This window comes from Canis aureus, chromosome 9 (genome assembly GCF_053574225.1).
Source record: "Canis aureus isolate CA01 chromosome 9, VMU_Caureus_v.1.0, whole genome shotgun sequence".
In the NCBI taxonomy this organism is placed as follows: Eukaryota; Metazoa; Chordata; class Mammalia; order Carnivora; family Canidae; genus Canis; species Canis aureus.
The window spans coordinates 6,662,023-6,725,453 of NC_135619.1; the positions used below are offsets into that span (position 1 = coordinate 6,662,023).

Here is a 63,431-nt window from a genome sequence, read left to right on the forward strand (position 1 = left end):
GAGCTGATGGCTAGTGTGGGGAGAGGGCAGTAATGAGGATGAGGTGTGGAGAGGTGAGGTTAGGGGTGGAGGGGAGAAGCAGGGAGGGGAGGACCAGGCAGAGGCATCTCTGTGCTGGGCCTGAGTGAGGCTGCCAGACCCTGAGTGGCTTCCCAGGAGCTCTGTCTCTTAGCCATGCTGCTTGAGAGGTTTGGAGGCCCAGCCCTGGGGCGGGGCTAGACTTTATCTTGGGGCGCAGCCCTAACCTCAGATGGTGACAGAGTGGGAGCGAGCAGGGGTTTTGCAAACCGTCCCGATTGCAGCAGGCCGGCTGCTCACTCTGGACGGCGGGTGGGGCCTGGGCTTATCTCCCCAGCGCAGCCCTAACCTCAGATGGTGACAAAGCGGGAGCGAGCAGGCGTTTTGCAAACCGTCCCGATTGCAGCAAGGTGGGATGGCCTGGCCAGGGGCAGCAGTGCTAGGTGTGGGGGGCAACAGAGGTTTGAGCAGTTTGGGGCCTTGGAGCAAAGTTTGGCTTGTGGGGTGTCAGAGAGCCATTCTGTGTGCAGCCTGCCTCTACCTACCTCAGATCTCTGTTTCTATAAACCAAAGGGGAAGGCCGGAGCTCTGTAGGTGGGGCTCTCCCTGGTGGAAAGCCTGCTTTTTCCCAAGTCCTAGGACCCTTCTGCTACTCCAAAAGTCAGAATTGACAGCCAGTTGCAGCCATTTTGCTCTAAAAATGCCCACTCCATCTCCAGCAGGGTAGCTTCAGGGAACTCTTTCCATGCCACTGAAGTTTTTTCTGGGCCCAGGCCTGCTTATAGTACCCATTCACCGACAGGCCAGTCGGGAGTCCTGTCCAAGTCAGACCATCCCTACTTGGGAAGAGTGCAGGAAAGGAGAAGTGTGTTTGCTGGGGGCCGGCGAAGGGGAGGTGCACAGGCCCTCAGCCAGCCTTGGTTATGGTTGCTTCAGGATCTCCCATACAGCCCCCTGCATCCCATAGCCCCCTCCCTGGCTGGCCCAGGGTAGGGGTGGAGGTGAAGGGGCCCCTTTCCACCCCCACAACCCCAACCGGGATCTTGCAACACCGGGATGGGGGCCCTGGGGGCCCAGGCGTGTGGCAATCCATGGAGGGTGGGGTGGGGAGGTGTGCACCAGCAGGGGAGCAGCTTTCACAAGCAGCCACTGCAGGACTGACCTTGGCTGGCTCACCTTGGGCAGCTTCCTCTCTCTTCCCGGTATCACCAAATAGCCTTCCTTCTCAGAGAGAGAGGCAGAGACACAGGCAGAGGGAGAAGCAGGTCCCTGTGGGGAACCTGATATGGGACTTGATCCTGGGACCCCAGATCTCACTACCTGAGCTGAAGCCCCAATCACTGAGCCACCCAGGTGCTCCCCTGCTTGTTTATTTGGTTTCCCCAAATGAAGTAATTAGTGAATTTTCTGAAGGTGCTTTGTAGAGGCGTGAAGGAAGGGTTTGGGGGAAAGCTGCAAGGAATGATGAAGTAACTGGCTAGCTCCATTACTGCGCCTGAGGCCAGAGGGCAGGGATCTTGTGAGAGGAGGCAGTGGAGGGTGCCCGTCCCTGACAGGAGAGAGCTGGGGGAGAAGCACTCGAGTTGACCCTCCTGCTGCCCTCCAATGTCCTGTCCCTCCTGGAACACAGCAGGATGACCCGGGGTAGAGGGGACCTAGAAGGGCAAAGGAAGACACTCAGTGCATTTGCTTATTGCCTTTATCTTCCTACACATTCAGCCAAGAGCTGGGTCTGTCTAGGTCACCACAGGGTTCTTAGCACCTTTCGAGGGCCCAGCACAGGCAAGATGCTCAGCAAATACTTGTTGAACAAATGACTTTGATCCAAACCAACTGAGGTCAGGTTAAAAGCCTCTTGCAGAAAGTGTGGCTTCTGGCTACCTGTCATCTCCCTGGGACATGATCTGCCAGAGGATCAGGGCATGCTCGCCACTTGTCATCATGCAGGGACCAGGTATGCTCCTTTCTCAGGGTGGGACTGTGATTCTTCACCAACCCTGGTGCCCCAGGCACCTGCCCTGAGGAGCCGCAGGGTGGGTGGGGGGCTGGGAGGAGACCCAGTCCAGAGCTGTGGGAAAGCAGCATGGGGTTGACGCTGAAGCCACCCAGGTCCCATCACCCAGAATCTTGAAAATAAGTCAAGGGGCAGTGGTCTCGAGCTGAGAGGAGGAAATCCGGAGGTTGAGTCACTTATCCTGTTCTGTACAAACCCCCCTTATGCAACCCGATCCCCCGGGCTAGGAAAGGGAGGAGCGGGATTCTCCCGGGCATCCACATAGACAGAGACAGGCACCTCCCCTTATGAACTTGGGAGGCCCCAAGGGTGAGGGAATAGAATTAACCATCCAGTGAGGTTCATATCCATCTACCCAGACCAGATCTGGGGCAGTGGATCCAGGGACAGATGAAGGAGAGGGTGCCTGAGGGACACAGAGGCAAAGGCAAGAAAGGAATTGAGTCCTGAGTGAGGCAGCCACAGTGCACATGGATGCCCGAAGTGTATGAGGTCTCTGTCGCTGGGGATGTGGCGATGGGGCAAGGGTGGGAGACAGAGTGGAGACTGGGAGGACCCTGTCTCTCTCCCTGTCTCAGAAAGCTATTCCTTGAGGGGCGCCTGGGTGGCTCAGTGGTTGAACATCTGCCTTGGGCCCAGGGTGTGATCCTGAGGTCCCGGGATCAAGTCCCACATCGGGCTCCCTGCATGGAGCCTGCTTCTCCCTCTGCCTGTGTCTCTGCCTCTCTCTGTGTTTCTCATGAATAAGTAAATAAAATACTTTTTTTAAAAAGGAAGTTATTCCTTGATATCTAACTCAGGCTTTCTCAGAGGGAGGCCTACAAAATCCTCAGTGGTCAAAGAGAGACTAGCGTGTCCTGTGGCTCACGTCTCCGGCTCTGTCTACCGTCCCTGGTCCCTGGTTACTTACTGAATGGGACTGTCAGGCCCGCCCGGTGCTGTGTGCCTCTGTGGGAAGGCTGTGAGCATGGAGTAGAGCCAGGTGCCATGTGCTGATGCAGCAAAGGGATTGAGAAGCTTCAGGAGAACGTCTCTTATCCCCTCTGGCCCTCAGCTGCTTTATCTGTAAGATGCGGCTCACACTATCTTGTTCGTCTGAGGCCAAAGCCCACCAGATGATCCTCTGAGGTCTCTTCCAGCACTTCTTAAGATCTGTGATTTTTTTGGAGCTATTTGGCTCTGCCTCTAAACAACCATGTGACTCTGGCTAAGTCCCTTTCTCCCCTTGAGATCTCAGTTTCCTCACCTGCAAAACGAGAAGTTTAGGTGAGATCCTGAGGTCCTTTCCGTGCCAGCAAAACGGAATAATGACGAATATTCATCTTACTATGTGCCAGGCCACGTTTGTGTATGTACATAACCACACTGTGAGGTGGGTCCTGATGCTACCCCCATGGTGCAGACAGAGAAACTGAGGCACAGAGAGAGGTAACTGGTTTGGGTCACACAAATAGTAAAACCTGGTGGGAGATGCAGAAGGAGGCTCTTGGGCTGGAGCTCTATGAAAGAGAAAACACTTAGCATGAGGGGTTTCACTGGCAGAAGTGGACTGTTCTCATTATCAACTTTCTCTTATACAAACAGGTCTCAAGGCCTATCCCACTGGAGTCCTCCCCCAAGCAAGTGCTATGGGGGAACCCCAGCCCCAGTGAATGAGGGACAATGAGGAAGCCACTAGAGGATGTCAGCCTGGTGGCCTCAAGTTGTAGAACTTGAGAGAAGGGGTTGAGTCCCGGATTCAGAACTAGGGGACCATAAGTATGGCAGAGCCATCTGGAAGCTGACAGGAGCTTCCAGACCTATATTACAAGGTGCTGGGGTTCTCAGGCCTAGGCATAAGGGACTGGGTGGTGCTGGGATCTCCCCACAAGCCACAGAACTCTGTCAGGGAAGTATCCAGAGACTGCTCCAGGTCCTGTGGGGTTGCAGGCATGGGGTATCTTCATTATCCGGACGGGTGGAGTGGGTTGGGGTAGGGGCAGGGGGAGAGAGGAGCAGAGTGGCAGACGCTTTGCCCGACCATGCGATGTGCTGGGGCAGTGTGTCTACGTTCTTGGGCATTCATTTAAACGGGCATGAAACCAAGAGGTAGCAGACCCAGCCTGTGCATTCTCCACCCTTGAAGCCCCCATGCCACACACGCACCCCCCTCCCCTGCCACCCCCAGGCCCAGTGTCCAGGCCCATTGCTGAGTCATAGTGCAATTTTATTCAGCTACAGAATCATTATGCTGGCATCTGTCCTCTCCCCGGCCACCCGCTGCCAGTTGTCCATGGTCTCTGTGTTAGGCTTGGCCCGTGAGGGGCTCTAGGGCCTCAGCAGGGCAGGATCCCAGGGTCAGGCTGGGCCAGGGGGGCGGGGTGGGGTGGGGGGCTGGTGTCACAGTCTGCCAGCCGGGCTCAGTTGCAGGCCCCCACGCCCTTGATGAGGTTGGCAGCCTCAGGGATCTGGCGGAAGAGGTTTCGGAGGGTGTCCAGCTCCTGGGTCAGCTGCTCCACACGACTGCGGAGGCGCTCATTCTCCGCCATGTACTCCAGCACCTTCTGCTGTGTCTCCAGGATGCGCCTCTTGGCCTTGTCCCGGCTCTTGCGCACGGCGATGTTATTTCTCTCCCGCCGCAGCCGGTATTCCAGGCTGTCCTTGTTCACCGCCTTCTTGCCTTTGTGTGAGGGGCCAGCCGGGGATGGTGCCTTGAGGAGGGGGCTGCAGGGGGGTGCGGCGGCGGCCACAGGGGCCTGGAGGGGAAGGCACAAAGGGACCGCAGGTGAGAGCTGGCCAGGCAGCGGAGTGGAGGCCGGGCGGGAATCCCAGCAGCCCGAGCACACTTGGGCATCGAAGAGATATGGGATCCAGAGCCAGCTGTTGGCTCTCAGGGAATGCCCAGCCGCGTGTAGAGGGTCCCCCTCTCTGACCAAAACTCCCCTTCATGTTCCCACATGGTCTGAGAACCACTTTCCTTCAATCTATCTTGAGTCCCTAGTCCTACAATCTGCAGGCATTTCCTCTTCTAGAAGCAGGTGGCAAAGAGACGGGAGGAAGGGGCTTGATGGGCAGCAGAGAAGCTGGTGGGACCTGAGGTCAGGGCAGGTCGGCTGGCCACAGGGCCTGCAGGACACTCCGGGATTCAGCCACGCGCTGGGGTTCATTTCAGGAGGAGAGTGCCTTCACAGGGAGGCGCAGAGGGTTTGGGGGTGGGTTGGTCTCACAGAGCAACATCACACAGGGACCTGTTAGCATCGGTGGGAGCGCAGGGTCCCCCACCAGCACTGGGCCTCCCTCCAGCCTCCGGGGGGCGGGGACGAGATTTGACCTGCTCTTACCTTGAGGACGCGCAGGGGCTGGCTGGGTGCTGCCAGGGCTGGGGGCAGGTGCATGGCCGTCTGCCCACAGTGTGCCACTTGGTACTGCAGAGGATTGTAGCCACCACGGCTGGCCCCTCGGCTGCCCTCTGGCCCCCGGGGCTCCTCCTTCACGGCCACAGCCCTGGGGTCGTAGCTCCCTGGGCTGCTGTAGATGCCAGGCCCCAGCGCCTTCCTGTCAGGGCCGAAGGTATGTGGGGGGTAGGCGAAGGGCCGAGGGTCAGGCGGCAGGTAGTGGGGGAAGGCAGGGGTTCCGGGTCCCTTAAGGCCTCGGGCCTCAGGTGCCGGCTTCACCGCGAAGAGGTCAGAGAGGAGCTGCTCCTCCCCAGACTCAATGTAGGCAGAGAGGTCGATGGAGGCCTCATGCTCACACATGTCCCCCAGCTCCCCAGGCCCCGCTCGGCCCCCTGAGAACTCGAGTGGCTGCTGGCCAGCCCGGGGCTCACACTCATAGTAGGTCCCGTGGGACATGGCCGGCCCGCCCCCTCTGCTCCCCGCCCCTGCCGCCCTGCTCTTGGGGCACCCTCTGGGATGCTCTGTCTGCCCTCTCCCTAACTCCCCCTGCCCTAGATCTGCCCTAGATCTGCCCTCTCCTCTGTCACCCACTCCTGCGTGGCCTCTCTTCTCCCTCCTCTGCTGTTTGCTTTTCCTTCCTCTGTAGTCAATGTCTCTTTTCTCTTCCCTTTTTTTCCCCTCTCTCTCTCTGGGGTGACTCAGGGAGGGGCAGGGTGCACCCCGGAGGGAGGGATGCGGGGGCTTAGAGAAATGGGGCCCCTGGCCTATGTAGCCTTTGGGAGAGCTCTTTGGTCGGGGTCCAAGCCAGGGCTCTGAGATGCCTGGGAGCCGATGCTTCTGGGGATGCCTCCCCCCACCCCCTCTTGAGTCCAGGGGATTCCAGAGTCCTCGCTGAGGGCAACACCTCTCTCTGAATGTCCTTCTCCCTCCGACTTCCGAAAAGTTCTGTGCAGAATGAGGTGCCAAGTCAGAATGAACAGAGAAAACCTTCATCCAGTGCCGACCCCCAGCCTGAGTTGAACTCCTCCCTCGGCACGCCTCCCTCTCGGTTCCCCCAAGGCTGAGCTCCACCTACCCCGGGGGGGCAGTCAGTTCCTTCTGTAGCCCCACCCCCAGGGCATTCTTTTGGGTGCAGGCCAGAGGGCGCTGTTGGAGGGGGTTCTAGTGATAGGTTCTGGGACCAAGCCCTACGTGGGGCCCTGTGGTGCAAAGCACGCTTGTTTGCTGCGTTTTCGTGCAGGGTCTGCCAAACCCAAACCCTCTTGTGCTCTAGCCCTGGGTGGCCCTCGAAGCCTGGCGCTGTTGCTGATTGCCAAGGCTTGGCTGAGGCACCTGCTCAGGACTCGGCCCCGCGCCCCAGGCCAGGCCGGCTGCGGCCCTAGGAGCCGACAGCTGCACCCCTCTGGTGGCTCCCGCGGCCTCTCGTCCAACTGCTCTGCGCGGCCAGAGCCTCAGGCTGGCACCTGCCCCTGCGCTGGCTGGTCCCGGGGCTCTGCCTTGTTTCCTGTGCCTCAGGCTGCAGGGCTCCAGCGCTCACTGCAGCTCGGTTTGCTGTCTTTCCTTCTGCATGGCCGTTCTCTGACCTCGATGCGTGTCTCTCAGGCCCACTTCCTCTTGTGAGGCTTGAGAAGCCTTCTGTTTTGTCATCGTCTCTTCCTGGGACTGTTTCAGGGTCTCCAGGAGAAGCCTGTGCTCCACGCCTCTGATCTCATGCTCAGCCCCTTCTCAGACCTTCCCTTTTCTTTCTCCTCTGGGAACTGCCCACTATCTCCTGTTAGAGGCGCTGCTCTGGCTCTGTTTTTACTTGTAGACCGTCACCTACAAAGGGGACGATAGGTCCGGAAAAGCAAAGGACACAGAAACGAGCTGCTGGCTCTTTTATCACGAGCAAATGCTGTGAGTAGCCGGTGGAGGCCAGGAGGTTTAATAAGTAGGGTTCACCAAGGCCCAGGCCACAGTGGCGATATGTGTGGCGTTGGACGCTAAAATAAAGTCTGCAGATGTAAACTGCCCTCACCTTGGGCCAGTTACCCCTCTAGTTAGCTTCTCCCTCCCTCCTCACCACCCCAGCTACCCCAGGAGCCTTCTGTGCACAACTGGAGATGCTCTCTCCCAAAGCCCTGACCTGACATGGGGAGACCTGTGTGCATCCTGGAGACACATCTCAGGGCCCAGATGAGGAGGTTTCTGTCTCATCTCCGTTTCAAAGGACCTTGCGTCAAACGGGTACCAGAGCTGAACGACTTCGGTTTGGCAGGAGTGCCTCCGGTGACCTCCAGGCGGCAGTATGGGTCCAGAATTCGGGACTTGAGGGGCTGCTGCGGTCTGGCAGCAGGTGGGCGGCAGGGGGCAGCCTTCCACAGCCCCGGCGAGGGCAGGCCCCTGCTGGGCCTCCAGGAGGAGGAAGGGGAATCCTGGCGGGGTGGGGGCTTGCAGTGCAGTTACTCGGGGTGTGGGCGAGCTGAGAAGACAGGCCAGGGCCCTGTCTCAACGCAGAGAAATTCTAGCCCTCTCCGATTCTGAAGGAATGATGATGGTTAAGGCCTGGCATTTTCTGGGGTTATACTTTTTTGGTCATTGAAGCATTCACTTTTCCATGCTGACCGTTTCTCTGTGAGTTATAACAGCAGGAAGACCGAGGGCATTTTATCTTCGCCTTATAAAAGAGGGGAAACAAGGCCGAGAGGCTGAACCCCAGGCCCAAGGTCATACAAGGACGCAGCACTGATGTGGAGTGGGGGTGACGACAGGGCAGAGGGCTAATGAAACCCCCAGGCAAGAAGGGACAGGGAAAGGGGGAGCTGTGTGTGACTCACAGAGCCCTGTTTGCCCTCAGTCAGCTGCCGGGGGTGCGGGTGGTGGGGAGACTGCGTCAGTAGCCCGGGGACTGGGTACTGGGCGCTGGGCACTGGAGGAAGCAGGGAAGTGTGCAAACAGAGCCGCAGGAAATGAGAAAGGCTGGGGAGATAAAGGATCTCGGGGCCCTCACCTCCCAGGCTGGTGGCTGACTGACGTTGCTGGAGAACTGACATCATGTTTCCCAGTAACCGAGGGGTTTGGAGGGGGCAGGCGGCCTTCTGGATGTCTGGGCGGGGGAGGTGGGGAACTGGACAGGAACAGGGTTGGGAGGGCAGTGCCAGACAAGAGCTGGGGGTTGGGGGGGTTCTTGGGTTCTGTGGAGTTGCTCAGGAGTGGAAAGCAGCCCTTCCTGGTCAGCGGGGTCATTTTCTCCTTGCTGCTTTGGTTGCTGTTTTCCTTAATGGAAACAATGCATGTGTATTACCTTAGTGACTCTAACTCAGTTTAAAGGTCACCCTCTTCACCAGGTCCTTCCAGCAAGGAGGCAGCCAAGCGTGGTGGTGGTGGTGGTGTCACAGAGACCTGGGCCTAAATCCTGCCTCTGTCACTTCTCAGTTTGCTGACCCCGGGCAAGTTACTTATCTTACTTGTAAAATGGCAGTAGTAATATCTACTTTGTTGGATTGTTTAATTAAATTTTAGGGGGGAATGCCTGGGTGGCTCAGTGGTTGAGGGTCTGCCTTCAGCTCAGGTCATGATGGAGGGGTCCTGGGATGGAGTCCCGCATCAGGCCTGCTTCTCCCTCTGCCTGTGTCTCTTCCTCCCTCTGTGTGTCTCTCATGAATAAATAAATAAAATCTTTTAAAGAACCAAAAACTTTTCTTTAAGATTGTATTTATTTGTGTGTGTGTGAGAGAGAGAGAGAGAGAGAGCACAAGCAGAGTTAGGGGCAGAGGGAGAAGCAGACACCCTGGGGAGCAGGGAGCCCCCTGTGGAGGCTCTGGGATCATGACCCAGGCCAAGGCAGATGCTCAACCAGCCAAGCCATTCAGGCTCCCCTTTAATTAAACTTTGAATGAGAAAATGCATAGAGAGCAACTGGTCTCAGTGAGTGCTCAGTCTTTTTCTGCCCTTCCTCTGACCACCCCCTGTGGTTTTTCTGGGTGTTTTAAACAGACACACTATCTGTAGCCTCACCTGATGCCTCAATTTGACAGGCATTTTTGGGCACATAGGTACCAGGCCCTGGGCAGGCACTGGGGACCTGGAAGATTCAGCTCCTGCCTGCAACAGCTCCCGCGGAGCCGGCAGTCAGCAGGGCCCTAAAGTGCACACGTATGTGCCAGGCACGTCCTTGCCTTCTTTTCCTTGTGGGCTCCTCGAGGGTAAGGTCAGATGCATTTTTTGGACCCCTTCAGCTGTAGTGACCATATTGCCCAAATTAAAATTAAGGGAAGGTGGATTGCCAAGTATGAGTATTTTTATGGAGACCATGGAACAAAGTATTTGGCGTCTGTGCTGACTTGGAAAACTCAGGGATAATTTGCTATTCTCACGGCACATAGCAAACTCCTTGGACACAACGGTCATCAGGTGTGTTGTGTGACTAACAAATGAAAGCTTAGGGAACCACAATTTCAGTGATCTCCAAATTTCCTAAGGTCTGAGCATCTGAATTCCTACCATTAAAGTGGCTGACAGGGTTAAGACAGGGTAAAAAATAAATGCACATTGTCCTGGGAGAGACCCACATTTGCCCATTGACCAGGTTAAAAAGATCAGCACGTGTCACTTTATGGGGGAGTGGGGAGCTCCTGCTGGTGGTGGCGGATAGGAGGAACAAGTGTCTCCACAGTGTGAGAAGGCACTAGAGAGGGCAATGGGGCAACATGGAGAATATGCTGGCAGCCCATGGAAAGGAAAAGTGTGTGTAGTGGGGAAGAGGGGGTTCAAAAGGGTGGATTTGAGACCTGGAGAACAGCCTCTTGCATAAGACTAGCCTCTGCTTGGTTTTGATTAGGTTCAATCCTCCCCCCCCCTTTTCTTTTTTAAGAAAGTGCTAAATAGGTTAAGTGACTTGCCCAAGGACACACAGCTGTTTAGTGGCTGCTGACCTGGAAATTAGAGCCAAGCCTCTGTGCCCCTGTGACTGGCACGCCTCCGGCCTCTAGAAGAATGCCAGCCACAGATGAGGAGTGTTGGGGCTGGCCCGGGACTGGGAGTGGAGGCGTCTTGTCTGCCTGTGTCCTCACGTATCCCAGATGGTGGAGGATGATGTCATAACACCCCCCCCCCCCCGCCCATGTCTGTCAGAAGTGCTGTCTCTGGAGTACTGCCACCCCAGGTCAGGCAACAGGGAGACCTGCCCACAAAGGAGGCACTCCAAGCAAGGACTGGGTCTAATCCCATCAACTTCCTCCAGCAATTAACCCTAAATCACCAGCAGATGTGTCCCTACTGTACCTGTTCCTTTGTCCTCACTCAACAGCCTTCCTAGTCCTTGACTAGACACGTTTCTCTCATTCGATTCCATGCAGCTGAGGGGACTCCGCCTCACCTCCTAATCCCTCCTGTCAAACCCCTTGGGTCTGGCTGGGTGCTTTCCTAAGTCCCCCTGGCATCTCTCCACAGGCTCAGCCTGTCCCTTCCTTTCCTACTTGGTGCCAGCTGCCCCAGGGCCAGAAGTCTTTGCCGAGCAGTTCTGGAGCCACTCTGCCTCTGCCTCCCCCCACTCAGCTCGGTGCTGTCCTCCACCTTCCCACCTGTGCAGTAACGCGGTTCTTCTCCCTAGCTAGTTTCCAGGCTCTCAATGCAGTGCACAGAGCAGGAACTTACTTAACACTTTGTGACTTCACTGAAGAAATGAGAGGTAGTTAAAAAACAAAAACCAACTCCTCCCCCCAAAACCTGAGAGATAGATCTTTGAATGTGCTGGCACCGGGTCCCTGGGACAGAGCAAGGGCTTTTGGGAATGTCATCCTGGAAGGAACCTGGCAACCAGAGACCTCCTGATGAAGATAGGAAATGCCTGGGGACTCTGTCTCAGAAGACCATTGAATTGTCACCACCACCACCTTCATTTCCATTTAAAATTTTATTACATCAAAAGAAAAAAAAAAAAAAAACAAACCCTCCACAAAACAAACTCTAACTCTGAACCAACTCAACAATGGAAGATTATTCTCCAGGTATAACTAATGCCTTCCCCATCCCAAACAACCTTACATTAAAAAATCCAAAAGAAATAAAAATGCCAGCTTCAAAAATATTTATCCAAAAAGTAAGGCATTCACTTTATGAAACAAACAGACAAATAAACCCCAACAATTGAAGGAGGGATGGAGGTTGGAGGAATGAGAAGAGGGAACAAGAGGATGGTCCCCTGACCCGCCAGGGGCCAGCCCCAGCCCACCTGGGGTCCACTCAGAAGGGACCAGAACTCAAACTAAACCTGACATCTCACCAACCTTGGGGGGGTAGGGGTGTCAGGCAGGTGAGGAGGGAAGCTGGGAGAGCCAAGCAAGCCAGGAGGATTCCCCACATATTCTAGTCTAAGCAGATAGTACGTGGAGGTAGGGAAGGGGGGACTCCTGCTTAGCACAGCAGGTATGGCAGGGAGGCTGCAAGGCCCAGGGTAAACACAGTGGCCTTCCTCTGGAGGGCAGGGAAAGGCACCCTCTGCCCACAGGATGGCCAGAAGTCCATATACCAAAGAAAACGTGTCTCCAAGATGGGTACCTTCAGCCACTGCCCTTTCATCCTGCGTGGGAGGCTGTCTGAAGACAGGGGGGCAGCGGTGGGACCAGAAAGGGGGGTGTTGGGGTTGGGGGAGGAAGAAGGAACTGGCCTTCAGAAGACACTCCCTCCCCAGTCTCCGAGGTTAGGGGATGGGCACTTCTGGGAGGTGGGTGAGAAAGCACCCTCCATTCCAGGAAGGTTTTTCATACCAAGTCTGTCCTGAGGGCTAGAAATCAGGGAGTATTTTTAGGTCCAGTTCTTGGATGGGAGGCGATTTAAGGCTGATTTGGCTTGGCTTTCGGGCCTGAAGGGCTGAGGGAGCCCTCACACCGGTTGGTCCCACAGCCAAGCCGGAGAGGAGGGTGAGGGCATGATGGGGGTGCTGGCAGTGCTGGCTCCATGGGGGTATGTTGGGGGTGTAGCTGCAGGGGTAATGGAGTGACCGCTCCTCGGTGGAGCAGGGAGGGAGGAGGAGCTGAGCAGCTTTGCCATTAGGAGAGAAATGTCCACTACATTGAAAATAAGAAGACTTTCTGGCTTCAAGAAGCTTTGGCACCGAGTGGGGGTCAGGATGCAGGAGAGAGGGGCAGGGCTGGGTTTCTGCAATCTGAGCCTTTCCCAATCTGTTCCACAGGCCTGGCTTGGGGCTAGGAGGAGGGGGCAGTTCTCCTGCTCATTGGTCCATAGCTCAGTAGGGAGGTGGTGTCCTGACAGGAACCTTGCTCTGGACAGGGAGCCCAAGCTGGGGTGGGGGTATGTTACCATGAGGAGGGGGAGAGGAGAGGGTGAGAGGGAAGTATCGCTCTGATTTCTTGGGTCCCTAGTGAAGGGAGGGTGATATAGCTCTCTCCAGCTGACCTTTAATGATGACAGATTTGCTTGAGTCTGTCCCTCCCCAACTGATTCACTGTTGTTCTGTTCCAGTTCTCTGAGCAGAGGCCTCTGTTGGGCTCAGGAATGGTGTGGGGGGAAGGCAGTATTGAACTGGGCTCCCAAGGATGCAAGTGGAGGAGTGCGGAAGGCCCTGTAGGGTACCCCCAGCAGCTCCACACTTCTCCCACTGCTTAGAGCAGCCCTAGTGAGGGTGTTGGATACAGGCCCTGGTGCTGAGAGGCTGGTTCTTTGGGTACAAATGTCAATGTCTTTGTTTATAGTTTCTTATCACACACACCCAGGTCCTGCCCCTGCTTGACAGAAGCAGAGGTGTGTGTGTGTGTGTGTGTGTGTGTGTGTGTGTGTGTGCTGGGGGGACCTAGGCAGGAAAGGAGGGGAAGAGGGAGTGTAGGAGGGAGGAGCCAGCTGAGAGGGGATGGCAGTCCTCAAGGCTGGGGCTGCTCCTTGTCCTTGGAGGCAGTGGGTTGGTAGATGGGCTGCCGCTGCTCCTCTGTGTCCTCATTCGTTTCCTCTGTCCTCGAGCCCGCATCCATCTCGGGGTACACAGCCACACACATCTTCTGGCTCACCAGGGTTAGCGACTCTATGGGAGGTTACCCAACAGGTCAGTGCTGAGCATCCCACTGACCCGGCCAAGCAGACCTCAAGGCCCCACTCTGCTCCCCTATGCCAGGTGCTGCCTCAGTAGGGCTCCCAGTGTCCTCAGGAGACTCCTATTCCAGGAGACAGTCACCTTGTCTCCTCCTGGGTCTCCAGGCAGCCAGCAGACTGCCCTAGTCTCCCACCTTCCCTAAGCCTGGGCACCACCAGTTCGAGGCTCCCCACTGGCCTCTACTCAGAACAGCTCCTGCAGAATGGCTGTCAGGTTGCCTATGCCTCCAAGACTAGGGTCTGTGTGCAAACACCAGCAGTTCTCCTCTCCTCAGAAGTCTCTTGGGAAGGCACCCACCCTTTCCTGCTTCATCTTCTTCTCCAGAGCTCTGTGCACTAAGCCTAAGCCTCCTAGACCAAGAGACCTAACCCAGATGAGGAGATCTTCTAGCTACCCGGCGCCTTTAACAACTCACCAATGAAGTTATTGAAACACTTGGGCTTGTGTTGCCAGTAAACACCCAGGAAATAGACAGGCACTCCCGTCAGCATGATGGCCAGGCCAGTGCCACACACCACGGGCTCCGACCACAGGCTAAAGATCAGCAGGAAGGCCCAGAACAGCAAGTAGATGATGGGGAACAGCAGGTTGATCTGTGGAGCAGACGTGCTATTAGCTATGTGGACTCTGTGGCTCGCCAGGATCAGGGAATCCTCCTTCTTTTCAATCCACAGGGAAGTACCTTTGAGGGCAAAGGCTGGGCTTCACTCAGCTCTGTGGCTCCCACACCCTAAGCCCTGATAAATCAAGTGCTATGTCAATAAATATTGGTAAACTTAGGTACTGGGACAGTAGAGGAGGGGCAAACTAGGGAGGGAATGATCCTCACTGCCCATCTCTTTTCTCCTGGGCAGACTCAAACAAGGCCTTATCATCTATGCCTCTGCCAGGGAAGCCCATGGGGACCGATATCCTGATATATATATACTGAGGACCTAAAGTGGAGGAAAGGTGGAGAAATGAGTGAGGGGCAAGAAGGAAGTGGCCTGGGTCTATCAGGCTCCTTCCCCTTTCCTGGTTCTAGGTAGGGCTCTCATCTGGGCACCACATGGCAAATGTCCATTTTTCTTGCCAGGACCAGTCTCAATGTTTTTCTCTCAAGCAATCTGAGATGATGAGTCTGCCAAGCTCTGAGAAGGCAGGAAACCTACCATAGTATAAGGTAGTCTGGGGCCTTGATTTTATTCAGAAAGAAGCATTAGCTCTATGGGCTTGTTGGCAATCTTGTTGGCCACAGGTGGGAGTTACCAGTAGAGTCTTCTTCAAGACTCTAGATTCAGCTGCCTTTCTCTTCCTTGTCATCTCCTCTCAGAGGGTATGCAAGGGTTGGGAGAGGGATGGGTTATCCTACCTTGTCATCCCTCTAGCAGGCTTTCTAAGAGTGGTAGGAAGGTGGTGGTGGAAAACAGATTTGGAGAGCTGGAATTCCTTAGCTAGAAGAATCTTCTGGAAGGATCTAGTCTCCTCTGTTTCCAGAATAGGATGTTTCAAATAGCTCAGGGCTGTACTCTAATTTGCAGGAGATCCTATAGCGCTCTTGCATATTTTGTTCTGAGCAATCCCGTTCATCGCCATCACATAGTTATCTCTTGCAGCCATCAGTAGGCTCACCAGGCACCCTACTACATATAGGGCCATAGCAGTTTAAAAAGGGAGGCTCAAAAAAAAATAAAAATAATAAAAATAAAAAGGGAGTCTCGTGGGGGGCTGCAGTGGGCTGGGAAGCTTCAAGGAAGAGTAGGAATATGAGGCCTATGTGGTCAAAGGTTCTAATTTGGATATAGGCAAATGGGAGAAGGAAACTCATTCTGGGATGGAGACATAGCTCAAGTGAACTCAGACACCTGGAGGGATGAAGAGGAGACTGGCTGTACCAGGGGGTTCAGGGAAATATTGGAAAGATAGGAAGCCTTGAAAAATCAACTGGAGTTCATAAGAGTCATAGAAAACAAAGGAACCACCTGATGAAAGTATCATTTAACCTAACTTATTCTTCCAGCTACAATTTGCTCTGGTTCTGTCTCCAGTGGAAAATGGAAATGGGGATGCCTGGGTGGCTCAGCGGTTGAGCGCCTGCCTTCAACTCAGGGCATGATCCCACGGTCCCGGGATCGAGTCCCACATCGGGCTCCCTGCGTGGAGCCTGCTTCTCCCTCTGCCTGTGTCTCTGCCTCTCTCTGTGTCTCTCGTGAGTAAATGAATAAAATCTTAAAAAAAGAAAATGGAAATTCCGTCCCCATTCATACATGGCCCTTGCTGTCCAAAGGGTCTGCTCCCATCATAGGGATGGTAGATCATATCTGTAGTCAGCAGCTGAGAACAAGCTGATTAAAAATCTCAGCTGCCGCTAGGACCAGTAGAGGAAGGGGAAGGGATCTCAAGGGGAGGTTCTCGCACCTTGATAGGGCGGGGGATATCAGGCTTCTTCCAGCGAAGAACTATCTGTCCAGCAATTGTGACTCCATAGAAGAGGTAGTTGATGAAGCCCACATAGTTGATGAGTGTGTACATGTCGCTGGTGACCAGCATCAGCAGGGTTGAGATGCACTGTGGGGAACGGGAGAAGCTCATCAGTGATCAGTAAGGTATTTGGATGCTGGTGGAGCTGTTTACAGGTCAGGGGACTGCCTCTAGGCAGATGATGCTATTTTATGATGACTGTCTCAAAATAGAGACTTTGCAGCCTCCCATAGTCACCCTGGCCATTGCTAACACCTTTAGTGCCAGGAAGTTCTTTCTCACTGTAGGAGTGATAATCAGGCACCCTTCACAGCTAACCAATCACGAAGGCCTTCGTCCTGTATCTAACATTCTGAAGCTCCCTCTAATGTACAATGAATGCACTTGATTCCTGAGAGTTCTATTGTCCTGATCTAACTGCTTCTCTGATGCACCAAAGTAATTTTCAATATTTTATTCAGGATCCAGAAAGAAAAAAAAAATTAAAAGACTCAGTGGGGACAAGTCTTCGCTTTTTCTTTTTACCCCCTAAATGATTCTACTTTGGACCATTCTATCTTTATTTCTTCCCTATTCCAAGTTTCCTTTTCTCCATTTTTAGTTGCCGGTCTTCCTTTTTTTATGATTTTTCTTATGTACCTGTAACGATGGATTTTTTCAGTGATGTTGCCAGAGAGACAGACAGGCAGAGACTCCTTGGGCATGAAGACTGATGGGAGGGGTGGGGGTATATGAGACTGGCCAGGAGTGGGGGCCCGAAGCTGCGACCCTGTGGTAACAGGTGCAGGGGAGAGCCAAGAGAGGAGGTTTCTTTCTGAGACCATACAGTTGTGAGACAGTCACCTCAGTCTGACCCAAAAAGATGGGAGAATGGAAATGAGCCAGGGTGAGAGCCTAAAGGTGTTTCAGGACTCAGGGTCTTTCCTTGTTATTTTTCTTGATATTCACACAGCCCATGTGTACCATCTGCCTGATTATCTAAGATTCAGTGAAACCTAGGAGTGGACTAGGAGGGTGACAGGGGTGTGCGTGGGAAATGTGAACTCCTAGCTTAGAGCAAGTGCAAAGAGGGAGGGTGTGGGTAGGCCTGGCAGGAGGAGAGGCCCTTACTGTGAAGAGCAGGGCTGGGATTGGGGTGCAGCGCTTCACGTGGATCATGGCCAACACGCTGGGAAGGTGGCCCTCTCTGGCTCCAGCAAAGAACAGCCTGGTAGAGAGAAAAGCAGGTCAGCCTGGGATGGCCCACAGACCACCCAAGGAAGCTCCCTCCCCAGCCCAGTCTCCCTTATCCATACCCATCTTCTGCTCACATAGGAGCATCTCCTCCACCCCAACCAGGTACCCACCTTCTCATGCACACTCCAGCCCACTTGTCACAGGACCCATGTTTATAAGTGCAGGTGCAGGCAAGCCAGAGGCAGCCAGTGAATAATGGATGGACTCTGGGTGCATGGAGACCCTAAGTATGGTCTGGGTCTCCTGGGGCTACTGATAATTGTGCCTTCAGTTTATAGGTCTCACAAGACCTTAGTCCCTTTAAAAATGGGCTTCCCCCATCCTCATGGGATATAGGTTCTTTGGTAGATGGGGACTGAACTGTCTGTCCATAGAAAGCCTTAAAAACAGTGATACTCTAGTCAGGAGGTAGTTGCCACTGCGGGGATGGAGAATGGAACCTGATGTGGGACTCGATTCCAGGACTCTGGGATCATGACCTGAGCTGAAGGCAGATGTTTAACCAACTGGTCCATGCATGTACCCTAAATATTTATATTCTTTTTTTTTAAAGATTTTATTTATTTATTCATGAAAGACAGAGAGAGAGAGAGAGAGCGCGCGCAAGAGGCAGAGACAGAGGCACAGGGAGAAGCAGGCTCCATGCAGGGAGCCTGGCATGGAACTCAATCCCAGGTCTCCAGGATCAGGGCCTGGGCTGAAGACAGCACTAAACCACTGAGCCACCCGGGCTGCCCCCGAAATTTATACTCTTAAGCTACTTTTTCTATTCCCATATAAGCCATCTAAAGGAAATAAATAGTTAGTGAAAGTTATATATAAAAGATCTTTTGATGATAAAATAAGATTGGAAATATCATAAATGCCCCAAAGTAAGAGATTGATTACATAAGTTATGATATATCTATAAAATGGGATATTTCACAGTCACAATAATGTTTTGAAAAAAAATCATCACCTGAGGACATGCTCACAATACAATGTCAAATGGTAAGAGCAAGATTGAAAACTGTATGATTCCATACAGTATGATTCTAATTAATTTAGAAATTATGGTCATATAAAAAGATACCAACTGATTATCTCTGGGTGATGGGGTTATGAGTAATTTTAATTTTCTTCCTTAGGCTTTATTAAAAAATTTAATTTCTAAAGTAGATATGAAATTTTTAGTTGGAATATAAATGATTTTTTTTACCCTTTTTAAAAATTAAACTTTTTTTGTGATAATTACAGACTCACATGCAGTTGGAAGAAATAATACAGAGAGATCCTAGGTATCCACCTTGTTTCTACTGGTAACATACTGCCAAACTATAGTACAATATCAAGACAGGATGTTGATGTTTAAAAGTTATTTTTAAAAAGATAAATTTTAACATAAAAGGGAGTCCTTCTTCCCCTTCCCCAGAGAAGAGAATATTATAAGCCATTGAGAGTCATTTACATATTAGTATGAATTAGACAGCTTTTTCTTTTCTCTAGGATTTTGTAGGGAGAAAGAAATACCTAAGGGGTAGGAGGAGGGAGATGGTGTAATGGGGACAGAAAGGCACAGAATCAGCACACTGTGTGTTCTGAAGAAAAAAAAACCCTGTCACTTCCTTTGTAATTTGTGTGTGAGCAGGAGTGGAACTAACAACAGCAGTTTGGCAGAAGTGTGGGAGTCCATTATGGCCCCAAGTGCATCACCTTCAATTGCCATCAACTACCTAGGCCACTGTTACTAGTTTCATGCAGCCACACAGCATTGTCCCTCTATGGTGCAGCCTCATGCACTCAACGGAGCCCCAGGTGCTCTGCGGGCCTCATCATGCACATAGCCAGGGCCCCGCATTCACATCCTTCCTCCACATGCAGCCAGGACCAAGTGTGATTGTCCAGGTCCGACAGGATTTGTAAGTGTCAAGTTCACAAGAGACAATCCATGTCCTGCTAGCTGACAACAGAGGAGACGATGACATTAAGCATGACACACGCGCACACACACCCCTATTTCTCAGGAAGGGTCATCCTCTCCATATACCAAATACAAAAGAGTAAGAGAGAGGAAAAAAGGAGGGAAGGAGGAGGAAGGAAGGAAGGAACTGGAAAGATAAGCAGAGGAGGCCTCGTGGGTGAGCTGTGCTTCTAAATCAGAGGCCTCGTACACCAGGGCTGCCATGTCCTGCATGCACATACAGCTATACCGCATGCATGCAGACCGCTGCTTGGCCTGCCCGAGGGACAAACCCCACTCTAAAGTGACTGTAGCCAGTCACTCTCTTCCAATAGATCCCAGAGAGCCTCATGGGTCACTGCTCTTCCACTGCTCGCCCTCTGCTGGGGACTCCAGGTGGCCACTGCTCCTGTGTAACATGCATATGAGGTTGCTGTGGGTGAGTCTCATAGGGTCCTGGGGTACAGGGGACACCCACGCACCCTCTTTCCTGCCCTGGGTCTTGAAAACATGGCACTCCCTTGACATTTTTAAAGATTTTATTTTTTTTTTAATTTTTATTTATTTATGATAGTCACAGAGAGAGAGAGAGAGAGAGAGAGAGAGAGAGGCAGAGACACAGGCAGAGGGAGAAGCAGGCTCCATGCACCGGGAGCCTGACGTGGGATTCGATCCAGGGTGTCTCCAGGATCGCGCCCTGGGCCAAAGGCAGGCGCCAAACCGCTGCGCCACCCAGGGATCCCCTGCGCCACCCAGGGATCCCCCCTTGACATTTTATGAGAGCTCCTTCTGATGTAATGGGTGGCTTTGGAAGCAGCTGAACTCACAGACTCATTGCTTTTGCTGTATTTTTCAAGTGGTACTGTGCTCTAGGGGCAAGGGAACTTTCCCAGAAATGTGATGGGACCCTTGAACACCACCAATGGAAACCATCCAGCGTCTACTGGTCTCAATAGCTCATTCTAGAGATGGAGAGAAGAAATTCTGAGTAGGGGCCAGATTCCTTGGGGTATAGAGTCAGGAGCTAGGGATTCCTAGACCCACTTGAGCTTCTGGCTTCCCTGAGAGTTTGGGAGTTGGGGGCCTGGCTTTGGACAAATGCTCTCCTTCAGCTCTTCCCCACTTCCCTCACTTTACACCCTCTGCCTGAGTCTCCTGAGTGGCCATGGAAAGGCCGCCCACAGCCACCTGTCTAGAGCAGGGAGAATGATCCATCCCACCTGCAGGCTGGTCCCAGAACTTCCATGAGAGGTCAGCCCAGAGGCCCAGGCTATGTCCCTCTTGGTCCCTTGTAGAGTGGGGTTCCTTTTAAGCCAGTGTAGCCTGTTTGTAGGCAAGTAGCAAAGGGGGTCTGGGGGCTGCTGCTGAGACACTGTCCTGCTGCCAATCAGAGTGCCTAGACCGAGGCCTGCATCAGGCAGCCTGGGACCTCCTCAGCCCTCTGCTCCTACTGAAATGAGGTGGGACAGGGCTTCTCGCCTCTACATGTGAAGCCACACACATCGCAGGTAACCACATGAGCAGCACACACCCCTCTGCGTCCAAGCTGATACACAAATGCCCTTTTGTGAGCAATCACCCCCCAAAAGGGCACCACCCAAGTGCCCACACAGACCCCTGCTGACGGAGACAAGCCCCTTACGTATACACAGAGCGATATGCACAGCAGAATGGCCCGTCCCAGGAAGGACCGGGACAACACTCACCGGGAGGAGGTGAAGAGAGACCCATTGACTCCTCCAAATGTGGACAGGGCAACAGATATAGGCATGATCCAGGCCATGACCCCTAGGAGCTTCTCTCCAAATGTCTAGGAGAGAAAACAAGGGGATGAGCAGAAAAGGTGAGGTTACAACCCTCCACTTGTACATCACTGCTGGGAAGGCTCCCTCCCATCTCTACCCTTGCTGAGTCTTTCCTACTAGGGTCCTCACGGAGGGCTGCATGCCCCAGCCCCTCCTGTACCGTACCACCACTTCCCTTTCCACGGTAATCACACACAATGGGGATTTAATAAGTGTTTGGGGCTATTAACTGAAGAAGACAGTGCATGGTGGTAATAATAATAATAACAACAGTAATGATGATGATGTGCTAACATTTGTTCTCCTTGTTTTACAGATGAGGAAACTAAGGCACAAAGTAATTAGGTAGCTTGCCTAAGATCACAAACTCAGGGAGTAGAGGGCCGGGATCAGAAGCCAGCTGTGTGAATCCAGGCCTCACGTACATTGTACACCAATTAGGCAGGTTGGGGTTCAAATCTTAGTCCAGCAGTTTGGGGCTGTGAGACCTAGAGCAAGGTCCTTAATTTTAGAGACTCGGTTTTACCATCTGTAAAATAGAAATGGTTTCTAATTTATAGGGTGAGAATTTCTAAATGAAATAAGAAGAAGGGAAACATGATAAGAACAAGCTACTATGTATGAGAAAGAGGCAGTAAAGCTATAGATTAGTCTGCCTATACTGAAGGAATGTAAAATGTCAAGGGCCTAGCCTTTTCTATATTCTCTGAGCCAAGGACAAACTCGATTTCTAGCACATTATGGGGGGCGGGTTGTTTAGAATATTCTGCTGGGTTAGGTTGGTGGTCATGGAAATAGGCTGCCACAGGACCCTAGAGGGCCTCCTTATTTACAGTCTTTTGAGATGAAACATGTGATGACAGTTTGGCAAGCTGGTGTCGGGGCCCAGGTGAAGTCAGGTGAGGGGACTGCATGGTTCCCAGGTTTTCCCTGGGTATCAAAGACACCACTACCTCAGATCTGCATGATCTCTTTCCGCAAAGAGCACAGATCATTTCTACTTCCTAACTGTTTACTGCCACACACTTTTCCATGATGAGAGAAGGGGTCAGGCTGCATGATTTCCAGAGGAAGAAACGAAGGCAGAGAAAAATGATGTTGTCTTGGGCAAGATTATATCTTTCTGAGGAGGAGCCTGCCTCCTTTATACAACCATCACATTTAGAGTTTAAAGTGCCCCAGATCAGGAGCTGGCAAACTTTTTCTGTAAAGGGCCATATAGTAAGTAATTTAGCTTTGCTGGCCATATAGCCTGTGGCAACTAGTTGGATCTGCTTTGTCACTGTTCTGTATTCAGTATGGCTGTCAGTTTGCGCCGGGCCCTGGACTTGTGGCTTCTGCTCTGAGAACTTGGGATGACTTCCAATTCCACAAATTCATGGATCAGGGAAAAGTGAGTGGGGCCAATCAGGCAAGTCTATGTCAACATTCCTGGTTTCAGGGACTGTGAGATTTCTTACCACGGCGACTGCGTTTGATGCCAGCAGCTCCTGGGGGGACATTGCAGTGACATAAGCGACATTGGCAAAGACATACACAAATGTGACCAGTGGGATGGAGATGAAGATGGCTCTGGGAAGGTTCCTGTAGAAGGAGAGGAGGTGAGAGGGGAAAGGCCTGGCACCTGCCTCATCTTGGGGTTTTGGAAGTGCCTTGTCTTTCTGCTTGAAACTGACCTTGCAGCCTTTTGTGACACTCCCTATCTGATTTTAGTATATGTGCTGCCGAAGCAAGCACAACATTCCCTCTCACTGGGTGGGGGGTGGGTGGGTGGGGATTTTGTCTTAAAATGGGCAGGACAATTTAAAGGTAATGAAACAGTATAGGCTGCATATCTGTTGATCTCTTCCTGCCATCTCCATGATGCACCCCTTTCCCCCAACTTTAAGACACAAAGACCCTCCTGTCCCAAGATAGATAAGTAAGATGTCTAGAGGCCTCTAGCACATTTCATCCTCTAAGGCAATGGTGCTATCTCACCACTCTTTCAGCTTTTAATCTGCTCTGGGACAGTCACAGGATCATTTTTCTCCTTTTGGCAGGGTGGGTGGTTTAAGTTCCCAGGAAATAACTGTTTCTTCAGCATAGACCAGGTCATGGTCAGAACAGGGGCTGGAGGTGGAGAAGTGGCTAGTGGACACCTGGCTCTCTCTTCCTAGTAGCAGGTTCTGTGGCCTTTCAAGGGATTTGGGAAGAGCTGGGCTATTTCAACTCACTTGTAGGGATCAACAAGTTCCTCAGTCACGTAATTAAGAAAGTTCCAGCCTCCGTAGGCAAAGGAGCCCTGAAGGAAAGCCAGTGCGATGAGGCCGATGTCGGGTTCTTGGAAATTCTCAAATGCATTCTTTGGCTCCAGCCAGAAATACTCTCCTGTGGATGCAAGGGGCAGGAGGCTGCTCAGAGAAAGGAGCCAGAGGCCTGGTGGCCTCTAGCCTGACTAGTCCCATCTCAGTTCTTCCCTGCAGTGATGATCCAGCTCTTTATCTTGTTTCCAGCGAACCCCACACATTGGAGAAGTATGACCAAAAGGAGCAGGGAAACAGAGGTTAGGACTTTCCCCAGAACGTGGGAACCAGAAGTCCAAATTCAGGCTCAGATTCAAAGCACAGTTCTCAATGTTCTTTTATTTTATTTATTTTTTTAATTTATTTTTTAAAGGTTTTATTTATTTATTCATGATAGACATAGAGAGAGAGAGAGGCAGAGACACAGGCAGAGGGAGAAGCAGGCTCCATGCAGGGAGCCTGACGTGGGACTTGATCCCGGGACTCCGGGATGCGCTCTGGGCCAAAGGCAAGCGCCAAACCACCGAGCCACCCAGGGATCCCCTCTCAATGTTCTTTTAAAATGGCAGATTTAGAAGCACCTGGATGGCTCAGTCTGTTAAGCATCTGCCTCTGGCTCAGGTCATGATCCCAGGGTCCTGGGACTGAGCCCCATTTGGGGCTCCTTGCTCAGGGGGGAGCCTGTTTTCCCTCTCGCTCTGCCCCCAATTCCTGCTTGCTAAGTGCTCTCTCTCTCTCAAATAAACAAATAAAATCTTAAAACAATAATAATAAAGGGCAAATTTACTTGGAAGGAAAGGCCAGGGGAGTTCACTGGGCAGTGCAGGGGGTGGAGGGTGGGGGTAGGGGGTGGTATTTGGACATGCAGAATCAGGGCCATTGTCAGTCTCTTGACCACCTTCCTGTATATTCAAGTCTATACATTTTCACAAAGAAAGCATGAAGAACAACAAATACTCAAACATAAGTTCTTATAATGCCGTGTTAGTTTATGGCTTACTCTGCTTTGTCAAGAACCTGCTGTCTCTTTCTAGGGTATCTGGTCTCTCCTCCCTTCATGATATAGATTCCCTGAGAACAGGGTCCTTCTGCAAAGAGCTTTTCCACTGTCTTCCCAACATGAGCACAGGGTCCTGCGCACAACTGGGCCCTCAAGAAAGGTCACTGATGATGTTGTAATGAAACACAGAGTAACTGCCCATTTTTTACTTATTTATCTGCAATATAGCCTTTGGACAGGAAATAAGGAGATTAGAGTGATCAGGAGAAAGCATTAGGGCCAGAATAGGAGGGACTTATTATCTCTGAAAAGATAGCACAGTAAACCACTTTCTTTTTTTTAGGGGAAAGCATGAACATGGGTCCCCACTACCACAAATTATGCAGTTGCAGTTTTCACGTTTGGGGAAATTGCAGGAGTCAGCACATCCATAGTGCAACAGATAAGCCTTGCCCTAGGAATACCACCTTCATGATCATGGTATCTCCCCTGCCAGGTAGGTATGCACAGTGATTTAAGTTTACACAATATGACCTGGCTAGAGAACTTAACACAACTGGTTAAAATAACAGCAGAACCTTAATTATATTTTCTGAAGTAAATATCCAGGCACCCCACATGGCCTTCAGGGCTTGTAGGCAGGTGGGAGCTCTCTGTCATCTGACTTTCTACAGGAGGCAGTGACACTGGGCAGAGCTTAGTGGTGCCATGGTTCCCATGGAAACCAAATACAGACTCGGACTTGGAAGGGACCAAATCCAGTGAGGAATGTTGGCAGGGGCCCCAGGAATGTCTAGCTCTCTCTTATAGAGATTATGAGTAATTTTGAAATGTGTAAAAATCTCCTCTGTTCCACATTTTAAGATACAGACAACATACAATATAAGATGCAGGGAGCTTCCCTGGGGATGTGGTAAGAGGACAAAAGGAGCCCAGATATCTGGGGTCTACATCTTGCTGTGCTAGAATCATGAGGTCAGCATGGGAGAACTGAACTCTGAAAACCAGGTGGGGCATGCTCAACTTCCAACCACCCCAGGGAAAATGGTTTCTCTTCCCCTTTGTCAAGCAAGTGAAGAAAAATCATTTAAGGCCAGAATAGGGAAATCTCAGCATGCACATGTCCAAAGACAGTGTAGGGGGTATGTACATGCAAGGAGCAGAAAGTTCAGTGGGGCCCAGTTGTTTGAGTGATACTCACCTTTGCAGATCTGTACAATTCCCATGATGATGATCAGGGCCAGGGCCAGGAGCTTCCCAGCTGTGAAAATGTCTTGAACCCGGGTGGCCCACCGCACACTGGCACAGTTGACCCATGTGAGGAGCACTAAAATGACAGACCCACAAACATACGCTCAGGGCTATGATGAGGCTGTATGTGGCCCTCTGCACAGAAGCAGAAATGCTCCTTGCTTCTGATGAGGGGATTGTAACAGGCGAGCCAAATTTTCCTCAAGCTCAGCCCCAATGTCCAGAAACTTTGGCTAGCTTAATGGGTTACAAATGGGGATTAAGTGCTTCAAATTAGAGTTCGGTCAGAGCATGCCCTGCCCAGGGCTGGAAGCCAGAATTAGGCATGGAAGTGTAGGCACTGGGTTTGAGGAAAATCAGCATCTGACGTGCAAGTATGGGTTTATTTTTCAGGCCATTGTATGTTCAGGCCCCCCACCCCAGCAGCTGGTGTATCCTGAGTGTCATCTTCCTCAGCCTGATTTTGGAACAACAGAGGGTTAGGGGGAATCTTTTTATACATGAGAGACACACACACACACAGAGGCAGAGACATAGGCAGAGGGAGAAGCAGGCTCCATGCAGGGAGCCCAATGTGGGACTCGATCCTGGGATCACGCCCTGGGCTGAAGGTAGGCGCTAAACCGCTGAGCCACCCAGGGTCCCCTCTTTCTTGCTTTTTAAAGATTTTATTTATTCATGAGAGACACAAAGAGAGAGGCAGAGACATAGGCAGAGGGAGAAGCAGGCTCCCTCTTGGGTGCCCAATGTGAGACTCGATTCCAGGACCCCCAGATCTCATGACCTGAGCCAAAGGCAGACGCTCAGCCACTAAGCCACCCGGGTGCCCCTATACAGACCATTTCCAACACTCCAAAAAGTTCACTGTCTTGCACATTGAGCTCCTTTGAGGGTCAGTTCCCTTCCCCTACCTCTGGCAGCTGCTAATTTGGTTTCTCTCCCTATAGTTTTGCCTTTTCCAAAAATTTCACAGGAACAGAATCATACAATATGTAGACTTTTGTGTCTGGCTTTTTTCACTTTACATGATGCTTTTGAGGTCCATTCATGTTGCTGTGTGCATCAATAGTCCCTTTATTGTCAGGTAGTACTCCATTTTATATATCGGTTTTCTACTCACTGGCTGATGGACAACTGGGTTGCTCCCAGTTTGGGGCTATTATGAATAAAGCTGCTATAAACATTGCATAGAAGTCTTTAAGTAGACTGTAGATGACTTTGAGAAAGGTTTTCCTTTCTCTTGAGTAAATATCCGGGAGAGAGATTCTGAGTTATAAGGTAAATGTATAACTTTATTTTTAATTTTTTTTAAAAAAGATTTTGTTATTTTTTTTTTTTAAAAAGACATCTCTACACACAACGTGGGACTTGAACTCAGAGCCCTGAGATCAAAAATCATGTTCTACTGACTGAGCCAGCCAGGTGCCCCTAAATGTATGTTTTTGTAAGAAATAGCCAAACTGCTTTCCAAAGTGGCTACATTGTTAGCATTTCCACCACCAACGTGGGTGAGTTCCTATTGCTCTGAATCCTTTCAGCATTTGGTATTGTCAGCTCCAAAAGTTTGGCTATTCTAATAGGTATGTAGTGGTGTCCCATTGTGGTTTCAATTAGCATTTCCCTCATGACTGATGATGTTGAGCATGTTTTCATGTGCTTATTTGCCACTATCCCTGAATTTTCTTTAGTGGCATGGGGGCTTTTAACTCTGCCTTCTAACCTAGGAATCATAGAGCTCCCACAGAGATCTAACAACATGGAACCTCCAAGGGTTGGAGGAGAGTTCAGAGGCTGAATCCTAGGACGGAGGGACTCCAATTTCACAGCCACACTCTGCAGGCAACCCAGGGAGCCTGTGCCACAGGAATGGGACTCTCACCTTTCTGGTGCTAGGAAGTCCTTGAGAACAAAGGGAAGGAGTTAAAACTCTCCTGTTTCTCCTTCCTCTGAGACAGTGACCAGGACGCACCCCAGTCCTCCACAGTACAAGTCACACATGTAGAAGCACCAGGCTTTCTTCTCAAGCTCTGGCCAGGCCTCTGACTTCACTTGAGCAGTTGATCAAGTTATGTCAATACCTGATCCTCAAACTGTGTGTTTACTTTTCAAGTATTTTCCAACCTTACTTGATTCTGAGACCATGCAACAGGGAAGGACCTGACATTATTATCTATCTGTAACCTTTCTCTCCACACCATCCCTACCTGGCAAACTCCTCATCTTTCAAGATACAGCTCAAATGTTGCCTGTTCTGTGAGTCTTTATTATTTCACTTATTCCTGACAATGCACTGGCTGCAAGGTAAGATGGATCAGCCACATTTTATAGACAAGGAACAAAGTTTGTCCTTCCTCTCTATTCTCAGATCACTTTGTTTATATTTAATTTTGGCATCTACTTCTTTGTATTATAATGATGTGTCTTCATGTAGACTAGGAGGGTAGGGACTGTGACTTCACATGCTTTTAATCCCAGGGCATCATTAACACCTGCAAATAGCAGGTGCTCAACAAATATTTAATACTTGGATACAGAAAATGCCCCAATTCATTAGCCCGGCAATCTCAGATCAGTCTACACATTCTACAATTGCACACAGTATTCCCTGCTCCCCAGGAATCTCATCAAAAGGAGACATGATCCCTAGTTGGTTGCACAGAACCAAAAGAACAACAGGAAACTTGACTTCAAGAGTAGACACTCTTGACTCCTCATGGAGGAGCTGTTTTCCAAGATGGTGTCATATAAGGAGAACCAAAACATGTTGTCAGAGGAAGGATTTTAAGTGCCTGAACAGAGAGAACAACTTGTAAATACTCGAATGTTCCAGATGGACTGAGACATTCTGATAAACACACATTTGGTTTATCTTACTCAATTCAAAAAGGATTTCAGGATCACATGCCTGGTGACAATCTAACCCAAATCACTGTAAGCAACAGGGCCTGTGATCTGTTTCTCCTCAGGGCCCTGAGGACTACTAGGTACAAGACTGGGGCCCCAGGCCCTAGGAGTTGAGGCAGACACAAGCAATGACTTAAGGATAAAGGAGATTGATTTATGAAAAGAAGATTAGGACACAAAACCCATAGGGTTCAGGAATAGGTAAGGATTACAGAATAAGGAACCAGACTGTGATCACAAGGAAGAAAATTGTCTTCTACCAAGGGGAGGAGACGGCACTGTGGGAGATGATAGGAAAGTACTTGGAGGGAAGTAAGGGATGAGCAGGACAACTCACAGACATTCTTTTCCCAGCAGAATGGGAAATGTGGGGGGAATGTGGCCACCTCCTGGTGGGCTGGGATAGAAAACATAAAATCATCTATCTCTTTAAGAGAGGTACCTTGTCAAGGCGGTTAGAAAGATTTCTTCAAACAGCTCCACAGTATTCCTAGGGGATGGGAGATGTTTGAAGGAAGGGATTATTTGTCAAACAAACTTGTTGTGGGTGTCTTCTGTCCCACCTGACCTTATCTTCACAATTTCACAAGAACCCAGCCTTGACTAATATTTAACCTTTTACCATTACAGAGATCTTCCAGAAATAAAAAGAGAAATCCTGAGAATGAGGTGGGGAGACATTTTGCTTGTGACACTAATCTCCTTAGAACAATGGCTGCAGGCCCTCACACCTGACCTTTCACCCTGCAGTTGGGTGATCACAGCATGTGACTGAGGGGAAAGAGGGCACTTTCAGTCTCCTGCTACCACAGGATAGCTTCCCTCACAGCAGGCTGAAACCTGAGCCTCCAGGAGAGGAAAGGTCAGTGAGGGAAGGCAACGACTGTCAGGTGCTTGCCGACTGTCAGGTGCTTGCCGAGTCCCTGCCCTGTTCAGGCATCCTGTTTCTGCCTGTCTGCTACCCAGAGCTCCTTTCTGTTGTTAATGGCTATGGCCCCTCTCTCTTCTTAGCCAGACCCTGCATGCTACATCCTTGAGAAACAGTGACCTCAGGGAAGCCATATGTAGATGGGACTAGTGGCCACTGCAGCTCGAAATGTGAGGGTTTTCATCCAACCATCCATCTACCCAACCATCATCTACAAAGGGCCTACATGTGCTTGGCACTCTGGTAGGTGGGAGAGTTACAAGACACAAGTCTCTGTCCTCAGGAAGTTGAGAGCATAAGGTGGGGGAAATGAGTGAGCTAAAAGATGATCATACAACAATGTGACAGAGGAGCTCTTCATGGAAGCCAGTGGCTGTCCATGAAGAGCCCCTAATTTAGGATAAGGGAATCAGAGGTGCTTCCTATAGGAGAGGGAGACTGTAACCAGAAGGAGAATTTCATTTTGGCTCAGCTGGATAAAGTAAATAGAAAGGCATAAGACTCTGGTTCTTGTCCATTGTTGTCTGGCTGTAGGGTGGTTGCTGCTTCTCTAGAGGCCCTCATGGAATCTGGGGCTTATCTGTATTTCTTGGGCACTTTGTTCTTTTTTTCTCTTTTGTTTCCTTTCTGTTTGTTGGGTTTAAAAAAAGAGAGATGAAAAGAATCTCAAGACAATACTTTAAGAAGATTCTGAGTTTGGGTTGGTTACTTATTTTGCCAAGTTGGAAAAGGTGACAAGGTGACATTTTAATGTCAAAGTGACAGGAGGAATAAAAAAAAAATAAGACCATCAGGAGTAGGGGACTCAGAGCCCAGCAATCCTGCGGTCTGTTTGGAGCCCAGGGCTCAGGGCCTCTCAGCTGCTGGATATAAGAGGTGGGTCAGTGCTCCCTGCCTGAGGGAAAGCTGTAAGACTGGCAGAAAGGTGTAGACTCCTCCTCAGAGTGATGACAATGCAGATCCTGTCACCGCCCTGGGCTTTGTCCACTGCGGAGAGGGTGGACAAGCTCCTGTTCGCTGCAGAGGAGGTACGCTCAAACCCTGTCCCAGCCCTGATCCTTGGACTCTGATCCCTGGGGAGTCAGACACCTCTCCTTCACTTCCTTCCTCTGACAATGACATCAGAGCTCATGGGGCCAGTGGGAGGCAGAAAAATGGCTATCCCAAAGAGGTCAAGATCCTAATTTTGTTAGTATGTTACTTTATATGACAAAAGAAAATTTGCAAATGTGATTACATTAAGGATCTTCAGATGGGGAGGTTATCCAGGATTATCTGGATGGGCTCAATGTAGTCACAAGAGTCCTTATAAGAGGGAAGCAGAAGGGTCAGAGTTAGAAAAAGACATAATGTCAGAAAGAGAGGTCAGAGAGGGAAAAAGAAAGATTTGAAGAAGCCATGCTGTGGGCTTTGAAGATGGAAGAAGGGGCCATGAGCCAAAGTATGTAGGGGGTCTCTAGAAGCTGGAAAAGGCAAGGAACAATAGTCCCCAGAGCCTCCAGAAAAAACAGCTTTGCTGACACCTTGAGCTTAGGACTTCTGATCTCCAGAACTATAAGACACTAAGTCTGTATAGTTTTAAGTCACTAAGTTTGTGGTAATTTGTTATAGTAGCAATAGGGATTTTTTTTTTTTAAGGATTTTATTTATCTATTCATGAGAGACACAGAGAGAGGCAGAGACATAGGCAGAGGGAGACGCAGGCTTTCTGTAGGGAGTCTGATGTGGGACTCGATCCCAGGACCCCAGCCAGGATCACAACCTTAGCTACAGGCAGACATTCAACCACTGAGCCACCCAGGCTCCCCTTCAATAGGGAATTAATACAGGGCCAGGCACCATGCAGAAAGACCAGAGAGTAGGTGGCACACACTGAAATAGCAAAACTTTAAAAGAGCAACCAGGTGGCACACCCCAGAACCTCAAAGGAATGCCTGTCCACAGGCCTTGCAGGATACCAGTGGAGGGAAGTGGTGGTGTTCTCTAGAAGTAGGCAGTGAAAGTGAGTTCACCCATATGCTGACCTTGTTGGCAAATTTCTACATCACCTAACAGCATCCCAACTCTTCCACACCCCCAGGATACTCTAGCTGAAGTGTTACTGTCTCCTGTTCCTTCCCTTCCTAATTCTAAACAGTAGTAAACAGGCTCACCTTCCAATAATCCTAGCTGTGCTTTTACTCTCAGAAAAATCTGGGGGCAAAAGACACTCCCAATATTGCTTCTTCATCCAGTTCTAGGCTCTTGTCTAGTCTCCTCCATATTCCACACAATTTCAGGCCCACACATCAACCCAGACACACATACAAACAGAGGCCCAAGTTCCAAACTTCTTACAAGGGGACTCTAGTGCTGGGAGGCTCATAGATGTGATTCTTTTCTTCTCTGCCCCCATGGTTTTATTGGTCTCCTAATTTTACTGACCAGAGGCTATAATCACAGGCCATAAAGAAGTCAAGGTGGAAATCCAGGAGATGAATTCAAGAGTCCTGAGACTGAGTTCCTTCCTCAAGTTGAAGGGTAGAGCAGCCATACTGTGCGCTATCTTGCAGTGGACAACACCAGAAGCACCCTGACCGAGCTCGCTCTGGGGCTTTCCCAGGTGGAGTCAATCCAACCCAATCCCCCAGGAGGTAAGGCAAGGTTAAAAGACTACAAATTTTAGAAGGGAAGAATAGAAACAACATGTTTTGGGAAACTTTACCTTAGATGAATACATTTTAGACTATAGGTAAAAGAAACAATTTGAAATTAATCTCTCCAGTCCATTTTTTAAAAGAACGTCAGTGACTCAATAGCATAAAATAAATAAATCTTCCTTTAGAAAATTTTAAGCATGGATTAGGGAGGGAATTGTGGGGCTGGTTTTAAGTGACTGCAATCAGTACAGACCAGGGCTGTGTCTTCAGATGCTCCCATGCTTCTGGATACAGGACTCTGGCCTTTTGCTGAGCTGGGCTGGCAAAGGGTCATTCTGTGTCTCCATCAGAGGGCCAATGAATGCCTTCCCACATGGATCCCTAAACCAATCCCATTCCTTTTGCCAAGCCAGCTTCTCCTTCATGGACCACACTGTTCTGGTGTGATGGGGTGAAAGCCAGGACGTGGCCATTTGGATAGGGGGCTGGACTGATTGTTCTTTTTTAAGATTTTATTTATTATTCAAGAGGAGACAGAGAGAGAGGCAGAGACACAGGCAGAGGGAGAAGCAGGCTCCATGCAGGGAACCTGACGTGGGACTCGATCCCGGGTCTCCAGGATCATGCCCTGGGCCGAAGGAGGCGCTAAACCGCTGAGCCACCCAGGGATCTCCATGGACTGATTGTTCTAAAAAGAGTGCTCAGAAGAATGAACTGTGCCCTACTATCCAGAGGCACATTTCTAGCCTCATGAACAATCAGAGCCAGGAATGACCTGAGAGATTCAGAAACTCATTTTATATGCGAGTGGAGTAAGACCCCAGCTAATGTCCCCCTGCCCTCCCTCCAATTCCCAGTTGCTTATTCTGCCCCTATGTCAGCCTTTCTTTTATCACATACACATTATTCTACTTACTCTTTGCCCATTCCCACATTCTGTCTCACCCTGCTCCTGTCAATGGTACCCATGATCATTGCTCAAATGCTTGAGTCAGTCACCTGAAGATACTAGCTAATTTGTTTCCAGGACAGTGGGAAGTAAGATGCCAATGTGGCAAAAGGGGGAAGACTAAGAGGCTACCCCTGAGAGACTGCTGCTTCCAGAGCTTTAGAAAATTCTTTCCCACTGGCAGACCTGACTCCCTGCCTTGTATTCCCTTCTCTGGCCCCTTGTCTATGTCACCATCATGTGTTCTCTTGAACTCTGGGAACTTCTTAGGACTTCTTGGTCTTGCTGGCTTCTATCTTCCTCAGGAGTGGGCTGGAGGCAGCTTGGAAAGGTTTGTTTTCCTTTAGCATTTCCAGAACTAGGCCTCTCTGTCTCTTCAGATAAGAGAAAACAGGCAATAAAAAGGGGGGAAAATGCCCAGACTTGCCAAAGTCCATAAAGACAGGTAGTGGGGAAGAGAGGGGAAGAGTGAGCCTGAGAAACGACAGCAGGGATTAAGGAAGAGGAGGAACAATACACAGTGTTATGAGTGAGGGAGAAAGAGCTCGAGAGAAGGCAAGGACAGAAAAAATAAAGATGTAATGGACTAAGCAGACAGCTGCTGAAAAGGGAAGCTGTGACGCCAAGTTGTAGAAGTCAGAACACCCTGTTCCTCTCCAGAACTTCAAAATAAGCACCTTTCCTGGGTGGAGCGCCCAGCCCTCTGAAACAGCCGTAAATTTCACCTGGGTTATGGGGCCTGCCTGCCAGAAGCATTGGTTTCTTAGCCTCACCTTTTGCTGGAGCACACTTTTCCACCTTCAGCCTTCTGCCGTGGTGCCCTGCCTCCCTCCAGACCTGGAGCTAAAGGGGTGAGGTGCCGCCCTTCAGACCAACCCCCTGGTGTCCATGGTGCCCAAGCTGGAGCTGCTGGTGAGCACCCAGCCCCTACGACGGGGGTGTGGTGACAGGGCTCTGTGATAGGCTGGACCGGGCTACTGGCTGCCTCTCCCCCTCCTGCTCCTGGAAGGATCTGGGCACGTGTTTCTAATTGGGGAAAGGCTGCCTCGGCTTGGCCTGCCTAACCTCAGCCGTTTCCAGATCTAGCAGGTTACCAGTGCTGGCTGCCAAAAGGCACTGTGAAAACACAGAACCCTGTTTGAGTTCTAACGCACACAACCCAAGGCTCTGATAAGGTTCCAGGCCTGCCCACGCCGGCCAGCCTGAGCTATCTTTCCTTCTCCGAGTCCTCAGACAGACCTGGAGGGAAAGTGGGGTATGAGTGCAGAGATGCAGCCAGCTTCCTAGAATCCTTTGCTGTGCCCAGGGTGAGACATTTTTCATTTGGGATGAGGAGCTGTATTATAAAGTCTCAAGTTGTTGCCTACCTAAAACAAAGGTTGTATTATGATACATGTAAATAACTTGACTGATGAAAGACACCAAAACAAAGCAACAGCAGTTATACTAAAATAAATCAAATGAGCCCTTCCCTATAAACTATGCTTTGATCCCAGCTTCTGTAAGGCCACAATGAGGCTGTGAAACAGATCTTGCTACGATGCTACAGTAACATTTTGTCCTTCTCCAGCCCCTTTCATCTGGAAGCATTCTTCAAGCTAAGCTCTTACCCATGCTGCCCCACCCCCCTCCCAGCTCTCTCTTCCCCTTCTTTCTTCCCCTGACCCCTCTGTGCCAGTTGCTAGACCTGGAGTTTCTGCTGAATCACCATCTGGTACTTAGTTTAGCCAAGAAAACCCAAACTCCCAGCTCAGCATTTTCCAAGAGCTGAGTAGTTCTCTCTTCAGCATAAGCTAAACATGGCCTCTGAGCTGGGGGCAGAGGGAGGAATTGGGAGGCAGCTGGAAAGGAGGGGAGACAGACCTGTTTCAGGAAGCCTCAATTCCATTTGTTATTCTCCCAAGTAGGGCTAGATGCATTCCCAGAAACAAGCTCCTCATTCCCCAATTTCCAGGACTTGGCTATGTGCACCCTTTGAACACCAAACTCTAATCTGAGAGTAAAAGTTGGAGACCAGAAGAGACGGTATGGAAAGCCAGGAAAGAGGAGGTGATCTGGACCAGGAACTGAAGCATATTGAAACTAAAAAGACCCTAACTTCTCAGGTAGCTGGTGGGGACAAACAGCCTGGTCTGAGAATGAAACTGGATTTAGACCAATGGACATCACCAATACATCTCTAGGGAAGAAGAACTCCATGAAAGTCTAGAATTCACTGTGATATTTATAATTGCATACTGTGATATATAAACTATAAAGCACTTACCAATAGTTATTCTTCTGAGAGTTCAAGACTGGGTTGGTCTTATGGAAATGTAAGATGAAGATAATGAAGATACCTTCACTCCAGGGCTGTAAGCATAAGGAATACTCCAGAAGCCATATAGGGCAGAGAGGAGGTGAAATGGCCCTGAAAAGCAGGTGTTCACTCTGCCATTAAAGGCGTGGTGTCCAAAGCACATGGAATGCCTTCCTCAAGTCCCAGCATCAGATCTTGAGTATTAGAGAGTGAATGGGAAGGGTTGCAAAGGCAAAGGGGCTCAACCCAGTATGAACCACACCAATGGCAAGGCATTAAAATATGATCCAGTGTTGTCCTCGATTTATTTCACCTGCATTCCAACAAGAATGTGCCATCCTTGACTCCCTAATCACTCTAATCACCAGGTCCTGCCATTTCTACCTTGTAAATGCCAAATATATCTTTCTGTTTATTCCCACAGCTCCATCCCCAATACACATCATTGTCATCCCTATCTTGGATTTCTGTAACCACACTGTAATTGGTCTCCTTGCCTCTGATCTTATTCCCCTCTCCAATTCATCCTTCACCCTTGCAGCCATGAGTCTTCTAAATAACATAAATATGATCATGTCAGTCCTCTGTTTGAAACCCTTTAATGCCTTCCCATTGCTCTTAGGGGAAAGTTTAATCTCTCCAACATCACTTACAAAGCCCTTTCATGGCTGGATCTTCACTTCTATCTATACCTCCTACCTCCTAGTCTATGCTGTGGCTATACTGAAATACCTTGAGTTCCCCCAGGGGGCCATGTTCTTTCTTGTCCCCAGACCTTGGCACATGTTAATCCTTCCCTCTATAACATTCTCCCCACCCTATCCTGTTTGACTTTTCTCTCCATGCTGGATACTGCCTGGCTATCTCCAAGATAGAGAGTTGAGTCTTTCCAAGAGAAAGAGTTGAGTCTTTCCTCAACTTACATGTAATTTTCTCCAAGATTTTCCTCAATCATGTCCCTACCCCTATTTCTGTTATATCTAGCTCAGCCTGGATGTTGTCTTCTTGGGGATTTACAACACTTAGAACTGAAATTCCCTGTGTACTTGCCAGAATCATCCAGTGGATCGTGGGTTCCTTAGTACAGGAACTAAGTATCCTTATGCCTAACACAGTTCCTGGAGCAGACACTAATATTTGATAATGATTGAATGATTCTGTATCCTCTGTGGCACTTAGAGGACACAGAAGTGGACTCAATAAATGCTGATTAAGGCTTAGTTCCCTACTGCTGCTGCAAACAAGAATGAGGGTTTTTTGGTTCACTGTTGTATCTCTTGAGCTCAGAACAGTATCTAGCACATCCCAGGTACTTGGCAAATGTTTGTTGAATAAGCAGTGTTGAGATTCTCGTTTATATAATGCTTTCCAAGAGTCTTAACCTGTTTCTAAGCCATACTGCTCTAGAGCAGGCTTTGGAGCAGCCACCTGAGGTGGCCACCTGAGGAAGATTTCCAACCAAAGACCTGCTAAGGTCTCCCCAGGGCTTTGTGGGGGCAGTGGAAGGCAGAAATGCAGAACACATTGTGACTGCTCATTGTAAATGGTAGACAGTTGAGATATTTCATTTTGATTTGTACTAGATAAACTAGATTGCTCTCTCCTTGTAGTCAATCAGTCACTATGTACAGCTAATTCTACTGAAATCTTTCTTGTTTTTGCTACCTTGTAATTTAGCTTTTATTTCAGGCCAGAACTTCTCCAGCCTGGACAAAATGCTTAGCTTGCTAACTTGTCTCCCTGCTTCAAGTGTCATAGTCCTTTTTTCACGTAAATGTGAACCTAATCATGTTACTCTTCTGACCAAAATCCTTCAGTGGTTCCCATGTCTTGGACGAAGCCTACTCTCTCCTGCATGATATACGGGATCCTTTCAGATCTTGCTCCTGCTCACCTGCTCAGCCTCATCTCCTGTACTTTTCTCTACACAAAAGTACTTGCTTTTCTCCAACAGGTCATTTCTCTCATGCCAGGTCTTGCTGGTGCCCTTCCCTCTACTTGGCTGTTCTATTTCATGCTTATCTGGAGCTATCTATTTATCTTGTGAGATTTAGCTTTATCTGGGAGCCTTTCCTAGCATTCCTCCCCCAACTTTAAAGCTCCTTTCTCTGTGTTGCAAACACTTTTATTATCACATTGTATTGTAATTATTTGTTTGTACACCAATCTCTTCGTTAGCCTTTACTCTCTTCTCAGACTCTGTATAAATAATGCCTTATCTCCACTCTCCATGTAGGAGCTCAGTATGGTGATTAACTGATAGATTTGCAGTTTCTTTTTTCCTAGGAAAGCCAGTCCTAAGGAATCATAAAAGTGAAAAATGGGGTTTTAGTCAAATTGACCCTCAGTAAAAAATTAAGAGATTTTTTCAAAATGCAGTTGACCCTTGAACAACATGGTTTTGAACTGACCAGGTCTACTTATATGTGGATTTTCTACAGTACAGTACTATAAATGTATTTTCTTCTCCTTATATTTTCTTAATAACATTTTTAGCTTACTTTATTATAAGAATATGGTATATGTAATACATACAACATAGAAAATATGTGTTGGGCAGCCCTGGTGGCTCAGCGGTTTAGCGCCGCCTTCAGCCCAGGGTGTGATCCTGGAGACCCGGTATCAAGTCCCATGTCGGGCTCCCTGCATGGAGCCTGCTTCTCCCTCTACCTGTGTCTCTGCCTCTGTCTCTCTCTGTGTGTCTCTCGTGAATAAATAAATAAATAAAATCTTTAAAGAAAAAGAAAATGTGTGTTAATCAGCTGTTTATGTTATTGGTAAGGCTTCCAGTCATTAGTAAGCTAAGAGTAGTTAGGTTTTGGGGAGTCAAAAGTTATATGTGGATTTTCAATTGTTCAGGAGTCAGTGTCCCTAACCACTGCATTGTTCAAGGATCAACTGTATTTAGAGTTTAAATGCTGGCTAGCTAGAAGATGTACAGAAAAAGAAGATGACTTGGATGTATGGGAATCAAATGTAGGCAGTCTGGATTTGTCTGGATTCATATGTACAAGGATAATGAGATACCCAAAGAACTCTAGGGGCCAATGAGGGCAAGAAGGCATTGTTGCTCAGGCACCTGAGGCAACAGGTTTAGTTTATGGTGATAATTTTGGGGCTAGAGAATGTGAAACCTCAAAGGAAAATGAACCGAGATTAAGAGACTTAGAAGTTAGGAAAGACTAGAACCCTCTGATGTCAAGGGATTAATTTGCAAGAGACTTGCAAAACAACACACAGGTTTATCGATCATAGCATTCTGCATCAAGGACCTAGGAACTTATCACAGAGGAATTGGAAAGCAATTCAGGGTTAAAAGTTATATGTACAATAAAGTCCTTTCTCTTCTAAATTGCTCGAGGGAGAAGAAGAAAAAGAAGGAGAAGCAGGAGAAAAAGGAGAAGAAGAAAAAAGAGAAGGAAGAGGAAGAAGAGAAGGAGAAATCTGAAGCCCTAAAAAACCAGCCTCTTAGGAATCTCAGTAGAAAGATAGAAAGCAAGATAAGAAGCAGGTTTTTTTGTTTTTTGTTTTTTGGTTTTTTTGTTTTGTTTTGTTTTTGACTTGTGAAATGCATGCAGGGCACTCTTGTTCCCTCAGGGAGAGAAATGAGAAGGAAATTTTGTAGTAAAGGTATTCAGGGGGAAGAGGAGACTTGAATGAGAAGAAAAAAAATTCTACTTCAGATCCCGGACATGACCCCAGCCCCCAAGAAGAGGAAGGAGGTCAGGAGTTGCCCGAGTGGAAGGGGCCCAGTCCCAAGGACAGGGAGACAAACAGATCCTGAAGGAAAACCCAGAGTAAGGAAGCAAGAAGCACACATGGGGGACCCCCAGAACACCTGATGCTCCTTCAGTGTCACTGGGACCACTTTGTTTATAGCCAGAGACTCAGGAAATAGCCAAAAGAGATAGTTAAGTGATAAAACAGCAAGCTGCAGAAATAATCTAGCAATATATATGTCTATATGACCAGACACACGCAGAGAGATGTATTTTACTTAGAACTGGGGGCAGCCCAGGTGGCTCAGCGGTTTAGCACTGCCTTCAGCCCAGGGCATGATCCTGGAGACCCGGGATCAAGTCCCACGTCAGGCTCCCTGCATGAAGCCTGCTTCTCCCTCTGCCTGTGTCTCTGCCTCTCTGTGTCCCTCATGAATAAATAAATAAAATCTTAAAAGAAAAAAAAAAAAAAAGAACTGGAAGGATACCTGTCCACTGCTAGCAAGGCTCCTGGGCAGGGGAGAGGGGTGAAAATAAGGGGAAGTTTTCACAGTCAACTCTCTCTCTCTCTCTCTCTCCCTATATGTGTATATATATATACATATATATCTCTATATGTATATAGAGAGAGATTGAGAGAGAGAAAAGATAGTCCTTTATTTGCAAAGTAGTGAAAAGAGAAACTTTCCAAGCAAATCACAGAAGGCACCCAAACCACTTTAAACCAAGTTTCAACACCTCGTATTACTCTTTCCTAAGTTCCTCCTCCCACTAATATGCATGCTCTGGAGAAGGGAGAAAGCTTTTTATTTAATTAAAATGTAAAATATGGTCTTTTTTTTTTACTGCTTGGTAGCTAGGGATATTCTGCTGACTCAGCAGTGAATAATCAGCTTTGACCTACATAATAGAATAACTCAAAGTGGCAGCTGCAGTTGCATAAGCAGATCCAAATCTGCAGTTCCTTCTCCCTCCCCCCAAGGCTCCTTGCAGGCAAGCCAGTTCCAGCAGGTTCTCCCCACCTCTCCAGCCCCATCTGGCTGTCCCACCACCATTTTTCATCCAATGTACTCTGGCCCTACCGCAGAACCAGACTTGACCTCATCTCCTCCCTCCCACAGCCAACTCCAGCCAGGGGTTTTGCCACAGGGCTTCTCCTTGCTGGGATCCCTACCCTGACTTCTAGCTCCCTCCATGACACACCAGTAACCCCTGCAGAGGGTGGCCTTTCCCTCAAAAACTCTCTCCTACAGTGGGTGGAGCTTTTCATCTGCATGCCCAAATGACACAGCAGAAAGCAGAGCTTCTTGTTTAAATACATTCAGAAGAGCCCAAACTCTCCAGTGATTCTCTCAAAAATATACCTAGACTGGGCCACTCTTGGCTCTACTGCCAAAGAACACCAGGCCTATTTTCACACAGCCGGCTGGCCTGGCACCTGCTAAGATGAAAGCATTTAGGGAAAGTAGCACCCATCAAGCCTTCCTGACTGTTTGGCTCCTATTTCATTTGATATCTTAAGAGATGATTTGAGGGGCCTGTAAAAGTATGTTTAAAAAAAAAAAAAAAGTATTCAACAAACCAGAAAACAGAACCTTTCTTGGCATAGACTTGAATAGCTGGGAGTGTTTGGATGAGAAAGTGTGAGTGTGTGGCTACATCCACATGAATACCTCTGTAGGGAGAGGGGTTATGGGTTCCACATGGCCTTCATATCTGGGAGGAAGGGGGTAGCACTTGGACTGAGGTGAGGAGCTGTTTCCCACCTCCTCTAAAAGGAATGAGGATAAATAAGTTTGGGTTTAAGAAGGGTTTTTCTGCTCATGAAGGTCAAAAAGTACTTGAATACCTATCTCAAGGACACTGAAAAATTCCTCTCTCTGGAGGACAAGATTGACCAATGTTAAGTTTGAGATAATCTCCTTGCAGTTCTATTTAGGAGGCAGAGGACAAACCAGATAAGCTTTATTGAACTTCGATGGCAGGAATTGAGAGAGGAGAGGACTTTGTTATTTTGTCATCAGAGTTTCTAAATTCCTCCTTCTCTTGGTGCTAGGATTGTCTAGGTGAGGGATGGGCTGCAGAGGGGACAGCATACAACCTGTCTTTCTGGAGCTGGGCTATAGGCAGTAGCAGTCCTCATCTCCTGTCTGGCCTGAAGGGACATCTATGGGGCTATTTTAGTGTAGAGGGTCTTTGCACAAGGGGTCACCTACCCTTGGCAGATTAGGGGAAAGACAAGGGAAGCTGTAGGTCAGCTGCCTAGGAACTCTACCCTATGGCCTGGTTTCTCTTCTTAGTGACAAGTCTTAGGGTTCTCAATTTCCCATTGGAGACTAAGGGTGGCCTCTTGTGTGACACTTCAGCAGTATCAGCAGGAAAAAGGAAGCCGAGTCTTCGTGCACGAGACACTGAAATAGCAGTGGCCAGCACTTATGGGGTGCTCCTTTCCACCCTCCCTAACCTGACTGATGGCAGGAACAGAGACTCTTCCTGCATTCCCACGCTCCTCCCTGCCACCACTCCCTCCCACATCTGGATCCAGCTAGCAAGCAAGGACTGAGTGACTACACTCAGTGACCACCCTCAGTGACTATGTGACCCTGTGCTAAGAACATGTGTTATCTCATGCAACCCTTGCAACCATGACCTCCTGTGCAGGCAGGGTTACAACCCCCATCTCACAGTAGGGTGGGATACAGAATTTGGCCAAGCACTTGGCACAATTAGAGAGCTGTGCAGGGATACAGCCTCAGGCAACCTGGTTCTGGAGCCCCCATTCCTTTGCCTTAAGGGCCATAAGCAGGCCTAAGCACAAGGAATACAGCCCAAACAAGTCTCTTGACCCCATAGTACCACTTGCCTGGATGGTAGGGGGCTATCCCAGAGCTGAATACCACTGCCAAAGAGGGCACACTTGCCAAGGAGACTACTCATTGGATCCAGCTGACTGCCCTGTGAGAGGCTTTGGGATGACCCCTCCCTCCCTTTCCCACCAGCATGACAGAAGGAAAATGTCAAGACCTAGGAAAGGCTGTGACCTGGATGGTCACTGATCTCAGCTAAGTGTATGTGTGTTGAAAGGTATGGTAAGGCAGGGATCATGTTAACTCCAAAAATGGACCCTTTGAAAAAAATCTAAATATTTACTTTAGAAATTAGTTTTGTGGGGAGCACCTGGGTGGCTCAGTTGGTTAAGTGTCTGACTCTTGATTTTGGCTCAGGTCATGATCTCAGGGTCCTGGGATCCAGCCCTGTTTGGTCTCCCCACTCAGCAGGAAGTCTGCTTGTCTCCCACTCTCTCTGCCCCTCCTTCTGCTCACATACATGCTCTCTCTTTCTCAAATAAATTAAATCTTTAAAAAATTAGTTTTTGGTTAAAAGATATAAAAATACCCCAATCCATTGAGATTCCTGAGAATTCCTAAAAATATGGGTTGCAGACCTTCTCTACAACAAATCTCTAACCTATCCCAGCTCACAGACATCTTTCTCCCTTCTCTGAATTTTTATTGCAATTGAATCCTCACCACAGAACCTATCTATATGGCTTTTCTCCCCAGTTAGGCAGCAAATGTATCAAGGGGGCGGGGACCACGAACAATGCATTTATTTTCTCCCAACTCCCGACTTTACACTCTCCTCCCATAGAGTTTTAAGATGTGTGAGCTGGCAGGTTGAGGTAGAGGTGGATGAAGTCAGAAAAATCTCCCTGTGTGCAGCAGGGAGCCTCCAGAACAGTGTACGGTGTACATAGTGAAGGGATCAGGAGACCTGGGCTCCACTCAGGGCATGCCACCTTGGGTATGTCACTTGCCTGGCTCCTTTCCTTATCTGCTCTAGGAAAGTGATAATACTGGCCCTGCTTACCTCATGGATTTGTCATGAGGCTCAGATCAGATAATATAGATGAAAGTGCTGTGTATGATGTAAAGAGCCTTACTGGTGAAAATTACTGTGCCTCTGAGCTGCTACCCACGTTTCTTCTTTTTTGCAACACCATCTGATTACATGCAGAATCAATTCATCCAAAGCACCCATGTAGGAAAAGTAATGGGGAAAAAATAAAGGAGGGAAGGAAAGAAAGAGGGAGAGGAAGGAGAATTGGAGACATGTGGCCAAAGAAGTCCATCCTGAGAACAAGGCCCAGATGGCACTTACATAAGCAGATGGCAGCCAGGAGTCGAAGGCCAGACTCGGGGGGGAAGCAGGTGGGGAAGAGCGGCTGCAGCACATAGTTGGAGAAGGTGAGAGCGATAACAGCCTGGTTGGTGGGGTAGATCACCAGCACCGCAATCCATAGCCTCAGGAACCTGAAGGGGAACAGGACAGAACTTGACTCAAGACAGCTGCAGAGAACCTTACCCCCACCAACTGCACTGCAAGGATTCACAAGTCATTGGGGGAAGCCTGGGCATGTCACTGGGCAGCGTTAGGAGAGGTGGGTGGGCTAAAGGGGTATGTTTCTTTTTTGTTTTCTGGAATGCTGAGAAGCCCAGCCCTTGCTCAACAAGACAGCTGGCTGTCTGCAATGACAAAGTGGTGTGATGATGAGGAGCTAAGTGTTTACTAGTATGAACACGCGTCTTGGCATTCCTTCTCTCTCCTCTCTCCTTTGACCATCTTTTCTCTATTCTCTGGGCCCTCACATCCAGCAGTGGAAAATAAAATTGGAAACCCCAGAATTCTGATAGCCAGAACATGCTTAGGGTGTGGCTGCTTAAGCAACTGCCAGGTGCCGCCGAGAGTGGGGTGGTGAGGGGTAAGTGCCCTCCACATCCTTGGCGCCTTGCTGAGAGTTCAGCTCCCCAGTAGCAGGGCTGCAGAGGCTGAGGAAATTCAAGATCAGGGCCTGGCTCTGCAGGGAGGTATCATCTTTGGTCATGTGAGACGAGGGTACCCTGTTTCTCAGGTGGCCACTCTAATTTGTCAAGAGAAGAGGGCTTTGTTTTGTGAGGTGCTTTCCCTGAAAATTTATGGTCAGAGTTGTCATAAAGTTCTGTTTGCTGTCACCCATTGAATCTTGCCCACTGAGATCAACAGAGAGGTCAAGACTACAACCTGGTTCTTCCATCACCCTCAGGAGAATCAAGGGGACACAGAGCTACACTAGCAACCATGACAGGGAGGCAAAAGAGGAATCCTATTCTGTAGCTCTCCTTGGCATACTGGAAACCACTGGTCTCGGTTTCTAGACCACCCAGGCCTCTACAGATCCTCTTACCCAGCCAGTCCTCCAAAGATGTCCTTGACGTAGGAGTAGTCACCTCCAGATTTGGGGATGGTGACCCCAAGTTCAGCATAGCACAGGGCTCCCACAGCTGTGATGAGACCAGTCACAATCCAGACAATGAGGGCGAGGCCTACAGAGCCAGCATTCTCCAGCACACCTTTCGGCGAGACGAAGATTCCAGAGCCAATGATGTTCCCTGCATGAAGTATCAAGGTTGCCAAGGGAGACAGGAAGTCAGCACAATTGGCAGTACTGGCATTTGCGGGAGTCGTCTCATCTCTGGTTTGATTCTAAAATGTCTTTGGAATGTGTAAATCCCTTTAGGCAGGTGTGTCTAGTAATAATTTACATGTCTCCTTTAGTCCTCAGGACACCTTTACAGAGTCAGATATCATTTCTCCCATTTTACAGAGGAGAAAACTAAGTCTTAGTGATACCAAGTGCATTGCCCAAGTCCACATGGTAGTAAGTGGTGGCTTGGGTATTGAACCTCAAAACCCTCTTACAGGGTTGTACCATGGTCCACCAGAGGTAACAAAGGTCATAAGACTAACTGGAAATGGCAGGACTGGAAAAGCAGGCTATTCTCAGAGATACTCCGCAGGGTAGAAAGCTTCAAAAATGAGCCTAAAGACAATATGTTTTGGACAGATTGTGGTCATATCCCATGACTGGGATTTTTTAAGACCTATGAGTGTCGACAGCACTCCTGGAGGTTGGATTTCACCCGAGACATGTCAGCCCCCTCTTGGTGAGGAAAATGAAATAACCCTATAAAAACAGTCCTAGTCCTACAAAGTGGTTTGTAGAAGTGCAAAGGTTCAGTGTTATACCCTTTAAAGGTCATCCCCCTCCACTGTTCCATGTGACCCTCACAACAACCTTATGAAGTACAGGAAGAGGAGGAAGAACATGTATTTCTCTCTCTATTTTACAAAGAAGCTAAGACACAGAGGGGTTAAGTGCCTTTTCCAAATTCCATGGCTACTGATGGATAAAATTGGATCCAAAATTTGGTCTCCTGATGCTTAATCCAGCGCGCTCTCCACTAATCTATTTCTCCTTCTGTGTGCAAGAGACTGGCTTTCTCCTGAGAGGTGAAGCTGGCAGCAAGGACTGAAGTTTGGCTACTGGAAGTGTGTTGGGCAGGGGAGGAGTAAGAGGGTAGGGGCAGCTCCTGACATACTCCTTCCCAAGCTTTCCTCTACTTCTTATGATTCAAGGTGGTCGTCAAGGTTCACTGCACAGGTGCTCTGAAAGCTCTCTCCTTGAGCCCCATCCAGCTGCACTACTAAAGGTCTGAGGGAAGAGGCAGAGACTAAGTGGATCCAGGTAGAAGTGCAGAACTGGAGTATTATCAGGCCAGCTTGGTTTAACAGTGTTCTGAGGACATCTCAAATTTCTACTGACTCTCTTAAAGGGTCTGGAACCAGGTCTGGGCTGAACAAGATGCAGAGTATAGGATTTTATGCTCAACTTTCAAAAATGAAAAGTTTTCAAAAAGAACTTTCAGATCTTTTTTTTTTTTAAGATTTTACTTATTTATTCATAACACAGAGAGAGAGAGAGAGGGAAAGAGAGAGAGAGGGAGAGGCAGAGGGATAAGCAAAGCAAGCTCCATTCAGGGAGCCTGACATGGGACTCGATCCCGGATTTCCAGGATCACACCCTGGGCTGAAGGCGGCGCTAAACCGCTGAGCCACCTGGGCTGCCCAGACCTTCAGATCTTAACCATAACTCAACCTCAGTCCAGTCCTGAAACTTTCACTTCTAAATCAAAATTCAGTTTTTGATTTGAAATGCATCCCAGGCCATGCATCTGGTTATTTTGGTCAAAGGGGACAAGAAGAGAATTTTCACATCCTAAAAGCAATACATTTTATTTCTCTGGGATACAGAATATGCTTTTCACACTGAAAAAATGTAGGATGAGATTGTGAATGGGAGAGGGAGGGGGCCTAGGCAGGTGGAAGAGCAGCAACCATACATACAAGATCTGAGGCTGGATGGAGCTGGAAAGGAAGCACCTTTGTCTCAAACTTGCCTTCTTCCTAGGCGGATAGTCTATCCCAACAAAACAACAAATCTTCATCATAGAGATGAAGCTAAAAGAAGAAACAATCCTTCATGTTCAACTGTGTGATCTATATACCAGGCAAAAAGAGATAGAAAAATGAGATTCTGGGCCCCACCAGTTCTTAAAGGCTTTTCCTTTTTTTCGTACATTTATTTAAAGTCCTATGATCGGAGCAAGAGGACATCTTTAAGCAACCCCCTCCTCTACCAGTCTGCATATGTCCTTTGCATGGAGGTTGGGCTAGTGGAGACTAGGAGGCCTTGTGGGAGTATGCCAGGACTCAGCACACAATTACCCTGGCAAGTGACCTTTAACCTGCCAAATGAAACGTGCAGCTGTCCCCTGGAAAACACTAAGTGCCGGAAGCTGAGAACTGGAGACTAGATTGTTGACAGTGCTGAAAGGTGTCCGTAAACTCCTTGTCTAGCAGGAATTTATCAGAAGAGTAATTTGTAGTGCATTTAAAAGCCAGCTGTGAAGACAGTAACACACCTAGAGTTATAAAACTAGTTCAAGAGATTAGAAAAACAATCAATAGGAGAAAAACAAGGTTTGTCTTTGGTCTGCAAGGTCCTGAAAAGGAAGGTGGTGAGGGAACAGCTAGGTGTTTCTCAGAGCCAGGAACGGCTGTCACAGGGAGGAAGTAGGGGTGAATGTTATTAAGAGATCCTGTCTTCTCATGAATGAAGTGTCAATGTCCCACTAAGGATTCTTGGAAAACAAAGAGCACAGTGGGGATCAGTAAGCACTTTTGTTCTCCAGCTTTTGTTCTGGCATTTTCAGAGTGTGTGCTGCTTTCCTCATTCCAGGTAGAGGCAGCCACTGGAAAACCGGATGTGCAACACTGACAGCCATTTGCAGGGTCCAATCACTTACTGCCTCCCCTTATTCTTCTATAAACATGTCCTTCCATGGAGCTGCTGGAGTGATGGTGAGGGTTGTAACCTCAGGTTGGCCCTGGGGCAAGAGTCTTCATTTTATAAAAACTGGATTCTACCCCTCGCCCTGCGATCTTAATTTTGACCAAAATAAAATTACAAAGCTAAAAGCTAAAAGAAAAAAAAAAAAGAATTATGCTAGCCAAAACAGAGTGCTAGAGAACAGGAAGGAGAGGAATGTTTCTCTCTGATTCTAGGAAGCCACTACCTAGAAAACCAGAATCAGATAACATTTCCTCCACCTTCACAACCTCTGGAGCTTCTGCAGGGGGAGGAATGTCACACATAACTGAAAGAACATTCACATTACATTTACTCAAAAGTAATGCCTACTATTTTCAATCTTAGTGTGATTATTTGATTAATATTTCTGTCTTCCACTTGACTATAGGCTTCGTGACAGCGGGGGCTCTGTTGTTTCCCTTCACCTGTAAAGTGTCACACAGTAGACACTCCATAAATGTTTACTAAATGAATGATGTCAGACATCCATCTAGAACTTTCCTCCACAGAGCAATATATGTGCTTCTTTGGAAACTCCAAATCATGTGAAGTATGTCAAGGATGTATTGTAGGCAAATAAATAAAGCACCCCATTTATTTCACTGCTGGAGAGAGTGATCTGGCTAATATTACCATCTCCATTTCTTCCCCAAGATTTTATTTATTTGAGAGAGAGAGAGAGAGAGAGACAGAGACAGAGACAGAGAAAGAGTATGAGCAGGGAGGAGGGAGTGGGGGGGGAGCAGTGGGACAAGCAGACTCCCCAGGGAGCAAGGAGCCCAATTCAGGGCTCGATCCCAGGACCTTGAGATCACCTGAGCCAAAATCACACACTTAACTGACTAAGCTGCCCAGGTGCCCTTACCATCTCCAATATATAGGGTAAGAAAGTAGGGCAATTACTATTCCTATTTTCCAAATGGGAAAAAAATGAGGGAGATATTACTATCCCTATTTTATGGATGAACAAACTGAGACCAAGAGAGGTAGTTATTTACCTAAACTACAGAGTAAGTTAGTAGAAACTGGATTAGAGCCTATATTTTCTGTTGTAGCCTCAAGCTTTTCCCAGGGAATAGTCAGTTTTACTAAGATGATGCTTATTAAGGAATGCTTATTAAGAGAAGATGCTTATTAAGGAACTAGAACACAGATCTGATTCTTTCCTTCTACTGCACCACCTTCAATGGTGATTTACAAAGTGGTCACATCTGTTACTTTATTTGATTCTCAGAACTACTTTCTTATGTGCACAGGGTGGGTACTTTCATTTCTATTTACCTTTGCTAAGACTGAGTTTTAGAGAGGTGAGGAGACTTGACCAGTCACATATTGCATAGGCAGCAAGGCCTGGACTAGGGGCCAAGTCCTTGGACTTCCAGCCTGGGTTTCCTCCACTCCTCCACATGGCCTCTCCTCTAGAAATTGCACAACAGAGGTTTTAATTGCAGGACTTTTACACTTGGTCCCTGTCCAAATGAGGTTTTTCTGGAATGGCTTTGAAAAAAGGAGAAGTGTGAAAGGACTTGTCTATCTTGACTATGAACCTTTCTTAATGAGAGGCTGGAAGAAAGCTGATTACTGTGGAGTTGTTTCTCTAGACTGTTTTCCTCTTAGACTCCTTGTTTATAAAACCATTCAAAAATGAGATGTCCATCCATCTGGTAGCCAAGGTCTGAATCCTGCTTTTCATCCATCCCAATTAGAAAAATAATCATCTTATCATACAGATCTTCTTTGGTAAGAAAGGGTCCTAAGATGCCTGGACAATGAGGCCTGGCTTGGCTTCTTCTGCCAAAGAAGAGCCAAGCAAACCACTCCATTAAAAAGGGGCCAAGTTGTAACAGTGGGCAAGTCTTCACTAGAAAAATGTTGGAATTAAGAAAATCCATTTGCCATGAATAACCACTGACTTCCCTACATGTGGGCCAATACTAATGTGACTCCTATTAAGGCCTTACTCACATCCAGGCCTGTCCACACTAGAATGCTGTAGGCATCAAAGAATTTCCTAGGGCATAGATTTACAGACTTCTAATGCCCAACGGGCCCTCAGATACAAAGAATTTTGTTCTTCTTTAATAACTCATGCTAGTCTTGGACTCTAGTCAGAGCTTCTTCCTAGGGATGATGTTTAGAGAAAGCCAAGGTGAACTTTATGCTTCTTCCTTGAAGTGGCCAAGAAGATCTCAGGATTTTCAGGACCGGGGGAAGCATGGAAGCAGGTCTGGTATGTTGGGGGCTTTGATCCTCATGGTAGGAAGCTCGCTATGCTTCTTACCCTGTATATACTTTCCCATCAGGACCGTGCAGGACCCCCAAGCAGCCCCCAACCCCCCCTTTCCCCTGGGGGAGCTGGGGAATTCCTGCCAAGCACCTTGAAGGGGAGGGGCCTCAAGTGGGCAGGGCCAGGGTCCAGCGGGGGTGGGGGGGTTCCTGCTCTGCCCCTGCCGGTCCCCACCCCATCTTGCCCTCCCATCCTCTCATCATCTATCCCCCGCTGGAGATGGAAGATCTTCTATTTTCTATTATTTATAACCTCAGACTTGGGCCCCCTGTTTCTTTCTTCCCCATTAACTTGAAGTGACCTGTGTGAGAGAGAGACAGACAGACAGATGCCCCACAAGGATGGTTGGACAAGGACTTTTACTTTTTAGTACATAAAAAATATTTTAAAAAATAAATAAAATAAAATTTTAAACTACATCAGGGTGACAGCAGGTTAAGACTCTGACACAAGCCCTGTGGAGTTGCCATCTCCAGCAGAATAGAGACGTGGAAGGCACTGCAGGACTCTGTTGTTTTGGATTCCTTACTAAAAAGTGAAAAGGGCACTAGGCTCCGAGTTAGGGGAGCCACTGATTCCTTGCTTTGCCACTCACAGGCCGTGTAACCTGAATTTTTCTGACAGTCCTTTTCTTCACCTGCTGAATGGAATAATTGTTCCTGCCCCTATGACCTCACAGGGTTGTTGTGGGGATCAAGGAAGGTCACATTACATGTGGGAGCACTTTCTAATCTGTGAAATGCTAGCAAATATAAGGAGTTGCTAGGATTTACAGCAGTAAGGTTAGATAAAGTCCATCTCTAAAAGAATCCAACTGGCTTTCTTTGGAGGCTTGGCTCCAATACAGCACTGCAGAGCCAGGACCATGAAACATTCTGAGTCATTTGTCTGCTTGTCTAGGTATAATTTTTAGATGCTGCAGGTGGGCGGCCAGCAGGTAATTGCATCTTAAAAAGTATTTATTGAGCACCCACTCTGTACATGCTTGTTTTAAAAGGTAATTGGGAAGCACTTGTTCACACATGGTCTTTCAGTGAAATAGATGGAGCCAACCACCACCCACCAGCCCCGGAAAGGCAGGCATCCTGGCCTGAGGGGTTGTGAGTGCTGAGTCCTCACATATGCCCAGTAAGGATTCACATCTGGCTTCCAGCATTTCCCTGTCTTGTTGGGGAACCAGGCACCAACAGAGACAGGTTTTGTCTGTCTCAGTGGTTCTCAAGCAGGAGCAATTTTGTACCATTTTCCCCAGGCCCAGGGGACAGTTGGCAATGACTGGAGACATTCTTGATTGTTAAAACTGGAGAAGGGGGTACTACTGGCATCTAGTGGGTAGAGGCCAGGGCTGATGCTAAACATCCTCCAAAACATGTGACAGCCCCCCACGATAACGAAGTTATCTGGCCTATACTGTAACAGCACTGACATTGAGAAACACTGTTCCAACCTCAAGCCTCATGTCATCATCTGGTTAATCCTAAAATCCCTTTTAGATTGGAACTTGGATTTTTTTTAAGCCAAGCACAAAAATTTACTGTTCATGAGAATAACTCATTTTTTAAAAGATTTATTTATTTTAGAGAGAGAGAACACTAGTGGAGGGAGAGGCAGAGGGAGAGGAAGAGGGAGAGAATCCCAAACAGACTTCCCGCTGAGCCTGATGTGATGCATGGCTTGATGCCATGACCCTGAGATCATGACCTAAGCCAAAATCAAGAGTTGGACGCTTATCCAACTGCACCACCCAGATACCCCGAGAACTCATTTTTAAGCTAATTTTTTTTATTATGGTGAAAAACATATAACATTAAATTTACCATCTTAACCATTTTTAAGAATACAGTTCAGTGGCATTAAGTATATTCACATTGTCAAACGTCTCCAGTGGATCATGTGTTTTTAACTGGTTGCTCTTATTCAACAAAACTTTCTAAGCACTTGCCACGTGCCAGGCTGAATACTTGGGGATGTGAAAATGATTAAGACTCAGTCCCTGCCCTCAAGGAATTGTGTGAAGTGAGGACATGTAAGTGGACACGGAGCTGACAACAACTGTCCTATATGACAAGATATCAAGAATGGAAAGGTCACTGGCATGGGCCACTCACAACAAGCTTCCTGGAAGAGGGGAAGTATAAGATGGATGCTGATGAGTAAGAAAACTCAAATCAGCAGAGAGGAAGGGGAAAGCGCTGGCTGGCTCATAAGCAGGGCAGGTTTGTATTGAATTGGCCAGTTCTTCTCATCGGCCCAACCGGTCCAATCTAAATTTCTTTTCTTTTCTTTTCTTTTCTTTTCTTTTCTTTTCTTTTCTTTTCTTTTCTTTTCTTTTCTTTTCTTTTCTTTTCTTATTTATTTGACAGAAGAGAGAAAGAGTGCAAGCAGAGGAAAGGTCAGAGGGAGAGGGAGAAACAGGATCCACACTGAGCAGGGAGCCCAATGTGGGGCTCTGTCTTAGGACCCTGGGATCATGACCCGAGCCAAAGGCAGACGCTCTACCAAATGAGCCACCCGGGTGTCTCCCAATCTAATTCTGAACCAGAATTAGTGAGTGTATGTCATGGAATTGGAGGTGGGAGGGAAGTGAGGGTGGTGGAGGAGGAGGAATTCAAGGAGAGAAGGAAACTAATATTTATTGAATATATACCAGGTGATACCAGCTTTATTTTAATACTGCACAAAAAATTTCCACTTACAGGGAAGTAAAGTGATGATTTTTTTTTTTTTTTTATGATAGGCACACAGTGAGAGAGAGGCAGAGACACAGGCAGAGGGAGAAGCAGGCTCCATGCACCGGGAGCCCAACGTGGGATTCGATCCCTGGTCTCCAAGATCGCGCCCTGAGCCAAAGGCAGGCACTAAACCGCTGCGCCACCCAGGGATCCCGTAAGGTGATTATTAACTTGTTGCAGGTTACAAAGCTTATAAATAGACAAGCAGTTTGCATACCTAAGACTACCTCCAAAGACCCTCCTCTTCCGCTACATCATTGATGTTTCCTCCCTTTCAATGACACAGTGATACAAATCATGGAAAAACTCCTAAGCCTTTTACTCTAGCTTCAGGGTCTGTTAACAAAAGCTGCTTTATCCCTAAGGCAACTTGATCTGCCTGTATCAGGCACTTACTAAATACTCTATGCAGAACTGTACTCTAAAGAAACAGCTAAAGCATTTATGCATTTCATAGATATATTTAAAATCTATATACAGATGAGAAAAGTACATTGATAATTCTGCTGCAAGTGTACCACTACTCTCTCTGGGTAATCCACCTTCACAGGATGAAGCACTGTGTGAGATTGCCTGGAACATCTTCCAGCATACTTTGAAACCCTCTCCCCAGAAGTGACGTCGCTGCTCATGCTGAGGTTATTTAAAGTAGGTAGCAAACCAATGGGAATACTTGTGACTGTGACAAAGGAGGAAGGATGAGATGTAATCGATAAAGCTTTTCAGCTCAAACTTCATTCATTCTATAAATAAAATAGCTTAAAATAGGCCTGGGGGACACTTTTTGTTTCTTAGAAATAAAATTCACCCAGTGCTCAGCATGGGGCCTAGCATATAAGGTGCTGAGTAAGTGTTTGTTGAATGTTAAAATATGGACTAGTCTCAGATCCTGGATCAGCAGCTCCCATCTCTGTCCCAGGGAATAGCCTGCAGTTTGCCATTTCCAGATTTCCAGGGAGAAGGGACTGGGGGTGGGAATGTTCCTCTGTAGGCATGTTCTAGGAGGGAGCAAGGCATAGTCTTTCTTGCTCTGCATGCTATGCTCAGCCAGGAGTTAAAAATTGGAAGGGAACAGTTCCTACTCCCTGGGCTTCTGAATGGTTGCTGTTTTTGGTGGTTCAGAATATATTATTGGATTATTTGCTCATGCGGGCTTTTTTGACACCTCTGCATCACCCCAAACATAAACAACAAAATAAGACCAACGAATGCCTGAGGCATTTCTTTATGAGGTAGCTATGATCTGGATTAACCCTCAGAGGAAAGAAAACCTTAGTAGCCAGGCAATTTGAGAAGCCCCAATCTGTATGCCCCATACCTCCACGCCACTTTAATAAGCTGGTTTAATTCAGAAAAGCTATATATATGCTGCCATATATATATGCTATATATATGCTTCTCTCCAAGAAGGTCATTTGATCCAGGTACAGGGTAATTGTTGTTGTTGTTGTTTTTCTAAATAAGATGAGCTATTTGGTTCCGTTTCTTCGACACAGTTTTTACCTGCTGGGTTATATTTCCTTCCTCTAACCCCAAGAGTCTGCTAGTCACTCAATCTGCATAACTCTGCTCTTGGGGAGAACATATTATAGCTCTGCTAGTAGCTGGCTCAACCAGATTGCTCCTTGAGCTCCATGGTTCCTGGAGGCAGGAAGCATGCAACAGGATCCCTGTCCCCAGCTGCCTGGAGCTACATGCTGTGGAGCACTTTTGTTAAGCCCAGTGGCTTCAGAGTTCAATGACCTAAGGGGAATCCTGGCTCTATCATTGACCTCTTGTTCATTCAAACCTTTCCTTTCTATAATGGTACTAATTGCATGAAATTAGAAGAGAATATTTATAAAGCACTGATCAGGTACTACTACCAGTGCATAGCAGTGCTCAGGAAATGGTAGCTACTTATTATTAAGATTGCACTGCTGGGTATAGCCTTTCTCTGTTCACCAAGATGTGTTTGTTTTGACAAGCCTCCTACTTGGCTTCTGTCTCAGAGTTTTCTCTGAGAACAATGAGTTTTAAACATGTTTTTATCTTGAATGAACCAAATCCTAATCCCTCCATGTTTTTGAAAAAAGTTGAAGTACAAACTCAAGAAGCAATTGCCACACTCCATCCCTCTGGTTAATACCCAGTAGACATTTTGGGGATTAGAAAGCTAATACAAAAAAAAAAAAAAAAAAGAAAGAAAAAGAAAAAGAAAAAGAAAGCTAATACATCATACTAGAGACTAAAATGTAAAATCTTCTGAAGTGGTGGAAAACACATGGGTTTGAAAATCTTTTGAACTTGAAAAATTTCCAAATCAGCCCAATGCCATTGTAGTATGCTCACAGATACCCACTTCTTTGTTGACAAATACTCTTTTTTAAAAAAAGTTTTCCCCCCAACCCTTCAATATCAGACATTCAAGGTCTTTCCTGACTCTGATAGCAGGGGTATGGTCCTCCCTGGTCTAATCCCCCACCACACAAAACACACTGGCTTTATTCCTTTCTGTCTCAGTTGCCGATTAGAAATTAGGAATGGCTAAGAGCTTTGGCTCTGGAGTTAGACCATCTCAGTTATCAGTTGTGTAACCATGGGCAAATTACCTACCAGCTCTGTGACTCAGTTCCCCATGTATAAAAATAGAGATAATTATGATATCTACTTCCATGGGATTGTGGTCAGGATTAAATAAGGTAATATACATAAAAAGTTCATAGCACAGGAACTGGCATTTAGAGCTCAATAAATACTATTTTATTGTATTTATCTTATTGTTTTGAAGATTTTATTTTTAAGGAATCTCTATATCCAGTGGGGCTTACCCACTATACCCAGAACCCTGAGATCAAGAGTCACTTGCTCCACTCACTGAGCCAGCTAGGCTGGCTTTTTTTTTTTTTTTTTTAGATCCTGTTAGTGGGAAAGAGTGGTCTAACAGCTAGACCTGCATTCAGTATTGCTCTGCAGCAAGTATACCATGTCCATTCATAACATATATTGTGCTAAAAACAAAATGGTCTGACATAATATGAATATTTTTTCTTTAGGCTCTGCAGCTGGCCTGGTGCCATCAGACCTAGATTCTGGGTATGTACCTAAATATGTTATTGGTATAAAGTGATCTAAATAGCCAGAAACTCTGTGGGTACCTCGACCATGGCTGGGGAGAACTCTGGTCCTAAGAAGAAAGGTGGGCATGTGAGAGAGTTAATAGGAGCATAGTCTGTGCTGGTCAGACCCTATAGCAGCTGAGCCAACACCACCTCAGGCTGCCCCTGCCCCAAGCCTTACTGCAATTGTACCAGGAATGTTACATTCTATCTCCAGCTGATTGCTTAGCTCCCCTTTACACTGGGACACTCCTTTGCTATGAACACACCACTAACTGCTTCATCTGTAAAAAACAAATAAGGACCTCTGCCCAGGGTCTAAATGAAAGCATCCTTTTAGGACATAAACATAGAAAAAGCTCAGTTCAGGACTCAGACAAGCTCCAGGTTTGAATCTCGCCTTCAATAACTTTTTAGGTGGGCAAACGTCAACAAGTTGCTTATCCCTCTGAACCTCTATTTTCTTATTTGGAGAAAGGGATAAGAAGTGCCTCCCAAGAAGGGTATTGTGAGGGATAAATAGGATACTGATGTTGGGTAATTGTACAAGTTTCTGGCCTATAATAATAAGTGCTTAATAACGTTGGGGCACCTGGTTGGCTCAGTCAGCGGAGCATGTAACTCTTTTTTATTTTTTTAAAGATTTTATTAACAACTTTATTTTTTTTATTTTTATTTATTTATGATAGGCACACAGTGAGAGAGAGAGGCAGAGACATAGGCAGAGGGAGAAGCAGGCTCCATGCACCGGGAGCCCGACGTGGGATTCGATCCCGGGTCTCCAGGATCGCGCCCTGGGCCAAAGGCAGGCGCTAAACCACTGCGCCACCCAGGGATCCCTAAAGATTTTATTTATTTATTCATGAGACACCACACACAGAGAAGCAGAGACACAGGCAGAGGGAGAAGCAAGCTCCATGCAGGGAGCCTGATATGGGACTCGGTCCCAGATCCTGGGATCATGCCCTGAGCCAAAGGCAGATGCTCAACCACTGAGCCACCCAGGAGTCCCAAGTGTGTAACTCTTGATCTCAAGGTTGTAGGTTTGAACCCCACATTAAGTGAAAGATAGCTTAAAAAATAAAATCTTAAAAGAATAATGATAGCTCTTAATAGTAGCTTGGGTATCATTGATAGATAAATTTTGCCATTCCATCACACTCTCTTTGGATTTTGGAGGGACTGCACATTCATGGGGAAATCTGAGTTCATTTGCTGCCAACAGATTCCCTTAGCCAAGTACACAGAGAGCAATAATCTGGTTAGATTAGGGCAAAGATGATGTTAAAAAATTAAAATGGCCTGGAATTCTTGGCTAGCTTAGTCAGTGGAGCATGCAACTTTTGATCTCAGGATTGTGAGTTCAAGCCCCACTTGAGTGTAAATCTTACTTAAAAACAAAAACAAAACAAAACAAAACAAAAAAACAGCTCAACCTACTTGTCCAGGCTGATTCTTCAAGTCAAGTTCCCAATAGTCCTTCAGGTAAACACTTCTTATTACTACCATATTCAAATTTTTGTCCAAGAGCCAATTAAGTACAATAATCATTTGAGTGATTGTTCCATGTCAGGCTAAGCACCACAGATTCAAAGATGTAGAAGATATTTTTTTTCTCAAGGGATTAACTGTTTAGTTGTTATTCTTTTACCTATGAAATCTCCTAGAATCATCTTCTCCATTCCATCTTTCCCCATATCCTTCAATATATTTCTTAATCTAGTGCTGGGTGATAACTCTCTTCTTACACTTCCTACCGTTCACCTAACTTTGCCCTCATTCAGCTCCTACACAACTCAAACATATCATTTTAATTTTTAGTGTTCTTTGTTTAATGTATATGAATCTCATCTCCCCAATCAGATTATAGGTAACTCTGGGGCATGAGTTTCTATTAGTTCATTCTATATTCCCTAACACCTGCCATTCTGTTATTACTAATTTAGATAATCGATGATTGTCAATGAAGTTTTATGAGCTTGTATGAAACACATAGTTTAACTTATTCCCCTAAGTCAATTGGGTATGAGATAGATAGATTTGAGGCAAATGCTACTTTCCCATAGTATCACCTGACCTACTTAGGAAATTTCCTTTCTCTTTTTGCCTTCTAATTTTCTCTCTTCCACAGTGTTGGAAGATCACTGAATTCTGCATGGAAAATGCCATTTCTATTTTTGCAGTTGGTCTTGAAAAGACTTGAATCATTATCATCTACTCAGAATCTCCACTAGAAGAGAACAAAGCAGCTGCTCAGTACATCTGCAACTCAACAACTGTGCAGGAGGAGAAGCAGAAAGGATTTTGCCCCCATATCGTCCTAAAGGGGAACTCTGTGTCTCACTCTAGCTTAAATGGAGGTAGAATAGTGCCTATTAACACTGCAAAGATTCTCATGGTTTGGAAAAACATCCTGCTTTCTCTGAAATCACCTATTTGGGATCTCTCTTCACCACAGAGTTATTATTCTTGTCATTGTAACATCAATGGGAATATTGGGACTATTCTCACACTGAAGCACAATCTGTAAGGTTGTAAACAAATCAGTAGTAACATTCACCCAACTGAGATTGTATTTCTTCAATATTTATTAAGCTATTGAAGAAAGAGACAAGAACAACCTTGGTATATATGAAAATATCCTCTACCTTGAATACCTGAGCATATACAGAAGTGGGTGAGCAAGGCTGAGGCAGGAAGAAGGTTTAATTGTGCTTGTGTGCATGTGGGTGTGCACATCTAGGTATGAATCAGAACCTTCCCAAAGGGAGGAAAATGCTTAATCCTATCAGTCAAACTGGTGAAAGAGGTAACAGGCTCTGGGCTATTTATAGACCTTAAATTGGCATGTGCTGTACATATCGAATACTTTGCTGATTTCATTTTTTAGAGCAATTGAGATAAAGGAGAAGCAAAGAAAAGGTAATAAGAGATTCAGATCATGACTGTAATTTTAAAAGTAACATTACCTTTCTTATAACTGTAGATACCTGGAAAATTTCCCAGACTCAGAGAATTAGATAAAATGGGATTCCATTTTGAAAACAGAGCAGATATAACATGATCACTGAAGTCTGGGTGTAGAGGTGAAGAGGATTATCTGAATACTGTACTGATTTTATTTGATTTCAAGGGTGTTCTCCAGTGTCACTATTGCTCAGGTGACAAAATGCCTCTGTGCTGCTGCATATGACATGGGCTCATCCGGAGACACTGATTCGTGGGCAACAGGACACAATAAGCCTTCAAAAGGAACTTTGGAGAGATGACACAAACATACCTGGCCTGACCTACCCATGCCCCTTTCGCTGGGCAGAGGGTAAAGCCCTCTATCAAAAACAGCAAAAGAAACGCTCACCCTCTGAATTAAGGACAGTAATGAGCTATTGCTCATCCATCTCCAGGGCCTCTCTGGAAAGAGGAAGATGTATTGTTTAGAGATGGAACCATATTTGGGATCCTCTGCCTAGCAGACTGTGGTTAGGGGATTGGAGTGGCTTGCACTGGCACTCTTAGGGAAACTCAGGCCCCCCCAGCTTCAAAGTCTTCTAGCTGGGACACGTTTTATCCATCAGTTTCCCCTTGACTCCACATTCTAGTCCTTCTAGTTACTCCTATTTCCCTTTGAGAGCCTCATAAGGTCTTCTATGAATGTTAAGAGATCAGTGGATTCTCTAGGGAACCAAAGAAATTGCAAACTCTACATTTATGAAGAGGCATAATCCATCTAATCTCTCCTTTTCCTATGGTTTATTTCCTCTTCTGTGAAATGGGAACAACAGCCCTGTCACATCTACAGAGTGGGAGTGCTGGATAAGATGAAAAAGCTACAGAAGGGTAAGGCGTTATCACTGCTCTTGTAGCTATTTTCATTATTACACATCCCTTAGGCCCACAGTTTCTCAGGATGTAAAACAACAGAATATCTAAGTAGGTCTCAAAAGCCCGTTCGCAGTCTGCTAAAGAGATGGCTACATGAAAGCTTGCTGGAAATTCCGGTTCCCTAGCCCCACTGTAAGTCAATGGAATCAGAACTTTCAAGTGTGGAGCCAGGAGACCTGTATTTTCAACAAGCTCCCAGGCTTGTTGACCATCAGCCAGGTGTGTGAGCCCTATTGCTCCATTCTATGAACACTGTACAGAACTGCTCAGCCTAGTTTGGAGGAAGAGATGGATGACATACACAGATTCCTAGACCCCTCAAATGTGGGGGGGGGGGATGGGTTGCAGCACAGGTGAAGGACAATCCTTTTCTAAGGAAGTAGGAAGCAAAAATAGCACTTTTGAAGGGCTAAGATTCCACAAGAGGACCACCAGAGAAGGGAAAGAGTGGTGGGTAGAAAAAGGAATTGGACTCACCTACAATGATACCACAAGCACTGACCAATCCAATCTCTTTCTTCAGGGCTACTCCGCCCCCTGTGGAACCAGTCTCCTGGCTGGCCTCCAACTCGCTCCCACCTGGGTTGTTCTTTTCAGCGTTGTTTCGGTGCCTGGCTCCTTTTTCCATCTTTCTCACAGGGTTTTCACCTCCAAAAGGTATCTCCCTTTCTAAATACTTGTGGGTGCAAATATATTTTAAGAGACTGTCTTTCAAATTGAAATGTCCTTTTCTGAAATAAGGACCACTCCCACCCTCTTGAAAAAGACTCAGGCAGATAAAAGAGAAAACCAAAAATATTCCTATTCCGTATTGACACTTTCTTGTCACTTGTGCTGACGAACAACGGAAGGGTTGGTAAAAGGGGGCGAAAAGAGACACAGATATTTGAATATAAAAATAGAACTGTACCAGCTACTCCGGCTGGAATTTTCCTGAAGGGGATGTAGATCTTCAGAGACCAGGATGGCTCTGCAATGTGTACCAGGCAATGGCTTATTTTAGACGCTTCAAAGATATAGTCTGGGTTTCACTCAGCTCTGCCTCTAAGGAAACAAAGATTGTCTTTACCTCCCCTTAGACCTTTCTTTTACGATGAAGATAAGAGTTTTCATGAACTGAAGGGGAAAAAAAAAAAAAAAAAAAAAGGCAATCCTCCGGTACTTTCTTCTCTTCCAGAAAAACAACTGTGGACCAGACCGGTTTGCTCTAGATCTTGTTTCCACCTGCTGTGGGTTTGTTTCCCCCCCCCGTCTTCTGTCTTCTGCTTTTTCCAGATGTCCTCTTATGTCTTGTTTGTTTTCCTGTTCTTGTTTTCTTTCCTCTGAGCTCCGACCTCACGGCACAGACTGCCCCATCTCTCTAGGTTATGGGAGAGTGACTCTGGCACACACGATTGTGCTTCCCTTTTAGCATGGGGTTTTATGTGCCGAGCTAGCTCCGCCCCCACCTCCACGGTCTCTCCATCCTCTGTCCGTCTCCTCCCTCCTCTTCAATTTAAATATTAGCACACAGCCCCCAAAGATCACCGAGAAGATGGATTAAAATATTCTGCTTTGTAATCGTCTCTCATGCTCCATTTTTCTCCTTGTGAGAAGTGGAAGTAAAATCCTTCCATGTCAACTGTTCTGGGAGAGTTCATTAGCTGGTATAGCGTTACAGGTCACACAGCATTTGTGAGCTTTATAAATAAGAGACTGGTTGTGCAGACACTTAAATGCCATCAGAAATACACTGGCGACTGTGCTAAAATATTTATGTCCGGATCATTTGAGGATACAGGAGAGAAGGTTATAAGGACCTTGTCTTCAAGTTTCTGAAAGTAGGAAATGCTTGGGGGTGGGGTGGGGAATGGAAAGAATTAAGAATAATGGAGAAGAGGTTCATTTAGTATAATTGTGAGCTGTGAAGAGCATAGGTGAAACAATCCCCAGGAAGAGGTGGTAGACTTGCTGTTCACAGCTCTTACTTAGGTTAGCTAAAACAGGACAAAAATGACTCCCACCCTGGACCCAGGAAAGAATGACACAAAATCTGGTAGAATGGAAACTTTCACAGCTTCCAACTTATTTTGCATTGATAGATTACTTGAGAGACAGCCTGGGGAAGAAGTGGGGAGCTTTCAGCACCTTTCTGATCATAAAGCAGATTGCTGGTGTTAAGAGATGGCCAACTTATTACCATATTGATATTGTGTCTTGGTGTCCCTGAAGAATTTCACCCAGGAACTGCTGCCTTATGGTGAGAGCAATGATATCTATTATAATTGTAAAGTACTTTGAAAAAGCAGCAAGAAGCAATAGAGCAGACCACTCTATAAACCCAAAATAAAATTACTTTGAATCTATATTAAATAAATTACGCAAAAGCATTTGATTTTATTTTTATTTTTATTTATTTTCTTTTTTTTTTTGCATTTGATTTTAAAGTGAGTCTGAGGGGATCCCTGGGTGGCTCAGCGGTTTAGCGCCTGCCTTTGGCCCAGGGAGCTATCCTGGAGTGTCGGGATCGAGTCCCGGGATTGAGTTCTGGCATGGAGCCTGCTTCTCCCTCTGCCTGTGTCTCTGCCTCTCTCTCTCTCTCTCTCTCTCTCTCTCTCTCTCTATGTCTATCATGAATTAAAAAAAAAAAAAATTTAAAGTGAGTCTGAAAAAATAAAGGTTCCCACACTGACCAGTAAGTACAGAAATTTGGCCTCACTTTTTGGATAATCTTCCAAAAGACTTCAGCTTTTAAGGAAAATAAATACTTAATTGCTTAAAGTAGGGATGGTTGAGCTATTGTAGCAAAGACTTTCCAAATAAGATAAAGTCCAATCCACAGTATTTCCACTTTGCCCCTTAACACTCAGCAAGTATTAAGAAGTTTCAAAGGTTGGGAGTTCAATCTCTTCTTCAAGATACAGCAAATTGAAAGCCTCAGCAAAATAAATAAATAAATAAATAAATAAATAGGATTTTTAATAAAAAGAACAGACAAATAAGGAAATATATAGCACAGAACTCCATGGGAGGGGAGGAGTCATGGCAATTTTGAATTGCCTCTGGCCTTTCCTGAAGGACAAAGCATTGAGGAAAAATTTGATGGATTCATTTTTAAACAATATGATTTGAAGACTTCCGCTCAAATTTCCACATTCAGGTACAAAACAAATAATCTTTTTCCTTCTCAAATAGGAGTTCTTTCCATAACATTTATATTTCCAATTTAAATGATACAGATTTAATATGAGATAAAACATGAATGTGCAAATCAACCACAGAATGGTAAGCTTTAGCCAGCTGAATTTATGATTGAAGAAATTATGGGATCAAATACATTCTTGGGGTGAAGTGATACTAAGCATATCACTAAAATACTTAGTACTAAGGACTCTTCCCTCTTTCAACAGGACTATTTATTCATATTACATGGCTCTCTTCAGGTTGGAATCTTTTTTGTGAAATAAACCCTAGGTGTGTCAAAATTCCACATGACTAACATTGAACACAGAGAGTAAAAAAGTCTCAGTGTAATATGCTGGAAAAAATCTATAGAAATGATTAACTGAAGTTTCTTATTGAGATTTTGAGCACTGAATTATTTTATACTTATAACTCTATTCAACATTTCCCTATATATCTTTTGTCCTGCTTTCCACATTTAAATAGTGTTTTAGAGTCTACAAACTGTTTTATGCACAATAGCTCAGGTTTTTTTCTTCTTTATAAAATACTTTGGGTAGACAGGGTAGTTACTTTTTCTTATTATGAAGATTAAGAAGTTGAGCCTCAGAGAAGCATGTTACCTGAGGCCAAAGACAAGACAATCTATTTCTGGGCAAGTGGGATGTCAATAGTTTACACAGAGAGATTTTCCCAAGGACACTATAGCTAATTGCTGATACCTCAACTTTTTCACCTGAGGGAAACAGAAAGCCTTTGATCAGGGCCATGTCCACATCTGAGTTGGTGTCATAACTGTGCCTTTTAGAGAGCCACCTTGATACCAAAACTTAACATCTGTTCCGTGAGGCCCACAGGACTTAATCTGCCCTCCCCTCCAACATTTGTCAACCCTTTCACACAGTCCCCAGTTTGGCCATTTCCCAACTGCTTTAGTACAGCTCTGTTTCCAGTATCTGGGTGACTGTTTATTGTTGATTTGCACACTTAACGTGGAAGAAAGTGATTCTTTTAGCCAGGAAAGGGTGGGTAAGAGGGTCATTTTTTTTTTTTATGAATATGAACTTAACAAAAGAAAGGCTGTATGAGGCTGACACCTACTGCACAAAGAAAGAT

General features: G+C 47.2%; 2 protein-coding genes and 1 non-coding gene across 5 annotated transcripts; all 3 read right to left on the reverse strand.

Annotated features, from left to right (window-relative positions):
* Positions 1 to 4,217: 4,217 nt before the first annotated feature.
* On the reverse strand, positions 4,218 to 6,529 carry CEBPE (CCAAT enhancer binding protein epsilon). 2 transcript variants are annotated; one of them, XM_077908624.1, is made up of 3 exons: positions 6,311 to 6,529; positions 5,353 to 5,566; positions 4,218 to 4,767 (listed from the first exon to the last, which is right to left on the reverse strand). In XM_077908624.1, the coding sequence occupies exons 1-3, from the start codon at positions 6,397 to 6,399 to the stop codon at positions 4,432 to 4,434; spliced, it is 639 nt and encodes a 212-aa protein (XP_077764750.1). In that variant the 5' UTR covers positions 6,400 to 6,529; the 3' UTR covers positions 4,218 to 4,431. The 2 variants fall into 2 exon arrangements, with proteins under 2 accessions (XP_077764750.1, XP_077764749.1); XM_077908623.1 differs by having other exon boundaries at positions 5,353 to 6,459.
* Positions 6,530 to 11,280: 4,751 nt separating this feature from the next.
* SLC7A8 (solute carrier family 7 member 8) lies at positions 11,281 to 60,572 on the reverse strand. Of its 2 annotated transcripts, XM_077908625.1 has the most exons (11): positions 59,631 to 60,572; positions 44,128 to 44,332; positions 43,065 to 43,216; positions 25,416 to 25,541; positions 23,146 to 23,299; positions 22,390 to 22,513; positions 20,831 to 20,934; positions 17,060 to 17,156; positions 15,887 to 16,036; positions 13,905 to 14,082; positions 11,281 to 13,420 (listed from the first exon to the last, which is right to left on the reverse strand). In XM_077908625.1, exons 1-11 carry the CDS (start codon positions 59,779 to 59,781, stop codon positions 13,263 to 13,265), a joined length of 1,599 nt encoding a protein of 532 aa, XP_077764751.1. In that variant the 5' UTR covers positions 59,782 to 60,572; the 3' UTR covers positions 11,281 to 13,262. The 2 variants fall into 2 exon arrangements, with proteins under 2 accessions (XP_077764751.1, XP_077764752.1); XM_077908626.1 differs by lacking the exons at positions 43,065 to 43,216; positions 44,128 to 44,332; positions 59,631 to 60,572 and adding an exon at positions 33,659 to 33,797.
* Positions 24,557 to 24,718, reverse strand: LOC144321468 (U1 spliceosomal RNA). Its single transcript, XR_013387124.1, has one exon. It is a non-coding gene; the product is annotated as a U1 spliceosomal RNA (small nuclear RNA).
* Positions 60,573 to 63,431: the final 2,859 nt, after the last annotated feature.

What these genes read in the sequence shown, in the direction of transcription:
- CEBPE (XM_077908623.1), bottom strand. Translation starts at nt 6,399, where the DNA reads ATGAAGGTTTTCTCTGTTCATTCTGACTTGGCACCTCATTCTGCACAG. An exon ending in AGCCCCTGCGCGTCCTCAAG is followed by an intron (nt 4,768 to 5,352) that starts GTAAGAGCAGGT and finishes CTTCCCCTCCAG; the next exon opens with GCCCCTGTGGCCGCCGCCGC.
- SLC7A8 (XM_077908625.1), bottom strand. Translation starts at nt 59,781, where the DNA reads ATGGAAAAAGGAGCCAGGCACCGAAACAACGCTGAAAAGAACAACCCA. An exon ending in CCTGGCTGCCATCTGCTTAT is followed by an intron (nt 25,542 to 43,064) that starts GTAAGTGCCATC and finishes CTGTCATTTTAG; the next exon opens with TGCTCCTCACATGGGTCAAC. An exon ending in TCTCTCTTCACCTCCTCCCG is followed by an intron (nt 17,157 to 20,830) that starts GTGAGTGTTGTC and finishes TCTCTCTACCAG; the next exon opens with GCTGTTCTTTGCTGGAGCCA.